This window comes from Pimephales promelas, chromosome 7 (assembly GCF_988280905.1).
Source record: "Pimephales promelas chromosome 7, fPimPro1.hap1.1, whole genome shotgun sequence".
Taxonomy (NCBI): Eukaryota; Metazoa; Chordata; class Actinopteri; order Cypriniformes; family Leuciscidae; genus Pimephales; species Pimephales promelas.
The window spans coordinates 9,165,605-9,237,693 of NC_142775.1; the positions used below are offsets into that span (position 1 = coordinate 9,165,605).

General features: G+C 43.7%; 1 protein-coding gene and 2 pseudogenes across 1 annotated transcript; all 3 read left to right on the plus strand.

Annotated features, from left to right (window-relative positions):
* The first annotated feature begins 21,662 nt into the window (after nt 1-21,662).
* On the plus strand, nt 21,663-22,879 carry LOC148978293 (uncharacterized; annotated as a pseudogene).
* A 43-nt stretch (nt 22,880-22,922) lies between these two features.
* Nucleotides 22,923-24,383, plus strand: LOC148978294 (uncharacterized; annotated as a pseudogene).
* A 10,215-nt stretch (nt 24,384-34,598) lies between these two features.
* Nucleotides 34,599-36,700, plus strand: LOC148978295 (uncharacterized). Its single transcript, XM_089133036.1, has one exon. It carries the CDS (start codon nt 35,610-35,612, stop codon nt 36,615-36,617), a length of 1,008 nt encoding a protein of 335 aa, XP_088989162.1. The 5' UTR covers nt 34,599-35,609; the 3' UTR covers nt 36,618-36,700.
* Nucleotides 36,701-72,089: the final 35,389 nt, after the last annotated feature.

Sequence of the window (72,089 nt, forward strand, 5' to 3'; positions counted from 1 at the left end):
ATGTGCTCAATGTAAAACACTATGATCAATGGAAAACACTTCTTCTCCATTCATCATAATGACTTAGGCCTTTTTTGTTCAGTGTTACACTTACTACAGATATTACATACATAACTGTGTTGTAAAATATTTGAGAATATTGTTTTTTATACACAGAACACACAAATACACGCTAACAAATATTTTTTTTTTTTCCCACAAAATCAATGGTAGATAGATCCAACATTTTGTACACCCCAACCAACACAAAGTTGCACATACAGTGGTCTAAATACAAAACAACAGAATTTCTTATGCTGTTACAGTAAAAAAAGAAATAAAAAAAAATATCTATGCTGCATCCTCTCTTTGGTTTTGGTATTTTATGCCAAAGCTCTGATCGCTAATTGTAAAACTGTGTGAAATGTGTTTGCCCATGTGACGAGTCAGTTTGAATATTTGAATGGCAGTGTGTTCCTCATGAAAACAAGAGATTTTCTGCATGAAAATTGTGCCAAATGCAGAGAATTGTGAGTAGTGTTTTGAAAAAAGTGTGTTTTTGAACTGCAATTTGAGTGTAAAGCAGGAATTGTGCTTGTAGTTCAGTAGAATTGGTTCAGGGGGTTGGTGAATGAGTTACATGTTGTGGTCATTGTGTCTCAAGTACCAGAAAATGTGTGTAAACAAGCGAGAAAAACTGTAAACTTGACTAAAACCTTTTGGTGTTTTCGTCGACTAAAACTTGACTAAAACCTTTTGTTTTCGTAGACTAAAACTTGACTAAAACTATTACGTTTATAAGTGACTAAAATGTGACTGAAACTTAAAACCATTTTCGTCCAAAAGACAAAGACTAAGACTAAAACTAAAAAGGCTGCCAAAAACAACACTGGTGTCCGGTACTCGCTTCAATCAACTAGTACCGGACCCGCTCAGGTGTCTTCGCTTGCTCGCCATTCCACTCCACGGACTGGATACGTGTGCTATTTCCTCAGGTGAGCCTCATAAGCCCTGAGTTCCTCCAGCACTCCTGTCGTTGGCGCCAGTGTCTATTGCCTGCGTGTCGGCTAGGTGCCTTCCGTATGCATGGTCCCCTGAGCGACCCCCACATGTGTATTTCCACTGTAAGCCTCTCTGAGCATGTGTCTTTCTCTCGGCAAGCCACCTTGCCACTCCTGCGGTTGAAATATTCCACCTGCGGCTGGACACCCCAGTGATTCCCCATATGCACCCTTCGGGTCATATATGTATTCTCTAAGTTGCCCCCCCCCCCCCCCTCCCCTCCCCTCCCCTTCGGGGTTGGCAATAATTGCATATCTCCCTCTAAACTATGGAATATGCTCCCCAGTGTACCTTGGTATTCCTGTGCTAAATAGGAGTCCTTCGTCCGTGCCAATCTAAGTGCGACAGGGTTCTTAGATTTAAGCAGGGTACTGGAAGACAGCTGAGAAGGTGGCGAGATGAGACTGGTAATCCCATTCGTCATCATCTGATGACGAACTCGGAGTGACAACGAAAGGGAACGTCTCGTTTACATATGTAACCCTCGTTCCCTGAGTAGGGAACGGAGACGTTCCGTCTTCCTGCCACCTTCTGCTGTGTCGCAGGGATTGCCGGACCTCAGTCTTGGCTCCTCAGCGAAGAAACATGCCTGATTTGCGTTCAGCGTCCTCCTTAAATACCCACAGCTGATAAGGCGCAGGTGAGTGGAGTTACGCCATGCAAATTCTGCAGACCCATGGCATTTCTTTGCCATTGGATCGTTTTATATTGATAGAAGCTGATAGGCTTTCTAAGTGAAAATCCCATTCGTCGTCATCCGACGGAACGTCTCCGCTCTCTACTCAGGGAACGGGGGTTACATACGTAACCGAGACGTTTTGTGTATCAGTGGCTGGTGCTGCTAATTAATTGTATTTAGTATAATACATTTTCCACTGGGACAGCTTGACACAGTGAATTGATGTTTCGCCTTAATACCTCTGCCTCTCCATTACCGTCTATAGCCAGAGCCACCCAGCACTTTGCTAAATGGAGTTGGATGTGTTTCTTATGAATGGAGATAACACTACTTTCTTACTCAGAGGGGCAACATGCATAAATCTTGCATGAAAATAGAGGCCTATGGGTCTGGTGACTACCAGTCTTTACTCCTCAGTTTTTCTTATATTAATAGTTAAATTCTGAGAGCTAATGTGTTGTTACAAAAAAAAAAAAAAAAAAAACTTCTAAAAGCTTTACTTTGTTGGTTAATAACTGTTGCTATTTTTATAAATTATTATGCTAAACATTTTGCTTTATCCTTCATGTGAAAAAACAAACAGTCACTTTGATTAGGGTGATATGAGTTTGAATAAATAAGGGATTCTCAAACATTCATGTAACGTTGGTGGACACAAATAACTAAATAGCAAATAATAAATGACCAAAATGGAAAATTATGTGGAAACCAGGAAAACAGAGCTGAGAACAACCAAATGAAACTGCCATAAAGACAGCATCAGAAAGAGCACAGTGTGTAATGGTAAATCCATATACAGTTTTTTTGAATAACTTCTGATATAAAGGACAAATGGATTTGCTATGGTGACTTTTTGACTATGGTGACTGTTGAGTCTGATATGGACAGCGTCTAGCTTTTGCGACGCGACAACAGTTCCTTCTGGTGTAGACACAGTGTTATTAACTGTAACACCATTTACACTAGGAGTGCAAAGAAAATAGAGTTATTTTCACATTTTGTAAATGTAATTTAATGCTATTTGCCTTTAGTGCTAAGAAAATACTTTTTGTTGCTTTTTGCACTTCGCATAAATAGCATCTATCACTGCTCCCCAAATTGAAAGACTACAAAACAAGAGCACAAAGACACAGAATACATTACAGAGCACCTCAATTTAGGGAGCTCCCAAAGTCCCAAAACACAAATATAAGTCAATGGGCTTCATGCCCAGCTGCACTTCTTCCTGAACTTCAGCCAGCTTCTTATTTCCTGTCTGCCATTACTAGCCAAATTGATTAATTCAGGTGTGTCTGATTATTGTTGCCGTGACTACTGAGGTCAAGCACACCTGAATTAATCAATTTGGCCAATAATGGCAGACAGGAAACAAGGAGCTGGCTGAAATTCAGGAAGTAGTGCAGCTGTGCATAAAGCCAATTCTGCCAGGATCATTATCGTCGAATAAGATTGCCAATTAGCATATGTCACAGGTCGAGGGGAGGAACGCTCGGGTGACCAACCACCCCCCCTCTAACCGAGTCACCACCGTGAGGAGCCGACACCACAGGCACACAACAGAGGACCACAGAGACACAGATAAGTTTCAAAGGAGTAACAATCTTTATTAAACTACGGGTTTCTCACAGTTTAAGATACTCTCATCGATGCACGATAATGGAGCAGGGGGTTGCCGCTTACTTCTCCCCAGCGGTGCTGCAGACTTCCAGACTCAAGAGTAAGTATGACAGGTAAGGATTCTTCACGGTACAAGGTACTCTCGTTGGTGCACAGTAATGAAGTAGTGGATTAAAAGCTTACTTTTCCCCCAGCGGTGCTGCAGGCTTCCAGACTCAGACAGTAAGTATGGCAGGTAAGGATCCTTCACAGTACAGGGTACTCTCGTTGGTGCACGGTAATAAAGCAGTGGATTAAAAGCTTACTTCTCCCCAGCGGTGCTGCAGACTTCCAGACTCAGACAGTAAGTACGGCAGGTAAGGATTCTTCACAGTACAGGGTACTCTCGTTGGTGCACGGTAATGGAGCAGTGGATTAAAAGCTTACTTTTCCCCCAGCGGTGCTGCAGACTTCCAGACTCAGACAGTAAGTATGGCAGGTAAGGATTCTTCACAGTACAGGGTACTCTCGTGGGTGCACGGTAATGAAGCAGTGGATTAAAAGCTTACTTTTCCCCCAGCGGTGCTGCAGACTTCCAGACTCAGACAGTAAGTATGGCAGGTAAGGATTCTTCACAGTACAGGGTACTCTCGTTGGTGCACGGTAATGAAGCAGTGGATTAAAAGCTTACTTTTCCCCCAGCAGTGCAGACTTCTTCAGTTCACAGTATGGCGACAGTGGGTCAAACGATTACTTTACCAGCGATGCTGTATGCTTCTGGGCTCAAACAGTAAGTAGAACAGGTGAGGATATTCACTAGGGATCGACCGATATGGATTTTTTAGTGCCGATACCGATACCGATTTTTTCCCCATCAGCCTTAGCCGATGACCGATACGGGCTGCCGATTTTCTTGAGCCGATATTTGGAGCCGATACATTTTGCTCCCTCAATTTACATCTTAAAAATAACATGATGTTAACAAATGTTACAGGTCTCAATTTAATAAAAGTAACATTTAATTAACTTCAAAAATTAATATTTAACAAATAGTAAAAACATGTGAGGTAGAACAAGAAGAAGTAGATAAACAATTTAACAAATATTAAAAACATAAAGTAGAACAAAAAAAGTTCAGTGCTGAAAATAAATATTTAAGCATAAATTAAATAATTACACTATTGCACACAGTAGCAACCAGCATAATAAAGTGCACAGTGCACACTGTACTTCATTTTAAAAGAAACGAACTATATACTGCATGGTTTCAATTTTTCTACATAAAATAAAATGAGCATGTCTAGTCTCTTTATATCACTGCGATGGCGAGGGAGACACACACCACACGCGTCCAAACCTCAGCCAGGAGAGCCCTGAATAAATCTCCCACAAAAAACACTGAACAACGTTGGCATTCCTTAATCCTATGACCAGTGTTCGTTACAGCACCCGTATGCATACTAGGGCTGTCAAAATTACTCAAATGGCGTTTGCATTTTCCCTCTAAAAAACATATTCGAACATCCCGTAGCGCGTTTTGTTGTTGACGCGCATTACGTCAATAACAGGACACATTAATGCAAAGAGACATAACTACTAGTATTAGATAGTTTATTTGAGTTTAAACATATTTAACAACGTATTAAAAAGCAAACTAAATCAACTAATGGCCAAGACCGCAGAGCTCACTCTCTCGCCTGGACTTGCTCAGGCACTCTCTCTCTCTCTCTCTCTCTCTCTCTCTCTCTCTCGCCCTCACGCTCTCTGCGCGTCGGTTAAATGAACAACAAACAAATGTTGAGTGCTGATCAAGAGTTTTGTGCAAGCAATTTAAGGTTGCGAGTCGCGACTCGTGTCCCAAATATAGCAGGCTTCATTCAGTGATTGAAGTTTCACAGTATAGAACCGACAGTGAGCGCTCCGAGCGAGCTGTGCAGCTGTGGTAACGTTATTAGTCTGCAACCGCGGGCGTGTTTTTCCATATTCAAATATTAATTTTCACCTTCAAAATTAATACATATTCGAATGTAGAATATTCATAGACAGTCCTAATGCATACTGAACGGATAGCCTACACCTTAGCTATTTGCAGCTCCCTAATACAATGGCAAGCAGTTAAGTTAAGTTTTATAGACGAGGCATTCGCGTTTTCCATTTGGACCCACAAACTTGCTTAGTTGCAAGCACATAACAGTTATAGGGCGACGTGTTTCCATTTTCAAAGTGTTTGACAATATTTCAGCAGTCAAACATTTAAAAGATCCTTTGAAAGTTTAAGTTACCATTCTCGTGAAGAGCAGGTTGCACTCTGCTAGTGGGGGAGGGCGGGGCACGTGAACTGCAGCGTCTCTAGCAGCACAGAGCTGCCCGTGGCCGCCTGTCTATAAATAACGCCGGGGGGAAAAAAACTATCGGCGAACGCGCAGCGGTGTATCGGCCGATTCCGATACACGTAAAAACTTCAAATATCGGCCCGATATATCGGCTGGCCGATATATCGGTCGATCACTAATATTTACAGTACAAAGTACTCTCTCTTCAGTTCACAATAGGGAGACAGTGAGTCATAAGGTTACTTTACCAGCGATGCTGTGTGCTTCTGGGCCCAAACAGCAAGTAGAACAGGTGAGGATCTTCACAGTACAAGTACTCTCTCCTCAGTTCACAGTAGGGCGACAGTGGGTTAAACGATTACTTTACCAGCGATGCTGTATGCTTCTGGGCTCAAACAGTAAGTAGAACAGGTGAAGACATTCACAGTACACAGTACTCTCTCTTCAGTTCACTATATCACTCTGGGCTTCTGACGGGGGCAGATATAATATCCTTCCACGAACGTGTAAGCATGGATAGGGGCCACTTCTCAACAAAGACACAGCATACTTGTGTTCACTTCAATTCCACAGCAGTAAATCAATGTGTATTAATAAGGCAAAAGCACTGCAATTCACTCCCACGATAGGGTTGGACAGAGGCCCCACTCCGTCCGTTGCGCTCGTTTACAGGGGTTTCACTTTTAATTCCTCCTCATCACACTCTGAAACACATAGCTCCTCCAACAGTCAGATCCACATTCACTATATCCTCTTCAAGCGGTTTAAATGTTCATAAGATAAAATCAGTTCACTTATCTTTGCTCTCTCTTTTCACAGCACAGATCCAGTCGATAGCTCAGTCCAGCAGTCTTCCTACAAACGATCACTCTGATCCAGCAAGCTTAAATGGGCGTCTCTCCCTTTCCCCTCCCTGTCAGTGGGTCCTCCATCTGAGCCTCCTCCGTCTGAGCCTTCCCCGTCTGAGCCTTCTCCGTCTGAGCCTTCCCCGTCTGTGTCTCCCCCGTCTGTGTCTCCCCCGTTTGTGTCTCCCCCGTCTGAGCCTTCCCCGTCTGTGTCTCCCCCGTCTGAGCCTTTCCCTCCCTTCTGTCTGTCTCCTTTTATCTTGTTTATCTTGACTCGTCAAACAGGAAACCTGTGTGAGTGCCGCTCCTCTCTCTCTCGCACCTGCAGTGCATTAGTGCTAATCAGTGCGGGCATGATTCCATCACGCCCGGAACCGCAGTGGTGTGTTGCACACAATCCGTTCCCCTAGGGAACTTGCGACTCTGAGGAATGTTCCGATCGCCAAGCGATTTTGTCACCCGTGACACATACAAATTTGGATTGGCGGTATTGTTCTGTAGAATAACCCCCCTTATGGTAAACATAACAGAACCAATATGAATGTATTGCAGATATCATTCATTCAATATTTGAATGTACAACATAATTTGAGAATTTAGACTAATTCAAAGGGGAATCAGAATGCCAAATCCTGGATGAGGGGAGGAGCTGGGGATGGGGGATGATAATTAGCTCTTGAGAAAAGTGATAGCTGCTGATAATACTAAAGGAGCTTATATATGGATATTGTGATTGTCAGGGTGTGGTTCAGGCAGAGGAACGAGGAGTCCGGAATATCGGTAAAGATCACTTTTAATATACAAAACACAGGCTGGAAGACAGGAATACGGGCGCCACACAGGCTAACATCAAACATCGACCGACCAAGACTGAATGGAACTGAACTGAACTAAATACACAGATGAATCAAACATAATGGGGTGAAAACAGGTGAAACAGATAAACAAGACGAGGAACAGGTGGCTAATGAGGGAGTGAGTTCAGGAGAGGAGACAAAAAGATCCTGGGAAGTGTAGTGCTGATGACAAGACAGACTTGTGCAGACGAGGGACTGTGACAGTGATAGGCGTCGGACTCCTATAGGTAGAGCTTGACTACCCTTATGAAAGAAAAATATATTTATCAATATATTGCTTGAAATATATTGTAATATATTGTAATATATTATTTTCCTTTCCATTTTCCATATATTGGAAATACATGGCGTAATATATTGATGATAAATATATTATATATTAAATATATTGTAATTTATTGCAAAATATACAAATGATTGCCGCTTTCAATATATTGAAATATATGGTAAATGAATATATTATAATATATATAATATAATTATATATCTGAAAAATATATGCAATTTTATATTTATTAATATACACCATAATGTATTACAATTTGTATGGGATAATGTATTGGTAATATATGTTAAGGTATAATTAATATATGTTAAGTTCCCATGAATGTTCAATATATGTTGGAATACAATATATATATAAATAGTCAAACATACACACATTCAAATATCTAAATATTCAAACATACACACATTCAAACATAGCCTACACACATTTGATTATTTTATTTGGAATGACCAATACTGATTAAAACAACACGGCATCCAAATATTCACAAAGAGCCTGTCATGTCACACCAGACAATACACACATTGACAATAGTCACAACCACATGAATATACAAATAAATAAACTGTGGATGACATCGCCTCCTCCACACACGCAGACTGCCTATGATTGCCGACACAGAACAGTATCTGGCTGTTTGCTTAGAGATCTTTTTACTCAGTCCAGCAATCTGCAAACCCATTACACATAATCTATGCACATGTCCTAGACTACCAAAGATCAGAATGATAAATTTTGTTCTGTAGCCACACACTGATAAAGCATTTGTTAATGACTGATTTTTCAACATTTTTTTCAGAAAAACACAAGTCCATGTAAGCGTCAAAACAACAGCCCACTTCCAGAATCAGAATGTTTTTAGAAAGTTCATTGACAAATACGATGTCTGGAGTGTTGGGGTATTCCCTGAGGACATTTCGTAGAGAGTTTATGTTATCATTCAGATTTAAAAACCAACTAGTTCGAACAGTCTTGTTATAGTCTTGTTTGTATGTATTGCACTCTGTCCAGAAACTTTGCGCAGTTCTTGAGCTGTTATATTTACGATGCGATCATGGCGCTCAATGTAAAGGCCTTTAAACGCAGGGCACCCGTTCATAACGTGCGCAGTAGATTCCATAATTTTGTCACTGTGTAATAAACAGAATGGATCGTGATGTTTTGGAAACCACAGGGAGAGGTTGTACTTAGTTTGGAGAGTCTGCAGTCGAGCTTGATGACAAATTTTATGATACATCCATCAACGGCTGCATTTCGTAACGCAGAGTGTGAGACCGTATGATCCGTGCACTGCAGGCATGCGAGCTTACCTTGGAGGCGCAGGTTCACCCAGTAGTCGCGCTGCTGCGCTTGAAAAAACTGGAGAATCTCGTACCTGCAAGTCCGGTTGTTCAGCTTCTTACAGGTTCCAGTGTGCTGTATAATCCCCTCAGCATGCACGTTTACATGCATGATCTGCTCCTCGCTGATCTTCACCTGCTCCCCGCCTGTGTGTGCCTAATTCAGCTGTATATTGGTGTCGCAGCACAGGTCATTCAAACCTCAGTCGGGCCAATCCGAACGTACTCCTGTAGCCCTGGCGTCCAGCTTCCCGCTGGCTTTCATTCAGAAGCCGAGGAAACCTGGTTCTCCATTTGCAGCGTAAGGGACCTTGCGTTTGCTTATATCCAGCAGCAGTGATCGCCGGGCCATCTCTCGTACTGTAAGGTCGTCGTTATTCAACATGTGCAGTAAATTATTTATTCTGGTAGCTGTGTAAATCCATTCAATGTTAGGAATCCCCAATCCCCCCTCTGATTTATTCATAAAGAGAATACTTCTTGATGTGTGTGTATTGAGATTTAACCATTTTCTTACCAGCTGCACGGTCTTATTATTTAGCTCCTTCAGATGTTTTTTAGCAATGTGGACATTAGCAAACAGATGTTGAATCTTAGATAGAGCTATATCTCGAACTGCCCGGAGCTTCATGCATATTGGTAAGGGGACACTGGTCTATCATGTCCAGTCTGCTTGAGTATTCCTTACAGATTTCGTTCACATGCTCTTGCCATTCTCCTGCTACATTAAACATATGTCCTAGATAATTGTATGATTCATGTCTTGAATAGACTCTGATTGTGCTTCCCGCGATTTTGAATGATGAAGGCTGATCATACTTAGCTCTACAGTATACCATATATTGCCCCCGCTGTGGCGCTCATAGAACATTGCACATTTGTTATTCTTGACTTCAAGTCCACACCATTGCAGAAAGCGATCGGTGTATGACAGCATGTTGGTGATGACGTTCTCCTCTCTTGATACTATGAGGACGTAGTCGGCAAAGGCCTGGGTTTGGAGATGTAATACCAGCCGAGGCGAGGAGGCATAACCATTTCAGCCAGTGGTTTAAAGCTACTATGAAATTCACCGCGCTCCAGGGACACCCCGTCTTAATTCCAACTTCAAGTTTAAACGTTTTCGTTAGTTTATATCCACAAATAACTTGTAAAAATGAGTTATCATATACATTCTTGATTATATGTATATACCGTTCCGGCAGTTTTATTTCCTCAAGGGAATGAAGCATTACACTATGGGGTAAAGAACCAAAGGCGTCTCGAAAGTCAAGGAACACCGCATAAAAACGTGAGGATTCATGTTTAAAATCATCGATTGCAGTCTTCAGACCGAATACGTGCTCATTCATTCCTTGCCTCTTTATGTACGCTTTTTGTTTTGTTGTTAATGTCCCTAGTGGTCTTGGTTTCATGTGGCTCTATGGCCGTGTCTATGTCTAGCTCGCTATGTGTTTATGTGGTCTATCATGGCCTGTGGTCAAGCTGACCTTGTGTTTATGTGGTCTATCATGGCCTGTGGTCAAGCTGACCTTGTGTTTATGTGGTCTATCAAGGCCTGTGGTCAAGCTGACCTTGTGTTTATGTGGTCTATCACAGCCTGTGGTCAAGCTGACCTCATGTTTATATGTCTACCGGTTCCATACAATAAATATAAATATATAAATAAATCATTTTGTAATTAAGTATTATCTTTTCTGTATTCTTCTTTCTCGTTTCAGGAACCGCAGGATCCACGACTGGTTGGTATATTTATTTACAGTTCTTTGGGGGTGGGCTCCGTCCTTGTGGAATTATTCTTCCACTATTCTCTTTGGCGGTCGGCTGCGCCCCCGCCTTCATCTCAGGCGGGATATGCAGATTCGGCTAACCTCGCTATGCTCGCTAAGGACGGGGACTACGCCAAAGAAATGAAAGCTTTAGCATAAGTTCTGCCAGGAAGACTTTAATTACCGCTTCACTCATTAAACTACAGATTATCCAATCACATTCTTACTCTTATTGTATAAAAGATCGGTACTTACACATGTTTGAGTTCGCAGATGCTGACGCAACAACAATTGCTCGCGCTTTCTGCTAAACATGTCCAACGATACGCCAATCGTTTGCGAATATTCTGACTCCGATGACGAGTTTATTCCACCTTCTCTTCTCCCAACGCGGCGCAGCTCGCGCCTCCAATGCCGCGACTCGCCTTGGGTAACAAGGTCCTCAGAGGAATTATACAGCCTCCTGGAATCAGCCGGCATTCCCACCAGCCAAGGTCTGTCCAGAGAAGATCTTCTCCTTCTAGCTCAAGACACACTGGGAAATCCACCTGAGCTTACCACTAATCCCACTTCTTCAGCATCTGGTAATTCAAAACAAACCGTTAGGAAAAGAACAGCTAAATCATCGCCACCTCATCCCTCAAAAAGAACAACGCAGCATGCACGGACACCGGCTGCTTCGGATTCCACTGTGCCCGATGGATTTAATATTCAACTCCTCCAAGCGGTGCAAAGCTTATCCCACAGCGTCAAAGATCTGGAATCGAGGATGGCTAAATTCGGAAAACCCGGCGCTAACTTCAACGACCCTAATACGGCTACAAACGTGGCAGTAACGTCACAATCCAGACCTCCTAACAGCAGATTAAGCGATCTCCCGAGCTTCGCTTCTACTTCTTCAGCCCCGCCAACTCGTCTACAACCAGTCCAGACACCATTTCAGGATACTTCAGCTCCACCCGAAAATTCATCTTTCAACCTTTTAACAGCAGCCCCTGCCCCGTCCTTCGGTAGGCGGTTCGTATCTCCAGCCGCTGCTACAGTATCTCCTCACATTAGGTCTAACATCGTACAAGGTAAGGACATAAACCTTGCTTCCTTCGCCTGCTTTCGATAGGAAAATGGTTGACTGTGGTGACGTGGCAGTCCTGCTCAAAACTTCTGATCCAAGATTACAACGGAACCTTTCATTCTCAGAATTCGTCATCGCATTTAGTATTTTCAGAGACATTCTGTGTCAAGTTTTTCCAGATCGTAGGGAAGAGTTGGATTTATATTTAGCCATGATGGCTGACTTTAAAGGTGCCATCTAACATCATTGTCATGATCCTGGCTCTTTCTTTCTTTCTCTGGTCTTTCTCTGCCCCCTTCTGGCCACTATCTTACATTACATTACTTGCATCACTCATTCATTATCCCGGTCACCTCCAGCTGTGGCTCATCCTCTCATTACCTCCTCGTTACCTTCCCAACTGTTTCTCACTATCTCTGATTAGACTCTCTATTTCATGGCTTCTCTCTTATTGTTCTTTGTCAGATTATTGCTCTATGTTACGTACCTGTGCATATCGCTCCTGACCCTGTCGTGTCGTGTCCTGTCTGATCCAAGCTGTTCTGTTCTCTGTATTACCTCGACTCTACTCTGCTACCCTTCCAGCATCGTGAGTGGTTCAGGATTGGCGTTCCCGTGCCTCTACGGACCCAGTCTGTCTCGTCCTCTGAGTGACCGTCCGTGCTGATCCAGACGGCAGTTTTCTGTTCTGTTATTAAGAGACTTTCTGTTCCATTACCATTGAGATTCCTGTGTTGGATTTACTCGCCTTACGGCTCCTGTGTTACTCTTCTGAACATTAAATCACTCATTGACTGTCCTTTGCTTTTGGGTCCTCTTTCTCATACGTGACAGAATAATCTGACCAGCTATGGACCCAGCGAGGGAGAATTCACTTCAGACCGCGCTCGAGCTCCAGGGAGCCATGCTGGGCCGACATGAGGATGAGCTGGCTGCAACGCACCATGCCATGGATTCTCTGGCGACTCGTGTCACCGACATTGTCCAGCAGCTCCAGCATCTCCGCACTGATCCTTCCTCTTCTCGAGGACGGGATACGCCTGAGCCTAGAGTGAACATCCCGCCGTGTTATTCCGGTGAGCCCAAGGAGTGCAGGGCCTTTTTGACTCAGTGTGAGGTTGTCTTTTCTCTGCAGACCTCCACTTACGCTACTGATCGTTCCCGCATTGCCTTTTGTCGTCTCCTTGCTGACTGGCCGAGCGCGGGAGTGGGGAACCGCAATGTGGACTTCGGAGGCTGAATGTCTTCGCCGCTATTCCGCTTTCAAGGAGGAGATGTTGAGGGTGTTTGACCGCTCTGCATATGGGGCGGAGGCTTCTCGTCTCATGTCTACGCTGCGCCAAGGAAGAAGGTCAGCAGCAGATTTCTCGATTGAGTTTCGCACTTTATCTGCTTCTTGCGACTGGAACGAGCCAGCCCTAGTTGCCCGCTTTCTCGAGGGGCTCAATGCGGACATTAAGGACGAGATACTTGCCCGGGAGACACCGACTCGACTGGACCCTCTTATTGACTTGGCCATTCGGGTAGAGAGACGTTTTGAGATGCGCCGTCGCAGCCGGGGTCTGGAGAGAGCTCTACTCACTACTCCGGTTCCCTCATCGGCTCCATCTTCCGCATCCGACGCTGAGCCCATGCAGCTGGGAGGGTTACGGATCTCCGCAGCCGAGCGTCAACGTCGTATCATGGCTCGCCTCTGCATGTACTGTGCGTCTGCTTCTCACCGTGTCGCCTCGTGTCCAGTAAAAGCCAACGCTCACCAGTAGAGAGAGGGTTACTGGTGAGCGCGTCAGTCCTGGACCCTCCGACACGCACGCGCACTACTTTTCCCGCACTACTCCGCTGGCCTGGGTATTCCACCTCTTGTCAGGTTTTGATCGATTCTGGAGCCGAGGGAAATTTCGTGGATGAAGGTTGGGCTAGAAGACAGGGGATTACCCTCCTAGAACGTGATGACGTCACTTCCATCCACGCACTTGATGGTAGTATCCTCACTAGAGCCCGCTTTGCCACCGCCCCGGTGAGTCTCACCATCTCAGGCAATCATCGAGAGACAATTTCTTTTCTAGTTTTGCAATCTCCTTCTAGTCCAGTAATTTTAGGACACCCCTGGTTAGTCGAACATAATCCCCAGATTAACTGGGCCAGAGGTTCAATTTTGTCTTGGAATTTGTCGTGTCATGTTAAGTGTTTGGTGTCTGCCGTTCCTCCTGTCTCTTCTGTCTCTGTTTTTCAGGAGGAGCCGGGAGATTTGGCTGGAGTTCCCCGGGAGTACCATGATCTTCGAGCGGTCTTTAGTCGTTCCAGGGCCACCTCTCTTCCTCCTCACCGGCCGTATGATTGTGCCATCGATCTCTTGCCTGGCACCGCCCCTCCCCGTGGGAGGCTCTATTCGCTCTCCGCGCCCGAACGCGAAGCCCTAGAGAAGTATTTGTCTGACTCGCTTGAGGCGGGTACCATTGTTCCATCCTCCTCCCCTGCTGGTGCGGGTTTTTTCTTCGTTAAGAAGAGGGATGGTTCGCTGCGACCCTGCATAGATTATCGAGGTTTGAATGACATAACGGTCAAGAATCGTTACCCCTTGCCACTTATGTCTTCAGCTTTCGAGATCTTGCAGGGAGCTAAGATCTTTTCAAAGCTAGATCTTCGTAACGCTTACCACCTTGTCCGCATTAGGAGGGGAGACGAATGGAAGACCGCGTTTAATACGCCCCTTGGGCACTTCGAATATCGCGTTCTTCCTTTCGGATTGGTCAACGCTCCGGCCGTGTTCCAGGCGCTAATAAATGACGTGCTCAGAGACATGCTGAATATTTTCGTTTTCGTTTATCTTGACGATATTTTGATCTTCTCTCCCTCTCTCCAAGTCCACACTCAGCACGTGAGACAGGTCCTCCAGCGTCTTCTCGAGAACCGATTGTTTGTTAAGGCCGAGAAGTGCACTTTCCACGTTCAGTCCATCTCTTTTCTGGGGTCAATTATTTCCGCGGAGGGGGTAAGCATGGATTCCTCGAAGGTCCGTGCGGTCACGGATTGGCCCGTGCCGGAATCGCGTGTTGCTCTGCAACGGTTCTTAGGTTTTGCGAATTTTTATCGTCGCTTTATCCGCAACTTTAGCCAAATTGCCGCCCCGCTCTCAGCCCTCACGTCCGCCAGGGTCCAATTTTCCTGGACGCAGGAGGCTCAGACCGCTTTTGATCGTCTCAAGTCTCTTTTTTCCTCTGCTCCTATTTTGCGTACTCCTGATGTCTCTAGACAGTTCATTGTTGAGGTTGATGCCTCAGAGGTGGGCGTTGGGGCTATTCTCTCCCAGCGCTCATCTTCTGACGAGAAGGTTCATCCCTGCGCTTACTTTTCACATCGCCTTTCGCCCGCCGAACGTAATTATGATGTTGGTAACCGCGAGTTATTAGCCATTCGTCTAGCTCTCGGAGAGTGGCGCCACTGGCTAGAGGGTTCAGTGGTCCCGTTCGTGGTCTGGACAGATCACAGGAATCTTGAGTATATCCGCTCCGCTAAGAGACTATGCGCGCGCCAGGCTCGTTGGGCGCTATTCTTTACGCGCTTCAATTTCTCCATCTCCTATCGTCCCGGGTCCAAGAACCTCAAGCCAGACGCTCTCTCGCGACAGTTTACTTCCCCAGAGGTTATTCCCATTAAGGAGGAGATCCTCCCTAAGGGCGTGGTAGTGGGGGCAGCTGTCTGGGGAATTGAACGTTTGGTCAAGCGCTCTTTAGCCCACGCTATTACCCCTCGTCTTTGTCCCAGGGGTCTTCTGTTCGTTCCTCCGTCCGCTCGCCTCGCGGTTCTTCAATGGGGTCACTCATCCAAGTTATTTGCCCATCCCGGCGTTAGGGGCACCATCGCCGCCATCCGTCAAAGATTCTGGTGGCCCTCTCGTGAGCGCGACGTCCGTCGTTTTGTCGCTTCGTGTACGGTATGCGCCCAGACTAAGTCGGGTAATTCGCCTCCGGCCGGGCTACTGCGTCCTCTCCCGTTACCGCCCCGTCCGTGGTCACATATTGCTTTGGATTTTATCACGGGTCTTCCCCCCTCCCAGGGGAACACCGTGATACTGACCGTCGTTGATCGCTTTTCTAAAACCGCTCGCTTTATTCCGTTACCCAAGCTCCCATCTGCTAGGGAGACGGCCCAGATTATCGTCGACCAGGTTTTTAAGATCCACGGTCTTCCCTCTGACGTCGTATCTGATAGGGGTCCCCAATTCTCTTCCTTGTTTTGGAAGGAATTTTGCCGTCTTATTGGTGCGTCGGCCAGTCTCTCCTCCGGGTTTCACCCACAAACTAACGGTCAAGCGGAACGTGCCAACCAGACCATCGGTCGCATCCTTCGTAGCCTCGCCTTTCGCAATCCGGTTTCGTGGTCCGAACAGCTTTCCTGGGCAGAATACGCTCTCAATTCCGCTCCATCCTCTGCCACGGGTTTATCTCCGTTTCAATGCTGTCTCGGATACCAGCCTCCACTCTTTTCGTCTCAGGAGACTGAATCTCAGGTGCCGTCCGTTCAAGCCTTCATTCAACGTGCTAAGCGTACTTGGAGAGAGGTTAGGTCCGCTTTAGTTAAGTCTCGTTCTCGTACCCGGCGAGCCGCTAACAGACGTCGGGTCAAGAGTCCCCGTTATTCTGTGGGTCAGAGAGTTTGGTTATCCACCCTTAATCTGCCTCTCCAGTCCACGTCTCGCAAGCTGGCCCCCAAATTCATCGGGCCTTTCCGTATCCTTAAGATACTCAGCCCTGTCTCTGTTCGTCTCAAATTGTCTACTAATCTTCGGCGCGTCCACCCGGTCTTTCACGTGTCATGTATTAAACCCGTCATCCGTGCCCCCCCTCGGCCTGTCACTCCTCCTGTCCGCGTCGAGGGCGCTCCCGTCTATAGGGTTCGCAGACTTCTCGATGTTCGCCCCCGGGGTCGTGGTCATCAATTTCTGGTCGATTGGGAGGGATACGGTCCGGAGGAGAGATGTTGGATTCCATCCCGGGACGTCCTGGACCGCTCGCTGATTGATGACTTCTATCGCTCACGCCAGTCCTCCTCTGTTGCGCCAGGAGGCGCTCCTTGAGGGGAGGGTACTGTCATGATCCTGGCTCTTTCTTTCTTTCTCTGGTCTTTCTCTGCCCCCTTCTGGCCACTATCTTACATTACATTACTTGCATCACTCATTCATTATCCCGGTCACCTCCAGCTGTGGCTCATCCTCTCATTACCTCCTCGTTACCTTCCCAACTGTTTCTCACTATCTCTGATTAGACTCTCTATTTCATGGCTTCTCTCTTATTGTTCTTTGTCAGATTATTGCTCTATGTTACGTACCTGTGCATATCGCTCCTGACCCTGTCGTGTCGTGTCCTGTCTGATCCAAGCTGTTCTGTTCTCTGTATTACCTCGACTCTACTCTGCTACCCTTCCAGCATCGTGAGTGGTTCAGGATTGGCGTTCCCGTGCCTCTACGGACCCAGTCTGTCTCGTCCTCTGAGTGACCGTCCGTGCTGATCCAGACGGCAGTTTTCTGTTCTGTTATTAAGAGACTTTCTGTTCCATTACCATTGAGATTCCTGTGTTGGATTTACTCGCCTTACGGCTCCTGTGTTACTCTTCTGAACATTAAATCACTCATTGACTGTCCTTTGCTTTTGGGTCCTCTTTCTCATACGTGACAATCATAAATCAAATCCTACTCCATATTCCATAACAGATGGGGGCAGTATACCTCCAAAAAATGACTTGTGCTCCTACCATCACGCATGTTATTCAAATCATTTGACATGATAGTAAAAGGTTGGAAGACCGCAGTTTCACGTGGAACATTTGGAGATTTTTAGAGATCAGAGACTCAATGAACTAAACACTAGAGTGAACTAAACTAAACACTATGAATCTCAACACTAAATGATGAAGACCGCCTCATAGATCTCAAAAACAAGCTGGTGCATTTCGACGGTATGGGAAAATAAAAGCTTGGGCAATTATTTGAAGTTTATGGTATTCGTTTTGTTCATATTACACTAGGGGTGTGCGATATGACGATTTTTAATCGTGGACGATTAAAATGTCTCCACGATCTGCTTTTGAAGAAATATCGTAGTATCGTGTTACAGTGCATTCTATCAGTTCAGTTCTGGCGCCTCCGTCTCTCAACTGTACAACGCGACGTAGCCTACACATGATCACACGTTAAGGGATAGGTACGGGACACTGCAATTCACAAAAGTTCATTATTTGCATAAGCCTTGCCGGTTAAACATTTAATTCACGCGCTGATGCGCTGTTCTAACGTGCGCTTTCCTGACCGCATAACCCCCGACGCTCACATGCACTAGAAGCCTGTCAAACAGCGCCTGAATACTGGACTAAGTTATCTCTCGAGTCTTATTAAGCTAATACTGTTAAATACACACAATGTTTACATAAACAGGCTATGTCTAAAGTGAAAGCAAACATTTGAGAGAATATCTGGTGTAATATGCGTCTATATTAAACGCGTCGCGTGCTGGTCTAAAAGCAACAGGAATAAATAGTAGCCTACTGCCGCTTGTCCTTAAAGGGATAGTTCACAAAAAAAAAAAAAAAAAAAAAAAATCCGTCCTTATTTACTCACTCTAATGTTGTTCCAAACCTGTATTAATTTCTTTCTTGTGCTGAACACAAAAGACAATTTTTTTTTTAATGTGGGTAACCAAACAGTTGCTGGTCCCCATTAACTTCCAGGAGAGAACCTATAAAAAAAACTATAAGGAGACCAGCAACTGTTCGGTTGCCCACATTATTCAAAAACTTTTATTTTCAACAGAAGAAAGAAACTTATTCGGGTTTAAAACATCTTGAGAGAGTAAATTAAGACAATTTTCATTTTTGAGGGAACTATCCCTTTAGTGTTAATAAAACAAAAAAAAAAAAACAAGGAGAAAATCACTCACTGACTGAGAACTTTAATATATCTTTAATAAGAATCAATTTATTCAGTGAAGTCTATGTAGTGTTTTAATTTCATATTTGTTCATTTAATTACTTCAATGCTACTGCTAAATACACCTACTGCATCTGAAAAAATAAAGCACTATTTATTTAATATGAATATTAATTTGTGTAATGGTTATCTTGTCTTATTTTTTTAATAACAAAGAAAAAAATGACAAAGATTTTTATCTTCACCACTGGCCTAAATGTGTGGCTTTCTTTTTTCTTTTGTTACCTAAGGCTTTGTTTTTAACATAGGGACATTAGTTTGGCTGTAATGAACAGCCACTTGCAAAATATATTAAAACCAACTTGAAAAAGAATCGTGATAAAAAATCGTGATCGTGATTTTCCTAAAAAAATCGTGATATGATATTTTTTCCATATCGCCCACCCCTATATTACACTTTTATTGTTAGTGAATTAATTTGACAGACAGCATTCGCTGATGTTGATCAAGCTAGCGCCGTGAATTCACCGTGAGACACACGCAATTGACACTTAGCAAACAGGTTAGTTAAGCTCTCAGATTCTGTCAATTATATTACGCAATTCAAAGAATAAATACCGTTTTGGCGCTTGTACATGTTACACTACAGATCCCTAGCGCACGTGAACCGATCGTCTCTACTAGCTTGAAAAAGAACATGAACTCTGGTGAAAGATACAGTATGCTACAACTTACCAAAATGTATTCCTCATGCATAATGTCGACCAATCATTTTTTGAACTCTTCCCTGAACTGAAAAGTAGTAATTGGCTGTATTTCCACACGACTGACATCAGGTTCAAGTACACACAAGCCGGCCGGCGCGAGCGCGACTCACTCGTCTATTGCAGTTTGGCTGGTGCTAACGTTGCCCGTCCGCATACCGCCTCCCATGGCCGGAACTGGTATTACGATACCTGCCGGGCCGGGGCTAGTAATTTAGCATGCTAATTCAGGTTAATATCTCGGCAGCACTATAACTTGTCAGTTTTTTAATGACATCTTTGCACTTATTTCTTCTCATTCTTTTGATGCGTGTAGCTCATTTTTCGTATATTGTTACCTCAATTATTACATATGCCACCTTTAATCAGAGATACGGGGGTACTCTATTCTACGAATACCATAAAGCATTCTCTGCCAAATCCGCTTCCTTCATTGCGCTCTTTAACTCCAGGCTAGACTGGTCTGTTACAGATACCGAACTGCTTGTTCGTCATTTCGGCGGTGCAAAAACTCTCACTTGTAACATTTGTAGCGCTCACGGACATTCCGCACCTTTTTTTCCCGAAAGCTTTCGCCAGCCAAGAGCCGCACGCTGTCCATGGTGCTGATAACGTAAGGCCATTTGCCAGCAGCAAACGTTACACTTCAGTTTCTAATATTTGTAACAACTTTAATGAATCTGTCTGTTCTTTTCCCCGATGTAAATATGATCACATCTGCAGTTTTTGCAAGGATCCGCACCCGAAATCGGTCTGTCCACGCCGGTACAAACCTCCAAGCCGAGGAAAAAAACCCTATCAAAGAAAATTCTGAAAATCCACCCTTCTACTCCTATCAATGTTAATAATCTCGCCAGCTACCTCTCTTCTCACCCCGATCCGACTTTTGTCGATTATCTTATCACCGGTCTGTCACAAGGGTTTCGGGTGGGCATCCTTTCTAATCTCACGACCTCTTTTGTAGCAAAAAATCTGCAATCAGCTATAACCGAACCAGATGTGGTTACCAACTTGCTAGAAAAAGAGGTTAATAAAGGTTATGTCATTGGTCCATTTGCTTCCCCTCCTTTTACGCCTTTTCGCATTAATTCCATCGGCGTCGCAACACGGAAATACTCGGGTAAAAAACGTCTCATCTTCGATATGTCGTCTCCTCATTCTGCTACCATCGCGAGCGTTAACGAATGCATACCTTTATCACCTTTCTCTCTGCATTACGCCTCGGTAGACAACGCTATTCATCTAATTAAGTTAGCCGGTCAAGGCGCGTGGCTAGCTAAAGCCGACATCACAGACGCTTTTAAAACTATGCCAATCCACCCCGCTGACTGGCCACTTTTCGGAGTCAAATGGCTTTTTTAAAATTTTATTTCGCCGTCAGGCTTACTTTCGGGTGCAGAAGCAGCCCTCATATCTTCAATTGCCTTTCCGAAGCGTTGTGCTGGATCCTGCTGAACGTCAGCAAGCTTCCTTTCGTCCTACATTCGCTCGACGATTTTCTGTTAATCGATTTCCCATCTCCCCAAACTTCAATTCTTGATATACTTAAACTCATCTTCAGCGACGTTGGTATTCCCCTCTCCGCTGAGAAAACTTCGGGCCCTTCTACTTCATTAGAGTTCCTGGGTATTTCTCTGAACTCAGTTCTAATGCAAGCTTCTCTTCCCTCCGAGAAACTTTCAAGGATCAGATCCTTTCTGGAATCTTTTCCTGCCCTCCCTTCAATATCAAAGCGCGACATGCTTTCGCTTCTCGGACACCTTAATTTCGCTATGAGAATTATTCCTCAAGGCAGGGCTTTCATCTCGCGCTTGCTAACTCTGGCTCATTCGGCGGCAAAATTAAGCGATCCGATTCAATTAGACGAAGGCTGTTTGTCTGACATAATGTTTTGGAAAAAATTGCTCAACGACTGGAACGGTATTTCTTTCTTTTACAACGACGACTACAAGTCATCGCTTCAACTTCAATTATTCACTGACGCGGCTCCTTCCATCGGATTTGGGGTTTTTTTTCAAGGGCAATGGTTCGCCGAAAAATGGCCTAATGACTTTCCTAAATCAGCGTCTAACACCGTATCATCCGCGCTCTACGAGATATATCCTTTAGCCGTCGCCAGCGTCATTTGGGGTTTGAGTGGTCACGTAAACGAATAATGATGTTCTGCGATAACGAAGCCACAGTTGCCATTATCAACAAAGGTCGTTCATCTTGCAATTCGATCATGCCTTTCTTGAGACGGTTAATCTGGCAATCTGTTAATTTTAATTTTATGATCAAAGCTGTACACATTCCCGGCCACTGCAATGTCATCGCTGATGCGCTCTCTCGGTTTCGTTTTCAGACCTTCAGACAGCTGTGCCCTTCAGCCAACCCAGATCCAACAGCTTGCCCTCCCTTAGCAGACATAATACTGAACTAAACGACCTGCTCACGTCAGCTAGTCATTACATTTCTAAAGGTGTCGCTCCATCTACACTTAAAGCTTATACGTCAGCATGGTCTGCTTTTATTATGTTCTGCTTCTCCTTTCAAATCCCCATTTTTCCTATTCTAATTTCGACCGTTTGCTCTTTTCTCTTATTCAATTTTGAAAACCGCAGCCTCAAAATTTCTTCTATTCGCAGACTACTCGCCGGCATTCAATTCTACGCTAAGTATCACAATCCTAATTTCCAAAGCCTTTTTTCTAATTCTTCCATTTGATTATTACTCAGAGGGTTAGCTAAATCTTCCAGCAAAACATCAGACAAACGTTTGCCTATTACCCTGCCTTTATTACAAAGGTTAATTGTCTCCGTTCGCAACGGGCTCTTTTCTACGTACCTCAATTCTCTTCTAGAAGCAGTGTTTTTATCCGCCTTCTACGGTTTTATGCGTCCAGGGGAATTTACTTCAGATACTAATAAATTCGATCCTGACCGTGGCATTTCTCTTTCCGATCTATGCTTCGGTCATAAATTCTTCACACTCTTTCTCAAACACTCTAAATCCGATAACCGAGGCTCCGGCCTTACCATAACACTCTCAAAAATCAATAATGACTTCTGTCCTTTCTCAGCAATGGTTAAATTTCTCAAAATCCGGCCTAGAACTTCTAAATTTGCGCCGCTATTTTTATTACCTAACGGAGCTCCCCTTTCTAAGGCCGTTTTCAAATCTCACCTAACCACCGTCATCAAAAGCTGCAGTCTATCCCCCTCTCTTTATACCGGCCATTCATTCAGAATCGGGGCAGCTACTTCAGCAGCTGAAAGAGGAATCCCTACATCATCCATCAAGGTCATGGGCAGATGGTCTTCCTCAGCTTTCGAATCTTACGTCAGACTTGATTCAAAAACCATCCTTGAAGCTCAGCAAACTCTTCAGTGATATCAGGTAAAATTCTTACAACTACTGGTGGTGGTATCAAGCAATGGCCTCGCGCGGCCTTGTCTCTATATGGTGCTGTAACCATATATGTATATATACGCGTCGATTAAATAATTAAAAAATAAATAAATAAAAAACTGTGCCGTCTAATGAGACCCATTATAACTGTATCTGTCTGTCCAAAAATTGCGTACGTTGGCTATCGTGCTATGTCCAGCTGTCGTGGCATATCTGAGGGATCTATCGAATCCCGTATGTCTGGTCTAGCGTGGCTATATCCGTGCAGTCTATCGAGTCCCGTCTGTGTCCGGCTTATCGTGGCTACATATGTGCGGTCTATCAAGACCTGTCTATGTCTGGCTATCATGGCTTTATCCGTGCAGTCTATCGAGACCTGTCTATGTCCGGTCTATCGTGGCCATATTGTGCGGTCTATCGAGACCTGTCTATGTCTGGCCTATCGTGGCTACATCTGTGCGGTCTATCGAGACCTGTCTATGTCTGGCCTATCGTGGCTATATCTGTGCGGTCTATCGAGACCTGTCTACGTCTGGCCTATTGTGGCTACATCTGTGTGGTCTATCGAGACCTGTCTATGTCTGGCCTATCGTGACTATATCTGTGCGGTCTATCGAGACCTGTCTTTGTCTGGCCTATCGTGGCTATATCTGTGCGGTCTATCGAGACCTGTCTATGTCTGGCCTATCGTGGCTATATCTGTGCGGTCTATCGAGACCTGTCTATGTCCGGTCTATCGTGGCCATATTGTGCGGTCTATCGAGACCTGTCTATGTCTGGCCTATCGTGGCTACATCTGTGCGGTCTATTGAGACCTGTCTATGTCTGGCCTATTGTGGCTATATCTGTGCGGTCTATCGAGACCTGTCTTTGTCCGGCCTATCGTGGCTATATCTGTGCGGTCTATCGAGACCTGTCTATGTCTGGCCTATCGTGGCTATATCTGTGCTGTCTATCGAGACCTGTCTATGTCTGGCCTATCGTGGCTATATCTGTGCGGTCTATCGAGACCTGTCTACGTCCGGCCTATCGTGGCTATATCTGTGCGGTCTATCGAGACCTGTCTTTGTCCGGCCTATCGTGGCTATATCTGTGCGGTCTATCGAGACCTGTCTATGTCCGGTCTATCGTGGCCATATTGTGCGGCCTATCGAGACCTGTCTATGTCTGGCCTATCGTGGCTACATCTGTGCGACCTGCAGTCTAGTATATGTACACTAGCACAAGTATATGTCCAACGTTCATCATGCTAATCATGGTATCTCCCTTTGTCTTATTTCAGAGTCCTCTAGGAGTCATGACCAGGGGGTATACTTCATCCATTAATTTTGGGGGGAAGGCTGGCCCCGTCCCGATGGATCTACAATCCACCTACTTTTGGGGGGTCGGCTACGCCCCTGCCTTCGTCTCCAGGCAGGAAATGCTGATCCGCTACCCTCGGATCGTGATCTATGGACGGGGCCTACGCCAAAGAACTTTGCAATAATTGTTTGCTGGGCTGTTAATAAATGGATGCTTCGTTACATCATTTTATCTCCCGAGTCTTTCTGGTAGAAATGAAAGCTTTAGCATAAGTTCTGCCAGGAAGACTTAATTACCGCGTCACTCATTAAACTACAGATTATCCAATGACATTCTTACTCTTATTGTATAAAAGATCGGTACTTACACATGTTTGAGTTCGCAGATGCTGACGCAACAACAACCTCCACCCTCCCCACCACCACCAGGATGGTCCCGTCTATACTCCCCCGGGGGGTCGGCTACGCCCCTGCCTTCGTTTCCAGGCAGGAAATGCTGATCCGCTACCCTCGGATTGTGATCTATGGACGGGGCCTACGCCAAAGAACTTTGCAATAATTGTTTGCTGGGCTGTTAATAAATGGATGCTTCGTTACATCATTTTATCTCCCGAGTCTTTCTGGTAGAACTCACAAATTTATGCTTGCTGAGCTGTCAATAAATGTATACTGCTTTTCAATTTATCTCCCGAGTCTTTCTGGTAGAAATGAAAGCTTTAGCTTAAAGTTCTGTCAGGAAGACTTAATCAGCACGTCATGTATTGCGTTCATTCCTATCCAATCAGGTGTTAACAATCTCAGTATAAAAGATTGGTACTTACACTTGTCTGAGTTCACAGATGCTGACGCTGCCATTCACCTCCATCCTCCCCAACCACCACCAAGATGGTACCTTCCCCTCCATCCTCCCCATCACCACCACCAGGATGGTCCCTTCCTTACCTTCATCTCAAGCGGGATATGCAGATTCGGCTAACCTCGCTATGCTCGCTAAGGACGGGGCCTACGCCAAAGAACTCATAAATTTATGCTTGCTGAGCTGTCAATAAATCTATACTGCTTTTCAATTTATCTCCCGAGTCTTTCTGGTAGAACTGAACCAATAAATAGACTGACAGTAAAAAGGCTTTTTCAACTTGAGACGGCGTTGACTCCACGTGACTGTGGCATACGCCATTAAAGTACCACTAGAGCTATTCAAGAGGAGCCAGCTGATTCATTTTGCGCAGCTTCTCAAGAGTGGCTGCAAGAGCTCTGATGACGAACTGTTCCACGTTTGGCCGAATCCAACGCACGACAGCGATCACATGTGTTTTGTGTTTATTCAAACACCTTTAGTTCCTAATGTTCACAAATCTGTTTTTAATGACAGTAAAAGCTCTTTTCATGTAGTTATGATGTTATATAATGTCATGTTTATCCAAATAAAACGTTGACCCCACTGTATTGGTATTTAAATGGTATAGCGTTGTGTTTATGTACTTTATTCTTGAACAAACAGATGGTGTATTTAGCAGTACAGTAGTGTTACAGTATTAAATGAAGTTTTATTAACTAAGTTCGGGAGGAGCACGTTCAGATAATTAACACGAGTGGACAGCAATCAGCAACCAATGATAAGAGGGTACATATAGACTCAGCAGTCTTACCTCGATCCATTGGCAGTTTGCAGCATTTGGCCATGTCCAAATCTAGCTCTTCCCGTTTCGATAAAGGATCTTTCGTTCTTCAGAATTAGGAATCTTTGCCGCAAACTGGTATTATCTCATTGGCGTCAGGCCAAACAAATGGGTCCTCGCCACCGCGGGCGAAACATCCGTAAGCTACTTCCGCGTATTTCTTTAAACCGGACCCTTCAATAATTACTGCCATAGAGAAATGGACAAGGCAATGCTGCCCTCTTAACGCGAAGGAACTTAACTTCCTGCAGCGTCAGGCCACCGCAACAGGCCATAAGTTAAGCCACGCTGCAGATTCAGTCCCGGCTGATCCACACTCTCAACATCTTCCGGGTCAACTCTGTGAGTGCTCAAAACATTTGTGTCCCTGATTGAACTTCGCATCGCTTCAATTGTTGAATGACGAGCAAGTTATGCTATCTGGATAATAATTGTGATCGGAGGATCACACGTTTTAAATAGTTTATGTACAATGATTTGCGTTCCTTAAACGCAATGCTTCCTTATGGCGTAAACAGTAGGGCTGGGAATCGATTCCAAAAGATTCGATTCTGAGGCATTAGGAATTGAGAGTTCCAAAGGTTTATTAAAGGGATTAAAGGGAATCGACTCCTCCTTAAAGATTTTTAACACAAACGGCCTGTAACCGATTTCATTTGTCAACAATCACGTCACCTGTAAATAAATAAAGTTCAGACTAATTCAAACCCACAGCTTCAGCATTTGGTTTACTGATTAAGAATGAACAAATCGGCAGAGACCCTTAGAAATGACAAATAAATAACTAAAATGAGAAAATTTAAGGGGGCTTTTACACTGGGCTCGTTTGCTGCGGTCCAAGCGCGTTTGTTCCCGACGCCCCCCGCAGAGTGGGTCTGGTTTCACACTCAACTTGATTCTATCGAACCCTGGAACTTTTGCATGCATCTTACATCATCCCAAACGTGCACAGCGCATGATAGAAAGCAGAACGTGGATAAATATTGTGTTTTTATTTATTTATTTATTTATTTATTTATTTATTTTTATTAATTTGCTGCTATTGTGCACAGTTGAGTGAACAATACAGGTTTATTGTGCGTGTGTCACATAAGGTGGACTTCTGCTTGCAAACAGACTCTTAAGGAGACAGTGGATTTCCAAATGTTTTCTGATTCCACATGCAATGCTCGAATACACTGCAGGCTCACTCTCGCTCGTATCCAAGGTAATTCCTCAACATTATCATCCCTTACTTATTTAGCTGAATACATCACAATAAGCTAAAACGCATGCACAGTATATTTACTTCCTGAACAAGTGCGCACCCGAGTCCGTGCTGCTTTCACATACACGCGAACCGCAACACGGTTCGGGAGCAACCGAACTCAGACCTCCTCCAGGTAGTCTCGGGTTCGTTACCCCAGAGCGCACCCGGGTCCCATGACACATTAGCGATTTTTCATGCGAACCGTGCTCCGTTACGGACATAACTGCCAGGGTGAAAACTCCCTAAGTCATTTTCAAACGTTAATAAAGATGTGCGTAATCCTGAAAGGTATTAATCTCCTCTTTTTCGTGTCTATGATTACGCTCGAGAAGATGATCATCGGACCGCCAGGCCTCAATCTACTTCCCCCTTCGCTCGGCTTCACACCACAGCTCAATTTGCACAGGTATGTTTCTCCACTGCCACAGCAGTGATGTCTCCTCTGCCAGCAGAATCACTCGGACGTTAATGGCATAGACCAGGGGTGCCCAATCCTGCTCCTGGCGATCGACTGTCCTGCACAGTTCATCTCCAACCCTAATCAAACACACCTGAATGTGATCCTAAAGACCTTAATTGGCTACTTCAGGTGTGTTTGATTAGGGTTTGAGATGAACTGTGCAGGACAGTCGATCGCCAGGAGCAGGATTGGGCACCCCTGGCGTAGACATACACACATACACGCGGATACACGCGGCTAGCTCAAAATGCGTATAGATAACATGCCACTTGACTTTAAAGTGGTGTGTATGTTTACGCAAAAGTCATGATGCCATGTTGTCTCTGCTCCCACTGGAGCTCTGTTTTCACTGGCTAATTTTCTACACTGCTACAGCAGTGATGTCTCCTCTGCTCCCACAGGAGCTCTGTTTCTCTGGCTAATTTCCTACACTGCCACAGCAGTGATGTCTACTCTGCTCCCACTGGAGTTCTCTTTCTCTGGCTAATTTTCTCCATGGCCACAGCAGTGACGTCTCCTCTACTCCCACAGGAGCTCTGTTTCTCTGGCTAATTTTCTACACTGCCACAGCAGTGACGTCTCCTCTGCTCCTACAGGAGCTCTCTTTCTCTGGCTAATTTTCTACACTGCCACAGCAGTGATGTCTATTCTGCTCCCACAGGAGCTCTGTTTTTCTGGCTTATTTTCTACATTGCCAAAGCAGTGATGTCTACTCTGCTCCCACTGGAGCTCTGTTTCTCTGGCTAGTTTTCTACACTGCCGCAGCAGTGACGTCTCCTCTGCTCCTACAGGAGCTCTGTTTCTCTGGCTTATTTTCTACACTGCCACAGCAGTGAAGTCTCCTCTGCTCCTACAGGAGCCCTCTTTCTCTGGCTTATTTTCCTACACTGCCACAGCAGTGATATCTCTTCTGCTCCCACAGGATCTCTGTTTCTCTGGCTAATTTTCTACACTGCCCCATCAGTGACATCATCTCTGCTCCCACAGGATCTCTGTTTCTCTGGCTAATTTTCTACACTGCCCGAGCAAGGACGTCTACTCGGCTCCCACAGGAGCTCTGTTTCTCTGGCTAATTTTCTACACTGCCACAGCAGCGAAGTCTACTCGGCGCCTACAGGAGCTATGTTTCTCTGGCTTATTTTCTACACTGCTATAACAGTGATGTTTTCTCTCTAGTACATCACTATTCAGAATTATTATTCCTGCTAAAACCCCTAATTGATTTTTTTTTTTCTGTCCAGCGAGCATTGGTCTCCAAGCGGACATTGCATGCATCAAAAAGTTATCCTCCAAGCAGTATCTTCCAGGACCTTTTAATCCTATGTTAGTGCTTGGAGATAATGTAAAGAAAGAAAATGATAAAAAAAATTCTCATAACTTGCATCCCTGATTTTTCTCTTTTCAATCAAATCTTTTATCTCTTACCTTAATATCATTAAGAGCCTACAAATCGGGTCCATTAAAGGTTATCTGAGCGGCATCCAGTTTTTCCATAAAGTGGTGTGCGGCACTCCTTTTGTGGAGATAAACAATTCACTAACCCTGATTATATGGATTCAAAGATCCCAGCCCAAATATATTCAGGCTTTCCGCACAAGCTACCAGCCCATCAGTTCCGCTCACACACTCGATGTCATGTTTAAATTAGCCTTTTTCGTTTTCTTAGACACTCAGAAACCACCCTCACTTTGTGAGCAGAGTGAGTGTTTTCCAAGTGGAGCACTTACATTTTTTCTCTTTCATCCAGCGAGCAGTTGGTCTCACAGCGGATGCAGTGCGAGAAAATCTCCTGGGCAAGCACTCATTTTTTCCTCTTTTCAGTTTTCCACTTTCCGTCCAGTGAGCATTGGTCTCAGCGGATAGAGTGAGAGCTTTCCCAGTAGAGCACTTACATTTTCTCTTTCATCCAGCAAGCAGTTGATCTCACAGCGGATGCAGTGTGAGAAAATCTCCTGGGCAAGCAGTCATTTTCCTCTTTTCAGTTTTCCTCTTTCCGTCCAGTGAGCATTGGTCTCACAGCGGACGGAGTGAGAGCTTTCCCAGTAGAGCACTTATATTTTTCTCTTTCATTTTCAGCGAGTATTTGGTCTTACAGCGGATGCAGCGTTATAACCTCCTGGACGAGTACACTACAACCGCACCTCGTTCACAGTCAACAAGGGCCGCCAGTCCAGGCAGTGAGCCACCATCACTGGCCTCCCTGAACATGCATCCAGGCCCCTTCTCGAGATGCCAGCCCGCCAATCTCGGCACTCTTTTGGGGGTCATTAGTCCTGCGGCTGTCCTCTGTTCTTTAGCCTTTTGGGGGGAGTACTCTGGGTTCGGCAGAAATCCGAGCTCGGAGCCCTCCCTCTGGACAGCACGCCAAATACGCATTGAATCTTACTCACTCAAAATTATATGTAAGTGTGAACTCGTGAAATGAAGTTTTATTAACTAAGTTCGGGAGGAGCACGTTCAGATAATTAACACGAGTGGACAGCAATCAGCAACCAATTATAAGAGGGTACATATAGACTCAGCAGTCTTACCTCAATCCATTGGCAGTTTGCAGCATTCCTCCTCCACCCATTCTCCACACTCCTAGTTCTCCACACTCCTCTTTCTAAAAATCACTTACATACGGGGGGAGTACTCTGGGTTCGGGCAGAAATCCGAGCTCGGAGCCCTCCCTCCGGACAGCATGCCAAATACGCATTTAATCTTACTCACTCAAAATTATAAATAAGTGTAAACTCGTGAAATGGAAACTGACTGAAACCTTTGTGTTTTTGACAAATATTGCATTTATTTCACTTTAGCTGTGGTAAAGTATGTAAACATTACGTGAGCTGTCAAGTGTCACGGGAAGCAGAAAGTGTCCAAATTCATGTCTCTGTTTGCAGCCTCCCCTCCTGTACGCGGCAACTCTCACACCTAAACACTAGAACAGAAATGCAATCATGAATAAAACACTGAACATGTGACAAACAAACTCAAATGGTGACAGAACCAAGGCGTCACATTTTCTTTCTTTTTTTTCTTTTTTTTTTTTTTTGCTGTAGTGGCAAAGCTCTTCAGTTCTTTCTCCAGTCTTCAGTTTTACATGATCCTTAACAATTCATTTTAATGTGCTGATTTGAAACTCAAAATTAATATTATATGAAAATGGATTTGGATGTGTTAAAGGGTTAGTTCACCCAAAAATGAAAATTAAGTCATTAATTACTCACCCCCATGCTGTACCAACCCCGTAAGACCTTCGTTCGTCTTCGGAACACAAATGAAGATATTTTTGATTAAATTTGAGAGCTGTATAACTACCACATTGGCTCCTAAAGGACAGCATCTTGACGGCCCAGAAAGTCAATGAAGAAAATGTTTAAATATCCCAAGTGACTACCGTGGCTCAACTATATGTTTATCAAGCGACGCAAATACTTTTTGTGCGAAAAAACAAACAAAAATAACGAGTTTATTCGACTATTTCTTTTCTTCCTTGTAGGCCAGAACGAGACTTCCTTAGATTTCCACGACGCATGCGCGAGATTTGCGATCTGCTCACACCAGCTTACACTACTTCAGATCGCAATTCTCGCGCATGCGTCGTGGAAATCTAAGGAAGTCTCGTTCTGGCCTACAAGGAAGAAAAGAAATAGTCGAATAAACTCGTTATTTTTGTTTGTTTTTTCGCACAAAAAGTATTCGCGTCGCTTGATAAATGTCACCGGGGTGACAAAAAGGCAGGCGGAACCTTTTATCATAGCCGGGTTTCTGTGGGGGTGGATTTCCGGTGTGGGACCCGGAAGACTCTAGCGCCGGAAAACTCCGAGCGGAGACGGAGAATGATTAGTTAATTCAAAACAGGTGCGGGGCAGGACTATCGCGATCGCGATTGGGACACGTTGTCAGTTGGGAAGGATAAAAGGGCATTTCATCTTCAACAAAGGAGGGGGCAGGAGAGATGAACGGCTGTGTGTGACGTTCGGGTGGATTTGGAGATGTGGATAAGAGATAAGTGCTGTTGATGTTTGGACTGTGATACGAGAAATCTGTTTGGAGGATGTGATGAGACTTCATGAGGTGTAAATCTGTCGTTTTGGAGAAAGTTTGAATGTCCCACGCTTTATTGGAAGAAGTCCAAGAGATTGTAGTGCTGTGCAGTGGACCAGATCCCCTGTCTACGCCCTAGTTTGTGAGTGACAAGACTTTGCAGTGTTGTTCATTAAATCACGTGTGCCGATTTGTGTGAATTGCAGTTAAACACGAGTGGAAGTGTAATGCAGTGACATCGGGGAAACGGTTCTGGCTGTGGATATATCGCCCGCATCTCGTTGGATGGAGGAAGTCATCTAGTGGAGAAATTCTTCTCTTCTCCTCTTTAATCTCTACGTAGGCTTGTGAAGTTCAGCTTGCTGTTGAATCCTCACTCCTCCATGTGCTGCTTGATCCTGTGAGTAGAACCAGCTACACTGTTGAATTCTCACCTGTATTCTCTGTCTGCCTGAGCCCCGTGAAGAGAGCCAGCTTTGCTGTTGAACACTTATTCCTCTCTGTTCATCTGGATCCTGTGAGTAGAACCAGTTACACTGTTGAATTATCACATGTACCCTCTGTCTGCCTGAGCCCTGTGAAGAGAGCCAGCTTCGCTGTTGAATCCTTACTCCTCCATGTGCTGCTTGATCCTGTGAGTAGAACCAGCTACACTGTTGAATTCTCACCTGTATTCTCTGTCTGCCTGAGCCCCGTGAAGAGAGCCAGCTTTGCTGTTGAACCCTTATTCCTCTCTGTTCATCTGGATTCTGTGAGTAGAACCAGTTACACTGTTGAACCCGCACCGTTATTCTCTGTCTGCCTGAGCCCTGTGAAGAGAGCCAGTTGTACTGTGGAATCGTCATCATAATCCTCTCTGTCTGCCTGAGCCCTGTGAAGAGAGCCAGCTTTGCTGTTGAACACTTATTCCTCTCTGTTCATCTGGATCCTGTGAGTAGAACCAGTTACACTGTTGAATTATCACATGTACTCTCTGTCTGCCTGAGCCCTGTGAAGAGAGCCAGCTTCGCTGTTGAATCCTTACTCCTCCATGTGCTGCTTGATCCTGTGAGTAGAACCAGCTACACTGTTGAATTCTCACCTGTATTCTCTGTCTGCCTGAGCCCCGTGAAGAGAGCCAGCTTTGCTGTTGAACCCTCATTCCTCTCTGTTCATCTGGATTCTGTGAGTAGAGCCAGTTATACTGTTGAACCCGCACCGTTATTCTCTGTCTGCCTGAGCCCTGTGAAGAGAGCCAGCTTCGCTGTTGAATCCTTACTCCTCCATGTGCTGCTTGATCCTGTGAGTAGAACCAGCTACACTGTTGAATTCTCACCTGTATTCTCTGTCTGCCTGAGCCCCGTGAAGAGAGCCAGCTTTGCTGTTGAACCCTTATTCCTCTCGGTTCATCTGGATTCTGTGAGTAGAACCAGTTACACTGTTGAACCCGCACCGTTATTCTCTGTCTGCCTGAGCCCTGTGAAGAGAGCCAGTTGTACTGTGGAATCGTCATCATAATCCTCTCTGTCTGCCTGAGCCCTGTGAAGAGAGCCAGCTTTGCTGTTGAACACTTATTCCTCTCTGTTCATCTGGATCCTGTGAGTAGAACCAGTTACACTGTTGAATTATCACATGTACTCTCTGTCTGCCTGAGCCCTGTGAAGAGAGCCAGCTTCGCTGTTGAATCCTTACTCCTCCATGTGCTGCTTGATCCTGTGAGTAGAACCAGCTACACTGTTGAATTCTCACCTGTATTCTCTGTCTGCCTGAGCCCCGTGAAGAGAGCCAGCTTTGCTGTTGAACCCTCATTCCTCTCTGTTCATCTGGATTCTGTGAGTAGAGCCAGTTATACTGTTGAACCCGCACCGTTATTCTCTGTCTGCCTGAGCCCTGTGAAGAGAGCCAGCTTCGCTGTTGAATCCTTACTCCTCCATGTGCTGCTTGATCCTGTGAGTAGAACCAGCTACACTGTTGAATTCTCACCTGTATTCTCTGTCTGCCTGAGCCCCGTGAAGAGAGCCAGCTTTGCTGTTGAACCCTTATTCCTCTCTGTTCATCTGGATTCTGTGAGTAGAGCCAGTTATACTGTTGAACCCGCACCGTTATTCTCTGTCTGCCTGAGCCCTGTGAAGGGAGCCAGTTGTACTGTGGAATCGTCATCATAATCCTCTCTGTCTGCCTGAGCCCTGTGAAGAGAGCCAGCTTCGCTGTTGAATCCTCACCTGTATTCTCTGTCTGCCTGAGCCCCGTGAAGAGAGCCAGCTTTGCTGTTGAACACTTATTCCTCTCTGTTCATCTGGATCCTGTGAGTAGAACCAGTTACACTGTTGAATTATCACATGTACTCTCTGTCTGCCTGAGCCCTGTGAAGAGAGCCAGCTTCGCTGTTGAATCCTTACTCCTCCATGTGCTGCTTGATCCTGTGAGTAGAACCAGCTACACTGTTGAATTCTCACCTGTATTCTCTGTCTGCCTGAGCCCCGTGAAGAGAGCCAGCTTTGCTGTTGAACCCTTATTCCTCTCTGTTCATCTGGATTCTGTGAGTAGAGCCAGTTATACTGTTGAACCCGCACCGTTATTCTCTGTCTGCCTGAGCCCTGTGAAGGGAGCCAGTTGTACTGTGGAATCGTCATCATAATCCTCTCTGTCTGCCTGAGCCCTGTGAAGAGAGCCAGCTTCGCTGTTGAATCCTTACTCCTCCATGTGCTGCTTGATCCTGTGAGTAGAACCAGCTACACTGTTGAATTCTCACCTGTATTCTCTGTCTGCCTGAGCCCCGTGAAGAGAGCCAGCTTTGCTGTTGAACCCTTATTCCTCTCTGTTCATCTGGATTCTGTGAGTAGAGCCAGTTATACTGTTGAACCCGCACCGTTATTCTCTGTCTGCCTGAGCCCTGTGAAGAGAGCCAGTTGTACTGTGGAATCGTCATCATAATCCTCTCTGTCTGCCTGAGCCCTGTGAAGAGAGCCAGCTTCGCTGTTGAATCCTTACTCCTCCATGTGCTGCTTGATCCTGTGGGTAGAACCAGCTACACTGTTGAATTCTCACCTGTATTCTCTGTCTGCTTGAGCCCCGTGAAGAGAGCCAGCTTTGCTGTTGAACCCTTATTCCTCTCTGTTCATCTGGATTCTGTGAGTAGAGCCAGTTATACTGTTGAACCCTCACTGTTATTCTCTGTCTGCCCGAGCCCTGTGAAGAGAGCCAGTTATACTGTGAAGTTGTCATCTTGACTTTCCGCCTGTCTGAGCCCTGAGAAGAAAGCCAGCCTGTTGTTGAATCTTCACTCTCCCCCGTCTATCCGGATTCTGTGAGTAGAGCCAGCTATACTGTTGAATCCTCACCTGTCATCTGTCTGCCTGAGCCCTGGAAAGAGAGCCAGCTTTGTTGTGGATTCCGTGTTCCCCTCCGCCCATCCGAGCCCTGTGAGGAGAGAAACCGTTCTGCTGGGAATCTGAGAGAACTAGTTCTACTATTGAATCCTCACCTGTCTTCTGTCTGCCTGGGTCCCGAGAAGAGAGCCAGCTTTGCCGTGGATTCCGTACTCCTTTCCGTTCATCCGAATCCTGTGAAGAGAGAGATTGTTCTGCTGTGAATCTGAGAGAACCAGTTATACTGTTGCACCCTCACCTGTCTTCTGTCGGCCTGGGTCCGGAGAAGAGGGCCAGCTTGGCTGTGGATTCCGTACTACTCTCCGTCCATCCGAATCCCGGGAGAAGAGAAATTGTTCCGCTGTGAATTCGAGAACTAGTCCAGCTGTGAATTCTCACCTGCTCTGCCCACCCGAGTTTTGCTTCAGCTTGCCGAAGGCTGTTTTAGTTTAATTTATTTAATAAAGATTCTGAATTTTCTCTAACTTACTTTGCCTCTGTGTCCTCTGTGGTGTTGGCTCCTCGCGGTGGTACGTGTGTCGGGGGTTGGGACGGCCGGTCATCTGGTGTCCGGTCCCCCCGTGACAAAAGTGGCGTAGTCGGCAGGGTTTGCCACCGCGAGTTGAAGCAGCTACAGGTTCACGATGGCCGACGAAGAGGTAGTGGCCGCAAGACCACAAGTCATGCCTGTGTTTATGGGAGCCCCTTGGGCCCAGCGTTATGGGGGACCAGGATCAGAGCTACCTCTCCAGGACTGGAAGACTCAAACGGAATACCTGGCTGGCCTCCAGGGGCTGAGTGATGTACAAAAGACACAGTTTGTTCTGGGATCCCTGGAGGGAGAAGCGAAGAGGGAGGTTCTAGCTGCACCCAGCACTGCACGAGCCACTGCCAAAGCCATCTTTGACTTTTTGACGGGACTGTATGGGGATACTACCCCCGTGGCCGCCCTCCGGGCTCAGTTCTTCAACTTTCGCCAAGGTCCTAGGCAAGCCTTACGGGCGTATGCGCTGAGGCTGCGTGAGCAGTTTGTTCGATTGAAAGGCCGACCAGATCATGGTCTGGGAGACGGAGATTCCTTACTGCGAGATCAGTTTGTTTTGGGGCTCCGAGACGGGCCTATTCGACAGAGTATAAAGCTCCAGCTCCGCCGAGACCCAGCGTTAACTTTTGAGGACCTCCGACAGGAGGCCTTGGCATTGGAGATGGATCAGGGCGAGGCAGCTGACCCACCGGTGTGCATGGCTGTTGGTGGTGCCGCCCCTTCTTCAACTGGGGATTGGAAACAACAGCTGCGGGCGGAGCTGTTGGAGGATGTTAAAGGACAGATGTGCATGGCCGTTGGTGAGGCCTCCACTCCTCCAACCATGGATTGGAAACAGAAGTTGCGGGCAGAACTGTTCGAGGATGTTAAAGGCCAGATGGCTGAACTATCTAAGACCCTTCTAGAGGAACTGCGCCGGGGACAGCTCAGTGGCCGGGACCGATCCTATTCTGAGGGGAGCCGAGAGCCCGGACTGCGCCCTGGACGGCCGGCTAATCCGAGATTCCAGTGGGATGATAAGGGCAGGCCCATTTGCAATAGCTGCGGAGAATCAGGACATTATAGCCGTCAGTGTGGCTCCCGACGCGGTTCCCAAGGGGGTTTTTAGTTTCGCCGGCCACTGTGGGTCAAGTGGCCGGGACCCCCTTAAGTGACCCCCTTTCTATGCCTATTCCCAGAGAAGACTGGGTTGGACATTGCCCAACCGTGAAGATCCAGGTTAATGGGGTGGAAGTTGCATGTTTAGTTGATACCGGTTCCCAAGTCACGTTATTCTCCGAGAGCCTGTCCCGAGAACTCTTTAAGGGCCGACGACCCCAGGGGGCCGAGACTTCGCAACTTGTACTGAGAGGAGCCAATGGGCTGGATATTCCCTATACAGGCTATGTGATTGTGGACTTCCATGTTCAAGGGGTCCCCGTACGACAAAAAGGAGTTGTTATCGTTAGAGACCACTGCCTGGGTTCACATCGAGCATTAATTGGTATGAATGTAATTTCAGAATGTTGGGAGGAGCTGTTCCGGAACCGGCTGGCCCAGATCCCCTCGGTTCCGGAACAAAAGGAATGGGAGCATATTCTGGCTGACTGCCGTAGGATTCAAGCAGCTAACTGCGAGGAGGATCGCGAAACTGTTGGTCGAGTAATTTGCCGGTATGGCCTGGCAGTTCCAGCACAAAGTGAGGCAGTGATATGGGCCAGGCTACCTCTAGGGGCTTATGGCGCGGGTGACTGGGTCCTCCTCGAACCACATTGGGATTGCCAGTCCATCGGAGTAGCCCGAGGGCTGGCTGTGATCCATCGAGGCCGGGTCTCGGTGCGGGTACGGAACGTTAACCCATATCCTGTTGTCCTTCGCCGCCATCAACGCCTGGTCCGAGTCACCGCGGTGCGTTCCCACCAGGTGAGAGAAGAGAGAGACGTTTGTTTCCGCCAAGTGAGTTCTGTGGTAGTGGAAGTGGCTGTTGGATCGGTGGAGCCGAGGAATGACCCCCAGAGAGGCGGAATGCTGGATCATGTGGCAGTAGATTCCTTAAAAGGAGAGGGCCTGGAAGAGGAGCAGCAACTCCAACTCCGAGACTTCCTGACAAAATGGCAACATGTATTCTCTACTCACGATGAGGACTATGGGTGCACGGGGATTGTCAAGCATCAGATTCCTACAGGCGATGCTCCACCAAGCAGAGAGCGGTATCGGCCAGTGCCCCCAACGCTTTATTCAGAAATTCGCACCTTGCTGAACGGGATGCTGGATGGCGGAATCATACGGGAGAGTAGTAGTCCTTGGGCGGCCCCAATTGTGCTAGTTCGGAAAAAGACCGGTGCTTGGAGATTTTGTGTTGACTATCGAAAGCTGAACAGTGTGACGAAGAAGGATGCATTCCCCTTGCCACGCATTGAGGATTCCCTCACTAGTCTGACTCAGGCCACTTGGTACTCAACGTTAGATCTGGCCAGTGGGTACTGGCAGGTGCAGGTGGATGAGAGGGATAGAGAAAAGACTGCCTTCACAACTCCATTTGGGCTTTTTGAGTGGGATCGGATGCCGTTTGGACTGTGCAACGCCCCTGCGACTTTCCAGAGGCTGATGCAGCGGTGCTTGGGGGGACAGTTAGTTGATTCGACCTTGGTCTACCTTGATGATGTCATAGTATTTTCGCCAGACTTCGCCTCCCATCTACTCCACCTGGAACGTGTGTTCCAGGCTATGGAAAAATATGGATTGAAGTTACGACCGGACAAATGCCAGTTGTTTAGGAGTGAGGTACAGTTTCTGGGTCATCGGGTCAGCGCTGCAGGGGTGTCCCCTGACCCGGAGAAAGTGTCTGCCGTCCAGGGCTGGGAGGCGCCGAAGACTGTCCGGCAAGTAAGGTCCTTCTTGGGCTTTGTAGGCTACTATCGGCGCTTTATCAAGGGTTTTTCAGGGATTGCCAAGCCCCTGAATCGACTCCTCGAAGGTACCGGATGCTCCCGACCCCGGGGGTCTCCCTCTGTGAACTGGGACTCGGCATGCGAATCGGCTTTCCAACAGCTCAAGCGCGAACTCCTGCAGGCCCCGATCCTGGCCTACGCTGATTTTACTCAGCCATTCATCCTATATACTGATGCGAGTAATGCAGGGTTGGGGGCTGTACTTGCACAACGACAGCAGGGAGTTGAGAGAGTTATTGCATATGCCAGCCGGAGTCTGCATCCAGCCGAGCGGAATGCTTCCAACTACAGTTCCTTCAAAATAGAACTTCTGGCGTTGAAATGGGCGATGACAGAAAAATTTAAAGATTACTTATGGGGAGCAAAGGTGATGGTCGTGACCGATAACAACCCTTTGGTCCACCTACAGACAGCACGATTGGGGGCGGCGGAGCAGCGTTGGGTGGCCCAGCTGGCCAATTACGACTACCAGCTTCAATATCGACCGGGTAGAGAACACACTAATGCGGATGCACTGTCCCGACTCCCCGTGACTAAAGGGAGTGAGCAAACGGAATCCCCTACGTCGGAACCAGAGGAGGGATTGATGGTGGGGGTAGTGGAAGCCCCCGGAATTCGTTTGGAGGGAGTACCCACCGGCTGGGGGTGGGACCCAGGCCGGTGGAAAGAACTACAGCAAGGAGATGTTGATCTGGCAAGAGTGTATGCTTACCTGCAACAGGGTTCTAGGCCTGGTGTAGAGGAGAGGCGGACTCAAACCGTGGCAGTAAGGAAACTCATGGGGCAGTGGAAGAAACTCAGCCTGAGAGAGGGAGTGATTTGTCGTTCTGTCCAAGAGCCAGTAACCCAGGAGGTGGTACACCAGGTGGTGGTGCCAAAGGGACAGCGGTTGGCCCTGCTGGAAGCTTACCACACACATATAGGACATCAAGGACAGGAAAGGACATTATCCCTATTAAGGAGGTACTTTCACTGGGTGGGGATGGAAGCAATGGTCGAGTCTTTTGTTCAGAGCTGCCCGAGGTGTGTACTTTTTAAGACCAGGAAAGAGGCAAGAGCCCCCCTAGTCCCTATGCGCCCTAAAGCACCTCTACACATTGTGGGGATGGATTTTCTAACGCTGGGTCGGCCCACAGATCGGTATCAGAACATCTTGGTGGCAACCGACCTATTTACCAAGTATGCATGGGCTATTCCTACTCCAGACCAAACAGCCGTTACCACTGCAGGTGTGCTCTGGCGAGCTATCATCCAGCCCTTCGGGTGCCCCGAGACTCTTCATTCTGACCAGGGCCCGAACTTTGAATCTAGGGTCATACAAGAACTGAGCCGCCTTTATGGGTGCCGGAAGACTCGCACTACCTCGTATCACCCCCAAGGTAACGGGGGGTGCGAGAGGTTTAACCAGACCTTGTTGGGGTTGCTCGGGACCTTGGAAGCCGACCAACAGAATCAGTGGGAGGAATGCCTCCCTGCCCTAGTGCAAGCCTATAACAACAGTGTGCACAGCACCACAGGCTATGCCCCGGCATTCCTGATGTTTGGCAGACATATGCGCTTACCGGTTGATCTGTTGCTGGGGACCAAGCCTACGGAGGGAGTTCAGAGTACGACGGAGTGGGTGGGTCGTCATCATCGGCAGCTTCATCATGCCTATCGTCAGGTTACGGACCATCTGAGCGCGGCAGCAGCCAAAAGTAAACGGTTGTATGACCGGACGGCTCGAGAAGCCCCCCTACTGCCTGGAGAGCGAGTATTAGTGCGAGACAATCGACGCCCAGGAAAGGGAAAACTCAGTGATCGTTGGGAGACCGTACCGTATGTGGTGGAACGCCAACAACAGCCTGATCAACCTGTGTATACTGTTCGCCCCGAAGGGAGACTAGGCCCTGAACGGGTACTCCACCGGAATTTGCTTCGTCCTTGCCCAAATTATCTGGTCCCGATGGAAGAGGCCCCCGAACGGTCTATGACCCCAGCAGCTCCATCGGTGGGATGGGCCGTCGTCCCAAGAGGCCCCGAAATCGAGGCGGCAAGGGTAGATCCTTTATCCCCACCCCGACGTTCCCGGAGAGATAACCAGGGGCGACCACCCCAGCGATACGGCGAGTGGGCTGAAGTTTCTCGGTCCTAGGGACTAGTCCCGAATGGTAGGGGGGGATGTCACCGGGGTGACAAAAAGGCAGGCGGAACCTTTTATCATAGCCGGGTTTCTGTGGGGGTGGATTTCCGGTGTGGGACCCGGAAGACTCTAGCGCCGGAAAACTCCGAGCGGAGACGGAGAATGATTAGTTAATTCAAAACAGGTGCGGGGCAGGACTATCGCGATCGCGATTGGGACACGTTGTCAGTTGGGAAGGATAAAAGGGCATTTCATCTTCAACAAAGGAGGGGGCAGGAGAGATGAACGGCTGTGTGTGACGTTCGGGTGGATTTGGAGATGTGGATAAGAGATAAGTGCTGTTGATGTTTGGACTGTGATACGAGAAATCTGTTTGGAGGATGTGATGAGACTTCATGAGGTGTAAATCTGTCGTTTTGGAGAAAGTTTGAATGTCCCACGCTTTATTGGAAGAAGTCCAAGAGATTGTAGTGCTGTGCAGTGGACCAGATCCCCTGTCTACGCCCTAGTTTGTGAGTGACAAGACTTTGCAGTGTTGTTCATTAAATCACGTGTGCCGATTTGTGTGAATTGCAGTTAAACACGAGTGGAAGTGTAATGCAGTGACATCGGGGAAACGGTTCTGGCTGTGGATATATCGCCCGCATCTCGTTGGATGGAGGAAGTCATCTAGTGGAGAAATTCTTCTCTTCTCCTCTTTAATCTCTACGTAGGCTTGTGAAGTTCAGCTTGCTGTTGAATCCTCACTCCTCCATGTGCTGCTTGATCCTGTGAGTAGAACCAGCTACACTGTTGAATTCTCACCTGTATTCTCTGTCTGCCTGAGCCCCGTGAAGAGAGCCAGCTTTGCTGTTGAACACTTATTCCTCTCTGTTCATCTGGATCCTGTGAGTAGAACCAGTTACACTGTTGAATTATCACATGTACCCTCTGTCTGCCTGAGCCCTGTGAAGAGAGCCAGCTTCGCTGTTGAATCCTTACTCCTCCATGTGCTGCTTGATCCTGTGAGTAGAACCAGCTACACTGTTGAATTCTCACCTGTATTCTCTGTCTGCCTGAGCCCCGTGAAGAGAGCCAGCTTTGCTGTTGAACCCTTATTCCTCTCTGTTCATCTGGATTCTGTGAGTAGAACCAGTTACACTGTTGAACCCGCACCGTTATTCTCTGTCTGCCTGAGCCCTGTGAAGAGAGCCAGTTGTACTGTGGAATCGTCATCATAATCCTCTCTGTCTGCCTGAGCCCTGTGAAGAGAGCCAGCTTTGCTGTTGAACACTTATTCCTCTCTGTTCATCTGGATCCTGTGAGTAGAACCAGTTACACTGTTGAATTATCACATGTACTCTCTGTCTGCCTGAGCCCTGTGAAGAGAGCCAGCTTCGCTGTTGAATCCTTACTCCTCCATGTGCTGCTTGATCCTGTGAGTAGAACCAGCTACACTGTTGAATTCTCACCTGTATTCTCTGTCTGCCTGAGCCCCGTGAAGAGAGCCAGCTTTGCTGTTGAACCCTCATTCCTCTCTGTTCATCTGGATTCTGTGAGTAGAGCCAGTTATACTGTTGAACCCGCACCGTTATTCTCTGTCTGCCTGAGCCCTGTGAAGAGAGCCAGCTTCGCTGTTGAATCCTTACTCCTCCATGTGCTGCTTGATCCTGTGAGTAGAACCAGCTACACTGTTGAATTCTCACCTGTATTCTCTGTCTGCCTGAGCCCCGTGAAGAGAGCCAGCTTTGCTGTTGAACCCTTATTCCTCTCTGTTCATCTGGATTCTGTGAGTAGAACCAGTTACACTGTTGAACCCGCACCGTTATTCTCTGTCTGCCTGAGCCCTGTGAAGAGAGCCAGTTGTACTGTGGAATCGTCATCATAATCCTCTCTGTCTGCCTGAGCCCTGTGAAGAGAGCCAGCTTTGCTGTTGAACACTTATTCCTCTCTGTTCATCTGGATCCTGTGAGTAGAACCAGTTACACTGTTGAATTATCACATGTACTCTCTGTCTGCCTGAGCCCTGTGAAGAGAGCCAGCTTCGCTGTTGAATCCTTACTCCTCCATGTGCTGCTTGATCCTGTGAGTAGAACCAGCTACACTGTTGAATTCTCACCTGTATTCTCTGTCTGCCTGAGCCCCGTGAAGAGAGCCAGCTTTGCTGTTGAACCCTCATTCCTCTCTGTTCATCTGGATTCTGTGAGTAGAGCCAGTTATACTGTTGAACCCGCACCGTTATTCTCTGTCTGCCTGAGCCCTGTGAAGAGAGCCAGCTTCGCTGTTGAATCCTTACTCCTCCATGTGCTGCTTGATCCTGTGAGTAGAACCAGCTACACTCTTGAATTCTCACCTGTATTCTCTGTCTGCCTGAGCCCCGTGAAGAGAGCCAGCTTTGCTGTTGAACCCTTATTCCTCTCTGTTCATCTGGATTCTGTGAGTAGAGCCAGTTATACTGTTGAACCCGCACCGTTATTCTCTGTCTGCCTGAGCCCTGTGAAGGGAGCCAGTTGTACTGTGGAATCGTCATCATAATCCTCTCTGTCTGCCTGAGCCCTGTGAAGAGAGCCAGCTTCGCTGTTGAATCCTCACCTGTATTCTCTGTCTGCCTGAGCCCCGTGAAGAGAGCCAGCTTTGCTGTTGAACACTTATTCCTCTCTGTTCATCTGGATCCTGTGAGTAGAACCAGTTACACTGTTGAATTATCACATGTACTCTCTGTCTGCCTGAGCCCTGTGAAGAGAGCCAGCTTCACTGTTGAATCCTTACTCCTCCATGTGCTGCTTGATCCTGTGAGTAGAACCAGCTACACTGTTGAATTCTCACCTGTATTCTCTGTCTGCCTGAGCCCCGTGAAGAGAGCCAGCTTTGCTGTTGAACCCTTATTCCTCTCTGTTCATCTGGATTCTGTGAGTAGAGCCAGTTATACTGTTGAACCCGCACCGTTATTCTCTGTCTGCCTGAGCCCTGTGAAGGGAGCCAGTTGTACTGTGGAATCGTCATCATAATCCTCTCTGTCTGCCTGAGCCCTGTGAAGAGAGCCAGCTTCGCTGTTGAATCCTTACTCCTCCATGTGCTGCTTGATCCTGTGAGTAGAACCAGCTACACTGTTGAATTCTCACCTGTATTCTCTGTCTGCCTGAGCCCCGTGAAGAGAGCCAGCTTTGCTGTTGAACCCTTATTCCTCTCTGTTCATCTGGATTCTGTGAGTAGAGCCAGTTATACTGTTGAACCCGCACCGTTATTCTCTGTCTGCCTGAGCCCTGTGAAGAGAGCCAGTTGTACTGTGGAATCGTCATCATAATCCTCTCTGTCTGCCTGAGCCCTGTGAAGAGAGCCAGCTTCGCTGTTGAATCCTTACTCCTCCATGTGCTGCTTGATCCTGTGGGTAGAACCAGCTACACTGTTGAATTCTCACCTGTATTCTCTGTCTGCTTGAGCCCCGTGAAGAGAGCCAGCTTTGCTGTTGAACCCTTATTCCTCTCTGTTCATCTGGATTCTGTGAGTAGAGCCAGTTATACTGTTGAACCCTCACTGATATTCTCTGTCTGCCCGAGCCCTGTGAAGAGAGCCAGTTATACTGTGAAGTTGTCATCTTGACTTTCCGCCTGTCTGAGCCCTGAGAAGAAAGCCAGCCTGTTGTTGAATCTTCACTCTCCCCCGTCTATCCGGATTCTGTGAGTAGAGCCAGCTATACTGTTGAATCCTCACCTGTCATCTGTCTGCCTGAGCCCTGGAAAGAGAGCCAGCTTTGTTGTGGATTCCGTGTTCCCCTCCGCCCATCCGAGCCCTGTGAGGAGAGAAACCGTTCTGCTGGGAATCTGAGAGAACTAGTTCTACTATTGAATCCTCACCTGTCTTCTGTCTGCCTGGGTCCCGAGAAGAGAGCCAGCTTTGCCGTGGATTCCGTACTCCTTTCCGTTCATCCGAATCCTGTGAAGAGAGAGATTGTTCTGCTGTGAATCTGAGAGAACCAGTTATACTGTTGCACCCTCACCTGTCTTCTGTCGGCCTGGGTCCGGAGAAGAGGGCCAGCTTGGCTGTGGATTCCGTACTACTCTCCGTCCATCCGAATCCCGGGAGAAGAGAAATTGTTCCGCTGTGAATTCGAGAACTAGTCCAGCTGTGAATTCTCACCTGCTCTGCCCACCCGAGTTTTGCTTCAGCTTGCCGAAGGCTGTTTTAGTTTAATTTATTTAATAAAGATTCTGAATTTTCTCTAACTTACTTTGCCTCTGTGTCCTCTGTGGTGTTGGCTCCTCGCGGTGGTACGTGTGTCGGGGGTTGGGACGGCCGGTCATCTGGTGTCCGGTCCCCCCGTGACATAAACATATAGTTGAGCCACGGTAGTCACTTGGGATATTTAAACATTTTCTTCATTGACTTTCTGGGCCGTCAAGAGGCAGTCCTTTAGGAGCCAATGTGGTAGTTATACAGCTCTCAAATTTAATCAAAAATATCTTCATTTGTGTTCCGAAGACGAACGAAGGTCTTACGGGGTTGGTACAGCATGGGGGTGAGTAATTAATGACTTAATTTTCATTTTTGGGTGAACTAACCCTTTAACTTATTTAAATAGAAATAGTTTGTAACATTATGAAAGTCCTTACTCTCATGTATGAATCAATTTAATGTATCCTTGAAAGAAAAACAAAGCTGACCCGAAACTTTTGAATGGTAGTGTACTTGTGCACTTTTCCAATTCAAATGCTCCAGCACACACACACGAAGGCAATCCCCAAAACACACACACACCACCACCTAAACCCTCTGTCCTCTAGGGACACTGGGTGCTTTTGGATGACTTCCTGGAGCTTGAAGCCCTTGAAGTCCTCACTTTTGAAAGGGACAATGTTTCAAAGCTCATTTGTTGTGCTTTTTCTTCGTGCCCAACTAGCGTGGCAGGGCTCATGCCATCATGCTCTCCACAGTCACAAACAGGAGCCCATGCCAAGTGGCACTCAGTGACAAGACAGTCATGATAGAATGGAATTATTCCCTTGTTAAATCCTGATGTTTTGGCTTTTTTTCATCTATTTTTTCCTCTTTTTTCATGTTCTCCTGTGCTGTAACTTCAATTTGTGTGAGATAAGCTAATTTTACGACACAAAACACCTGTATTCATCTCCATATTAATCGAAAACAGGAAGTATGAATCCCAATTCAGCAGCAGCTGGTGTTGTGTTAGATGTACCTTCAGGGAGAAGTCTGTCTGCAGCATATTAAATATCACTCTATCCCCCTCTGTAGAGAGCTAAAATGCTCTGGTCCAAAACAGATATCATAATTATGTATGTCATCATAAAATCATCATTGTAAAATCTTCAAAAAAAGGTGGCAGCGAAGTGTACCATATCTAGCTTACATGTACATTTGAGGCTGCTGTTTGCTGGACATTTTAAAAACATATAGTGTATACTCACATGCAGAGGAGAGTATTTATCAACATAACAGAAGAGAGTATAGTATCAAATAGTAATAGTAGTGTAATAACTGGTAGCTATGAAATAAAACGTGGGTCTAACCAGAGCTAAATTATGCTAATGACACTTTTACTAAGCTAATTTCTAACACGAGATAATAACACTCATGTCCCACACACCGCACAACCCAGAGTGTCTCCAAAGGTGGAGCAATTGTTGAATAATCCAACAGGAGGCAGTAACACTGTCTTTTCCACTCTTAATTCTGAACATAGAAAGAACTACTCAGGCAGGGCCCTATTGCCTTACACATCTCTCTCCATGACGGTGAGGGACACATTTTTACATTAGGCAGTAAATGAACCAAGAACATCTGATCAACTTGAACATTAACACATCTAACTTATAACAAAACGTACAGATCTTACTGTAATAACACATAAATAAACTCTCAAAAAACAATTACCCAAACTGCACCCAGCTGCTAGCATTGACAGCCAGGTCATTACAGTACTATAGTACTTCGATGGATAGGGCCTACTTGGTGTAAAATCTTGGTCAGCATTCATATGATATTCTACAACTTAAGTAAACTAAAATCCTTTTTTATTTTCATCTAATGAGCAGGGGTGTGTCTAGAAGGGAGGCACGGGTGGCACTGGTCCCTTCTGGAATATGATTGCCCCCCCACCCCTTGTTGATGCCTAGGGGATGTTTTTTTTTTTTTTATGTATTAGAACAAAACTGTGTTGTCCAATCCATGTAAAATACAAAAGGATTTCCAGGCTCTTGTTTAGTGCCACATTTAATACCATTTATATTAGGGCACTGGGCATTGCAAAGATTTTTTTTTTTTAAATCGTGCTTAATATTTTCTAAACAAGTATTTATTTCCAGTTGAATTTTCTGATTTCCCATGGCCCCCATGACTGGTTCTTGGTCCCCCCTGTGCCCCTGTATCTGCTACACATATGCTGGTGCTGAGCAATTGTGGACTTGCTCCTGCCATTAGATACACAGACATGCTGTGAGCCTGTACTGTTGCATGAATAGACATACTGTACATAAATCCAGAAGCAGATCTAGGAAGGTGGAGCTGGGGGAGGAGGACGAACCAAAGCAACCTAGCTAACACTGAACCAGACTACTTAAATGCTGAGCAAGCTATCTCATTGGCTGCAGAATCAACAGATGCCAAACAGCTTGTGCAATATGGTAATGGTGTGCTTCCTTGCAGATTAGCCAGCTCCATCTAAATTTCAATACTAACCTAGAAAATAAGTCCAGCAGCTGCAATGAGATGCATATTTACTGTACCTCAACACATAAATCGTAAACAGAGTTATGATCAATAAATGTTAATTCAACAGAAATGTGAACTCTGAACCTTATAACAGCTAATTAACCATAATAAATAAAACATGTAAAGCAATGGTGACAGTGTTGTAGTCGAGATCACCTCACTCGAGTCCGAGTCGAGACCGAGACCATAGAGGGTCGAGTCCGAGTCGAGACCGAGACCAAAGAGAGTCGAGTCCGAGTCGAGACCGAGACCAAAGACAGTCGAGTCCAAGTCGAGACCGAGACCAGAGAGGCTGGATAATCTAAGGTTGGGTCTCAAACCAGACTTAAAGTTATCTTCAAGAACATGTAAAATATTTGGTGGTAACAATGAAATTGGCACCATACTCAAACAGTAAACCAAATATACCATGGAATCATGTACACTGTAATGGTAAAAAGGCCACATAGTGGTGCAAAGGTAATTTTATTAGATTGCATACAATTATTACAATCAGTAAGTGCTCTTTCACATAACATTACTGCACACGAATTCTGTGTGGCTCTTATATGCTAACTGAATTAGGGATGATAAGGCAGACATTTTCAATACATAGTTGAGCTAGAGGCTCCACATCACATCTGACCTGGGTCTTGCTGCATTTGCGTGCCGCGAACGTTATAGTCTCAAGTCAAGAGCAGCTGCGCACAAGAAATTCAGCAATCATTGGATTGGACGTTTCAATCAAACAACAATTTAAAGAAATATTACATACAGTAATAATCATGACATATTTTGAATGGGACTCGAGTGGACTCGGGAATAAGTCCCGACTCCCAATATGTTCGAGTACGAGTCAATTCCGAGTCAAAATGCACACGAGTCCATGACAAGACCGAGTATATTAAAATATGGACTCGAGACAGAGTCAGAGACCGAGTCCGAGTCTCGAGTGCACAACACTGAATGGTGATTTTTAAAAAATAGTTACCGCATAATTTTGTCAAGCTGCAATGCAGGCTGCATGGTGACATTGCATAATATGTGTGATATGATGAAATGTTTGTTCATATGATTCTGAATTTATTTATTTATTATTATTTTTTTTTATTCAACATTTGTTAGAAAATCTTTTTGCAAGTTGAATTTACTTATTTGTCCTTTTTTTTTTTTTTGTTAGGACTGAGAGAACTTACGGAAGGATTTGACTGAGTAAATGTTAATGTTCCCTTCATCTATCCTCTCATTCACCTGCTCTGTGTTCTGAAAGCCAGAAACTGTTGTAAGGTCACCCAGCACAAAGCTGGAATCATTGTAGGTGGTCTACCTCCACTCAATAAAAACATTACAGAGCATCAGTCTAATGAACTCAAGACAATGCTAATTACTGACTGAGAACAAAAGGCGCTTAAAGAATTCGATCCATGGGGCACGTTCATGCTCAACATTAGCTCAGTCATCGTAATCTATTAGCAATGTAAGGAGGTGCAGCTTGTGTTGAGGCTAATGCCAGGGTGGGTCAGAAGGGCTGGCGGTCTCAGAACCACGGATACATTCACCTGTGACAAGCCTTTATGGATGCGTTAAAATAAAGAAAGTCTCTCAAGGACCCAGAGAGCTGACTCTGCTCCCAAACGTCCCTGGGGACCAAGTGTCAGAGTTGTCTATCAGCAGCTTGAAAGGAAAAAAAGAAGTGTGTTAGTGGGAGCTATTGTGCTGCCGTTGTCATTGACTGATCGGGCCTATTTAACGAGCTTTCACTGAGAATGAAAGCACCTGAATGAATGAAAGAGACAGACTCCCCGACAAACAAGGAGTCCACGGAATATTCATGGAGGATCTGCACAGGAAAGATTAATGTATTAGAAATTAAAATGGGGCTCAGACATTATGATCTTGCTCTAACACTTGGCCAGACCCATGTCACCCGCATTTGCGCTAACACCTGAAGTCGGCACGCCACCGCTGCCAAGATGGAGTGAAATCATTAAATGATCCGCTATTGTATGAGGAGAATAATCTAACTTCACCCCAGCCCAGCTGACAATGAATAATTCCAGAGCCATTTGCAATGTTAACAGCACCTATCGGAGCCATCCGTGCCGTTATGATAAGAGTGGAAAATATGCATTTCAACAGTTGGAACAGACGCCACCTCACCGGCATTTCAAAGGACACCTGTCATTCATCTGAAAGACCTGTCACTCTGTGTCTGGCACCTGAGCCAAAAAGAGAAACGCAAAGATTATCTTGACTTCCTTTCCCGTTTTCCCCACCATCTCTTTCTCTGGCTCAGCTCTTATAAAAAGCTGTTTCAAGTAACGTGACAAAATGTGATATGGTGCTACACTGATCATTGAATCTAACTGACTGAATCAGTTTGTACATGGTTCATTTATATATATATATATATATATATACATTTATATATATATATATATATATATGTGTGTTTTACAATGATGACACATATCACACCAACACTTCATTAAATTAATGTGCTCCATGTTAAGCACAGCATACAGTTTAAAATACAGTTAAATTAATTAACATTGGAAATAAGCATTTATTAATCTTAATTAAATTTCAACATTTACTAATATATTATTAAAATGAAAAGTTAAATATTATTTAATAAACCTGAACTGACATGAACTATGAACAGATGTATTTTTATTAACTAAAATTAACAAGGATTATATAATCTGTAACAAATGTTAGTTAATATTAGTTAATGGGATAGTTCATCCAAAAATGAAAATTCTGTCTTCAAAATTACTTACCCTCGAGTTATATCAAACCTGTTAGACTTTTGTTCATTTTCGGAACACAAGTAAAGATATTTTTAATGAAATCTAAGCGGTTTCTGTCCTCCATTGGCAGCTAAACAACTACCACTTTGAAGCATTACATAGCGAAGATTGTACAGAGATTGCAAAACTAATCCATATCAGTCAAGATTTTCTGAAGAGACATCTCTTTATATGATGAACAGATTGAATTTAGGCTTTTATTCACGTACTGTAAAAACATTGATCACCAAACATGAACAGATGCTCAACCATACGCAAGAACAAAACTCATTGTTTCTTGCTGAAGCTCAAACGTGCTGGATAACACATGAGAATGAACCTCATTTGTTCTCACACGTCACATGAACATGTTTGAGCTTCTGTTTACCATTACAGATGTGAGCGTTGATTAATGTTTATATGAGAATAAAAGCCTTAATTAAATCTGTTATCATATGGAGTATGGACGTGGTAATGGCTAGAGAGAAGAGACCAACTTGGCATGCATTTTGCAAATTGTTGTTTTTGTTTTTTTGTAGTTTTTGAAAAGCTTGAGGTAAGTAGTGTTAAGTTTTAGCACCATGTCCCATTGATCAATATGCCATTGCATGTTGCATTTTTATTGGCTAGTCACTAGACGTAGGTCATAGCAGAAAGTTCGAAAGTTATCACAGGCTACTTTTGGTCACAAGACCGTGACTGTAACGAGGTCCGAGACATATTTGAATCCATTTGCAGCTTTATTAAACAAGTTTCTTTAAACGATAAATCTCATTAACAGTGAAAACTATCTCCTCTGAATATAACTTTTTGGAAAAATCTTAAAGGGGTGATGAACTGAGAAATCAAATTTTCCTTGAGCTTTTCACATCAAAGAGGTCATCATATTATAAGAATATCCTGTAAGTTTCAGAACTGAAAATGTCCTTGTTAGTCCAATAAAAGCTTTTATTGACACCAGCCTCTGCAAACGACTCATTTTTCAAAGTGCGGAACTATGACGACAAAGAGGATAAAACACCACTCCGCAGAAGAAGATCAATAGACCTTTTTCACAAAAACCGGAAATACGTAATCGTTGTGGAAACGGAGTTCCCGTCAACTGTCGACACATCAGAAAAACCTACTCTGGGAGGAGAAAATTGATCAGAGAGTCTTCAAAACTTCGAAAAAATGTAAACTTGTCATGGTCCAGTTGTTGATGACTTTGTAAAATGCTGTGGTGATGCTTGTCTGCAGCTGATGTTTCTAAGACCAAAGATATGAGATTGATTTCAGAACTGATCGCTCATTCTTCCCAATATACGTTCATTAAAGGTAAGAAGGTGGAGTGTGTGGAAAGTTATTAATATTTAGGGAGTATTATTTACAATAAACTGCATTTTGATGTGAATACCAGAAAGAAGTCTGTCAGTTTTATTCAACAGTTATCCTCTAGGTAATGAATTTTTTGCATTGCTCTTGCTATAGAACGATCAAAGAACAATTTATACAAATATTAATTTATTCCTTGTACACTCAGATTGTTAAATACTCAGAATGGTATATATTAATATTTTTAATTTATATGTAGCCCACTGTTGTGTGTTCTTATTTATCTTGTTTTATATTGTGGTGTATATTTTTATGTGCTTATTCCGCTGGATACAAATATCTTAATAAAGTTGAACATGAACTAACGTAACTTAAAAATACACAAATCATAAAACATAAAAAAAATAAAAAATAAACAATGACGGCTTAGTGAATGGTGACATGAGAAGTACAGATCACAGGATCAATAACATCCCGCCAGATTGCCTGAATCCATTTCCGTCGAACTTCATCGACAGGGAACTGACGAGGGAAGGAATGAAAACAACAGGTATGGCTGCTTTTGGGAATAACAAAAAAGATTGGTACGCAACAAACTCTTACTAGTTGCCTGCGGCGGTATCTGTTATGAATGGAGCGGAAGAAGATTACCACGACAATTGCGTATTTCCGGTCACAAATACGGAAGTTGTGAGAAAGGTCTATGCTGTCACAGTCCTCGTCTGCACCTGTATGTCTTTGTCTTCACTACACTTCCCAGGATCCTCTTGTCTCCACCTGTACTCACTCCCTCAATTATCCACCTGTTCATCGTTATCTTCATCTGTGTCACCTGTCTTCACCTCATTAGTGTTCGTCTGTATCTGTATTTAGTTCTCTCTGTTCAGTCTGTCTTGGTCGGTTCTCGTCTATGTTATTTAGTGTATATGTTAGAGTGTGTTGGAGCTTGCCTGCCAGTACCTGTTTATTGTTTGATTTTGAGTAAACTATCTGCATTGGGAGTTTTTCTTCTGTCACAACACCTGTGACAGAAGAACCGAACAAAAAGGTAATGGAGGAGGACGCAACATATTTGTTTCTGTTCGACCAGAATGGAGGTTCTTTGGAGGAACTAGTAGAAGTTTACCTGCATTTGTATCAGGATGATTACTGGGAGAAGGGGGTTTTAAAACAACGGTTTTGGGGAGGACTAGCTGAACCACTAACCCAGATACTACTGCTCAAAGACTTAGACCTTTTCCTGAGTTTTTAGGATCGAGCTCTTTGGGTTTGTGGTTGCTCCCTTACTGTAGCACCAGCCGATCCAGAGTCATCTGAGCCTTTTCACAACCTTCCTGAGTTTCTTACCCCAGAGACCGTCCAGCCAGAGACAGTCAAGCCCGAGTCTCGTCCCGTCGAGACCACCAAGCCAGAGTCTCATCCCACCAAGACAGCCCAGCCTGAGACTGTTCGGGTCACAACTCTCCCTAATCTGGGGGTTCACCCCAAATATTTTTTTTATTTTTTTGCAATTTCACGGCCACAGCCGCCTAAAAGGTCTTCACCACCATGGCCGCCCGAGGTGTCTTCACCGCTGCGGCCGCCCAAAGGGTCCTCACCGCCGTGGCCACGCCCACAGCCTGCTCCACCCTGGACGCCCAAGGGTTTGCCTGCTCTAAACTGGCCACGTCCTCAGCCTGCTCCGCCCTGGCCACGTCCTCAGCCTGCTCCACCTTGGCCACGCCCTCAGCCTGCTCCGCCCTGGCCGCCTGCACTGATCCACCCTGGAGGCTTCCTGTCCCTTGGCCATGACCTGGTCAGTCTTAAGGGTGCCCACCCTCCCACCCCTGTTCTACGGCGTGAGGTCACGCCTACCTATATGAGTTGAAACTCATTGAAACTCATTATAATATGCAAAACTGTTATCCACTCACAGCAGTGGACGTTTATTTCCAAGTCTTCAGTGCGAGAGGCCCATAAAAAACTGAGGGTTTCTGAGCTGGTCTCAAAACTAGGGTAGAAAATAGCTTATTAGTTATTCATTTTGATGTTTTTGAATGCAAAAACCATCATAAGTTCACCTCAGACAACAATATAATACAATTTTAAAAAGCCAGTTCATGACCCCTTTATATTAATCAATAAGGAGGAGTAGTAGATCTGGAAACCCACTCTCAATTTTGACATTCCTAGCTCCTTTAGTACTCAGTAAACTTCCTCTACATGTTCTTTTAAATCTTAAAGACCTGCTTTATAAACAAAACAACATGTCTGAGAGATTCACGAGAGAAATCGACCTAATCGACAACAACTACCCATGTCTCGAAAGTTCAGTCTCATACATTTCATACTATTAAACAGAGGGACTTGAGACAAAATCATATTTTTTGCTGGATTAATGGGTGACTCTGCTTAAACACAGATATCCCTGATCATTACACCTTGTTCATTAATTGTTAGGGGTGTGACCTCGTGCCACGAGATCTCGCTAGACTAAACATGACGAGATTTCCCGTTTGAGTGAAAAGCTGTCTCGCGATATCGCCATGACTGAGAGTGGGGGGTGAGATTACATTATTCCACCGCTACTGTACACTCACATTCGCTTAAACTATCATTTACTATCGTTCCGATAAACTATTGTTGCTGTTTTTATAATAAATAATAACCATTATAAACTAATGTAAAAGTCTTCTCTGCTCATCCATTAAGAGTTGCCGTTGCAATCAGTGCAGCACGAATCACAGTTCACTGATCGTGTGACGATGGCTGAGGATTCATTGCGCAATATAGACTAAACGTCTGATAAATGTCTTATCTTGTATAATGCACGCTCAGCACCACTGCTCCCTATACACAGAGTACGCGCGATCACCAATTTGAATGTAAAACGGCGCTGCGCGCTGTCACAAAAAAAGCTTTACACAGCCATGTCATGTGAAACGTCGTCTAGCGCGTCTTCGCACCCAACTTGTCATTTTTGCCGCGCTCGTACGGACGCGTCCTGTATGTTAATCCATGTCAGCGCGCACTCTGATCTGCACAGATCTCTCCCAATCATCTCCTGCACTCGGCCTCCAAAGCTCCTCTAACTCCCCCTCTGTTTCCCCAAAGCCCGTCGGTTTCTCTCATACGATGAAATTAGAGTATTTAAACATTCTCTATGGTATTTTTCTTATTGACACACTGTCTCTTTCTCTCTCTTACATATGTAGGCTAGTTATAAACTCTTTATACTTTTAATGATTAGTGCTTTATTTTTAAAGTTTGTGCGTAAAAAAAATCCCTCATTGTGGGGATGGACAGCTATGCTTCAAATTTTGAGAGTACTGTAATGTCTTAAGGACAACAGTCAAGGGAGGCTCTGCTTCTGAACTTATAATCGGAACACAATGACAAATAGAGATAAACCATAGACAGTATACAGACAAACACACCAACCTCGTTTCTCTCTGCCATTTCCGAACTCGCAGCATTAACCCTGTAACTGCCGGTGCAAAATAAAACCGCAATTTCAAAACAATTATAAAGAGTCTGTGTGCTAAGTTTGATTATGGTTGCACTTCTACTTATTGTTTGCACTTCAGACTTTAATGAGTTCAGTTAGGAGGTCACACAGCCTCAATCAGAAGTTCTGGAAGCTCTTAAATGTACAGTAAGGTCTGAAGAGACTCGTGTGAAATCAAACCGGAGAAAAGCCAGTCAATAAAAACATTTTACAGTGCTTGTTTAACGAGTTCACACTTAAATACAATTAAAGGGAATAAAGTATAATGCGTATTTGGCATGCTGTCCGGGGGGAGGGCTCCGAGCTCGGAATTCGGCCCGAACCCAGAGTACTCCCCCCCGTATGTAAAGTGGTTTAGGACTAGAAGAGTGGAGAAGGGGTGGAGGAGGGATGCTGCTAAACTGTCAGAGGAATGAGGTGAGACTACTGAGTCTATATATACATGCTTTAAAAATCCACCCCACCATCTCAGACTTGTCAGTACTAGACGGCAAAACAATCTCGTACTTGATCAAGCAAAGTAAGACCGACAAAACCAAAAAGAAATGAACCATTTCATTTACATTTTTAACCTCCCGTCGCCAATTCAACCATACCAGTCAATTCTGGCATACATGCAATGGAGAAGCTCCCAAGCTAATACTCCTTTCGAACCCCTGTTCACCGACGAATCCAATAAACCAGTGACATGATTCTGGTTTCAAAAACAAATCCATCCTCCAACAGTCAGGTATTCCACCAAAGGATTTTTCAAGCCACTCCTTCCGTATCGGAGCAGCAACTTCAGCAGCTCAAAAAGGCCTCTCCCAACAACAGATCGTATGTCAGTTTATGAAAAAACTGTATGCCATTTAAGTAACCTTTAATTGACCCGACTTGTAAGCCCTTAACACTGTTAAGTTAGGAAATAAATGAGGTGATTGAAAGGAGAGAAAAATCGGGGAATGACATATAAGAGCCATGGAATGTTTTAAAGCATCTCCAAGCCGTTAAGTAGGATTGGAGGGTCCTGGGAGAAACTGCTTGGAGTATAGTGTCGAGCGATGCGTCGACGAGGGGTTTTAGTGGGTGGGTTATAGGAATATCAGCTCCGACTAGCAAGGTACTGGAGTTGGGAATTGGTCCGCCTCTGGAGCCAGCATCCTGAATTTCTGAGAGAATCTGCGTGGATACTTTGGGAGACTGGTGGTGGTTCCATGGCGATGGCATTGGACGGAATGGGCATCGCAGATGCTGTGAAAAAGAATATGGAGACTTGGATTGAGTGAGAGAGCTGTGAAGGGTATGGGCTGGGGCTGTGAGTCTTGGCAGCGGCCTCACTGTTGGGTTGCCTGCTGGGGCTTGAAAAGGAAAGTTAGTTGCAGTATGAAAAGGATAAGAAGGGTGGTAGGAAGAATAGTGGGCTTGCGGTGCAAGCTGAGGCAGGCTCGTACTCATCTCAGCTGCTGGAGCTGCAGGCCACTGGATGTGGGCGGGGTTGAAACCTGTTGGTGGAAACTGTTGAGAGGAGTGGGTTAGTGAAGCTGGCGGCGGTAGCCTCTCACTAGCATCTGCTGTCGGGGCTGGAGGCCACTGGAAAGAAAAAGGGTTAACAGCCGTGTGAGAATGGAACTGAGTGGCTGTGGAAAATCCGCTGGGAATGGCTGCGTGCAGCTCTGCTACGGCGGGAGCCGGGATGGAGGTCTGGGCCTCGTCGATGGGTAGGAGTTGACCTGTAAAGGCGGAATCTGGGGCGCGGCCCAGGCTCGCTGAAGGCCTGCGACTCTGTGGGCGAATCGGGCCGGAGCCAGATGTAATGCTGAAGGATGACGGAGGAGGCTGGGCTGGCGATCTTTGGGCCCTGCGGGCTTTGCTCTAACTGTGAGATTTCTGGGAGTGGCTAGCTGACTGGGTTAATGCCACGTACAGATCGTACAGCTCCGCTTTGTTCATCTTCTGCGAAGCCTGTACTTCTGAGTTGCCCAGAGCTTTCCTCAAACCAGCGACGGTCCATTTCCTGATAGGTGGGATCGTCGGGACGGCCGAGCTGTATGAGGAAGTCGGGGAGGAAGTTGGAATTCTCGCCGGGGACGGTGAAGAGTGGCCTCGACGTCTTGGTGAGCGTGGGGCTGATCGGGCCAGTGTGCGGCTGCGTGAGGAAGCCTGGGGCTCAGGTGCAACGTCCGGCGTAGGATGAAAGGTTGATGGACCGCCAGAATGGGAGGGCGCATCCGTGTCGATGAATAATCCTTCATCGGAAGAGCTTGATTGCTGGGACATGGTAGCGGCTATGAACCAGGAACTAGTATGCTGCTAAACTGTCAGAGAAATGAGGTGAGACTACTGAGTCTATGTATGCTTTAATCATGATTGCTGAGTGCTCTCCACCCGTGTTAATTATCTGAATGTGCTTCTCCCGAACTTGTTAATGAAACATCATTTAATCATGATTGCTGAGTGCTCTCCACCTGTGTTAATTATCTGAACGTGCTTCTCCCGAACTTTGTTAATAAAACATCATATATTGTTTTCTTTCAATGCATTTGATAATTCATACTCAAAGTAGACCTGAAATGACATGCATTAGTGCATTATTAGTTAAAAGATTGCAAAATGCACCTGCATACTATTTTTCCAGTCATGAATTTTGTTATTGAGGAGTTCTGAAAAATTGTGCAAAAATCTCGTCTCGTCTCGTTCTTGTGAACGCAATCTCGTGTCCGGTCTGGTCTCGTGAGATAAGCGTCTCGTTACACCCCTATTAATTGTTGCAACTTTGTTGCAAAATTGTTGCATCAAATCTATCTGTAAAAATCACAACTCCATTCATTCTATTTGCGGATTAAAAGCTGTCATATCCCTCCGACTGCCAAAATGCAATCTTCCACAGAACATACTACATTCTCACAAAGTTTAAATGCATGTCGACAAGTAAGCGTTCCAGTCCCAGGCCTCCAACTCCATGAAACAGCATGAATGAGTCGCTGCCACAAAAATAAACTATACCACAAAAATAACAAATCTCTAAAACTATACCTCAAAAATAGCAAATCTCTTAATTCTTACATCATGCGCATCTCGTCTGTTGGATTTAATACAGCTACCTGTGACAATTGATACATTGTGTTAATTACTCAAAATTAAATTAGAAAGATTAAGAATGGTCAAGCAGCCAACTTAAAAAAAACTATTTTTGGACCACTTGAGAAGAATTAATTAAAGATAAATTATTTCAAAATGCTATTTCCCGCGATCACTGACCTCAAATCGTAAATCATTATTATAAGCTTCCCACAGTGAATGTTAGGCAAAGCAGCACATATTTTCTCAATAATGTTTGTGCTATATTTTTACCAAAAAATCTTCCACACTTTAGCTTTAATCATGCTTTCAAGATTTATTGTACCATTGTATGCACTTTTATGGGAACTTATAAAACATTGCATTATTTTACATGAGATACGCTTTTTCATAATGGCCAATAAACACATCTACAGCACTGAAAAAGTGTTCCAGTTTTTCAGAGATGTGCTCATGGCTTCATACACGGGTCCTGTATGCCACCAGCAGCACCTGGCATTTACACTCCAGTGCAGTCGACACATAGTCTGGGTTTGGGCCCAGTCACTTTAACCCTACCAGCCTGTCCACAGGCTCCTCTCACAGGGAAGGATGGCCTGGTCACAACGTGTTTGAGATGCTGGTATCAGTCCTTAAGGCATGTTGGGAAGTCACACGCTTGGACAAACATATACGAGGATACACATTCTGGGGAGAACATTGTAAAATTACTTTGTATGGCTAAACAAACATGGTTTCTTTGAAAGGAAAAACATAATGTTGTTATTATATAGAGTGTTTGTGCTCGACAGGAATACTGTTAAATATAAAGCAAATGCAGTCTTTGCTAAAGTGACCAGCTTCTTAGTTGTTTCTCCAAAGATAAAGGTTGCAGTAATCTCAGTGTCTATTTTAGAGCTTCAGAGATCTCAATAATGTCCTAAGCTGTGCTCAGATATGCCAACATTTCTGCAAACTGTTACAAAGTGCATGAGCAACATCATATTCACATTCAGCAGGTCTCAAATGTAACTCTTCAAGTCTGATTTCTGTATCATGTGCATTTAAATTAGGGATACAAATTCTCACCACCATTCAAAATATGACTACTTGGACAAATTAGTGTTCCTAATGGAGTCATTTAGGAAAATAATTCAGCTTAACTACTAGAAACAGCACATTCAGACTATAATTAGCTAATTTCAATTTGCTGCACTTATTGTGCTCAGACTCAGCTCCATGTTGTTAGACGTGCTACACATTGCAGCCTTTCGGTATCCATTAAAAATAGCATATGGACCTGTCAACACATCACGGAAGTGCGTTGTAACGATGCCATTTGGCTGCACAGACTGGCCTGCCACTAGAATGAATGTGTGCAGCTGATGAATGCCCTCAGACATCCAGCGATAGAGAGACGCACTAGGACATCTTCCCGATTCCAAAAACTTGAGGTTTCACTATATTCAGTTTTTCCCCATAAATATTAATAAATATCCCCATAAATTTCCCCTTTTATATATATATATATATATATATATATATATATATATATATATATATTTCAGATTGTAAATTTAGTTCTGATTTTATTAAACAGATTTAAATGGGCTGAAAATAAGTTTAAGAATGTTGGTATGAAAACATTTTGGCAGAGTAGACCTTCACAGAGCTGCCAACACACACAGGCAGCAATGCTTTTGTTGTGGTATCATTGTTTGTAATGTGTGCTGAGAGCAGATATTGTTGTGCAGTGGGGCACAGCAGGGCAAGCTGCTATTGTTCTAGCTGGGTTTAAAAACACAAGCCTGTTTATCAATAACACACAGCCTCTCTTCAAGCAGTCTACTGTGCCTGACAACCCAGCACACCTCACTTTCAGACAGAATTTGCTTAATACATTTACCATTTGTCCAAAGATCCTTCTGCTGTTTAATGAAAGTGTACTCACGTGTTTCTTTGCTAATGGCCTGTTGACAACATGAAAGATCAGCATGAAATTGTGGTCATTATTTTGTTTTGTTTTTTATATTTCGATATGATCTATGCAGTATAGTGCAGATGAGCTGAATGACAATGCAGATTCGCTTTCTAAAAATGTAGGGGGTGCACATAGAAAAACAAATACTTTGGTTTAGTAATGTTACATATGACACTGAAGCTTTAAAGCTTGTACAAACTTGCAGCTTAATTTCTCGTGAAGCTCCGTACTGTAGCGCATATTGCTTTCGGAGAAACGCATAATTAACGGAAAACAATGCCTCTGTAGACCTTATTCAGAGCAGTGCCATGACGAAAGTGAGGCTGTGAGGGATAAACTTACCGTGTTCCCAATGGCATCCGCTGTAAAAAGCTGAATAAAGCTCCTAGATAACTTACAATTTTCCACAGCTTACATTGTCAGGAGTTTTTTGTCAATTGAAATTTCTTGGAAAGATATTTTTCCACTGTTTCATGAGCAGAACAATCCGAAAACACATTAAATAACAGTACAGCCCATAGAAGAGATGCATGTCTATCCCTCACAGCCTCGCTTTCATTCTCATTAAAAATCAAAGATGGCGCTGACATGAATAAGGCGTCCCTTGTGAAAAGAAGTGTGCTTAATTGTATTGAAAGTGTACTTTTTGTGTACTTAAACTCATGAAAGTATACTTTTTGAAAAGTGTATTTGCAGATAATATAATATAATTACAATTAAAGACCACTTAAGTTTAACTTTAAGTAAGTACACTTTCATCACAATATTTATAAACACACTTAAGTGCACTTTTAAAAATGCACTTTGTAATAATATGTAATTAAGTTTAACTTAGAATAAGTACACTTTCATGACAATATTTATAAACACATTTAAGTCCACTTTTTACAAATGCACTTTGTAATAATATCTAATTAAATTTAACTTAAAGTAAGTACACTTTCATCACAATATTTCTAAACACACCTAAGTGCATGTTTTTAAAAAAAATCCATTTTTAATAATGTCTACTTAAGTTTTACTTAAAGAAAGTACACTTTCATGATAATATTTCTAAACACACTTAAGTGCATGTTTTAAAAAATCCACTTTCTAATTGTGTCTACTTAAGTTTTACATTTTAAATAATTATGATTTTATAGTGTTTTAAAATCATTAAAGTTATAATTTATTAAATGAAATTTATTTTGATGAATTGACTAATATACTAAATAAAATAATAATTTTAATGGAAAACATGGAAAGTAATTCATTTTAATTTCAACTCAAGTGTGTTGTCCAAAAACAATTAGTTCATTTATTTTAAATGTGTTTAATCTATAATATATACTGTGTGCATTAATGCACTTGGAATGTGATTTTACAATAAATTTGCAATACAGTTTAATCCAGGACAACTTATTGTTGACATTTTTGTCAGTTTTCTACATAATATATGACAATAAAATGTAATTTTTGAGAGGATTCTTTGCATAACAGTAACATGTTGTACTTTACATCTGTGAGAATACTTTCAATATCATTATGTTATTCTAAGTCAATTAAACACATTCATTTGCAATCTACACACTGAACAAAAATATTGACATTTAGTTAGGTGAAAGAGTAAAGTTTTGTGAACTTACAGAGTCTAACAACACAAAGAGTCAGAACAACTGACATGATGACGCACTACTTCATAGACTTTGAAAAATACGCTGCCGCTGTTATGTTTCTGTAATCGCGATGCATGAGGAAAGGAAACTAAGTAAACTAACTAAGGCTTCCCAAGCAAGAAGAGAACAAAAGGAGCCCCACGTTTGGCTGTTTGCAGATGAGATGTTATACTGCAAATAATCAGTCAAGTAAGTATATCTTGATGCTTTCTTTATTGATTTTTTTGTTTTCACTGCAGTTGATATTGCGATTAAAGGCCCGTACACACCGGGACGAATATCAGCGCGCGTTATTCGTCAGCGTTTTTCAACGCGTTTTTTGTGTTCACACCCATGTTTTTCGCTGACGATGAGCTGAGTGAACATGCAAATTCATTCCCTGACATTAGATGGCGCTTAATGTAAAACAGAAATAATAATAGAATATACTAGGATGATCATATTCATGTCTCAATGTTTTATTATGACAGATTAAAAAAACGAATGAAATAATGATAGAAATAATGTCTTCTGTATTAGAAAAATAAATATATAAATAATAAATAAATAAAAGAAATGCCTCCAAATGTAACACAAATAGCTCTCACAAACTAACAAAACCTATTTATATCTTTAGTTTTCATCCTCTTTATCCTGTTTTTCTTCCTCATCCACCTTGATTGTCCATCTATATTTTGCTGTAGAACTGATCTTTCCCAGCTGTTTTTTTGAGAACCAGGACATTTTCATCACTTAAAAACAGCCAGGACAGGACGTGAAAACAGGACATGTGTAACGCAAAGTTGAGATGTTGCCCAGAGATAAAAACATAGCACTAGTTGTCGGATGAACAGATGCACGAGAGACGAGAGTTGTCGTATATCCCCGCGTTTTAAACCACTCAAACGTTACACTCGTCCTCACATGGGGATTGAGCGAGAAAAAACAAACAAACAAACAAACATCTGGTCACAATAGAAAAATAAAATAAAAGAAAGAATACAAAGAGTCGGCAGAGCGGTTATCTCCTCTCCTCACTTGTCAAAATCTAACTGATACAGATTTCTATAAAGCACAAAGTGATCGTTTTACACATGTGCCGGGAAAACAGGACTGTTGGTCACCCTATACTATTATTACAGAAATACTAATATAAATATTATCATATAGCTCTTTATGCTCCGAGACCAGCAGCTCAACATTCATCTTGCCCATAGGTATCTTGCCTTGTAGGATCTCTTCTTCGCCGTATGTGTGCTCGGCAAGACCGTTTTGTGTTTGAACGCCCCCAAGTTGGGTTTTACTGTCACTTCAGAAGTACCAGACACGTGAGCAAACCCGCCAATCTCGTTGGTCGGATAGGTTTTGACGCGGCACGTCAAACAAAAAAAAACGAACCCGAGGCGTTTTTTAAAAAATGACGCTTTTACGCGTGGCGTTTTTCGCGTCGGTGTGAACACTCACATTGGCGCCCATTGTTTAGTCACGAGGCGTTAAACGTCGATGAATATCGCGCACGAAATTCGTCCCGGTGTGAACAGGCCTTAAGAGTGCTATTAGTCGCAGATAGGCCTAGTTACGTAACGTTGCTGAATACGCAATAGATTCGGGAGGTAAATTAAGTTAATCATGTTTCCAATAATGTATCTATGATTGATTGCATTCTAATAATGTCTTACATCGTAATGTGCTCGGATGTGTGGGCGTGTTCGAGGAACTTGTCTACTGAAATGTGTTTAAAAAAAGTTTATTTATTTTTATTAAACCGACATTTTAAATAATTTTGCATGCTGAATGCTGATCCAATATTGTAACTTTCGAAGACATTTATATATTAATCAATCTTAACCACCATACATGTTTAATATATCACCCGCCTTTAGAAATAATGCTTGTAATGTATTTAATTTCGTTTTGCATTTGAAGAGTGAGTTGTTCAGTTACTATTTGATTAGGAATATGTAATATTTTTGTGCATATCTGGATTAAACATTTATTTTGCAGGATCAGTTCACAATCACATTTTTTATTGGAGATACAGAGTAAGCGGTGTGGGATCACAGACTGTATTGATAAGGTGATGTTACAAGATTTATTATGAATTTTTGCCCAGCCAGCACACCAAGCTAAAACACTGCTATCAAGTCACCAAGTATCCCTATAGCCTTTAATGCTTTGTATCTTTTCCATTTGCAAGTTATTATACGTTCCCACCTGTGCATTTACATATGCCCCTATAATTATCATATATTTTACAACAAACCAAATGAAGAAGGCTGCTGCATTACTGTGTCAACCATGGTAAATACAGGAACATCCTGTACGTGCAGCAGGCTTAAAATTCAAGATTACCTTTCTCAATTTGCATGGGTCTTGGGTTTGCATGGGTCATTAACCTATATTTGTGTAATTGATAAAGTTATGTTTAATTCCTTGTAAAGTACAGTAGCTAAATAAATGTTCTCTATTTTTAATGACTTTAAGCCCAGTGTCAGTGAAGATGGCGTGGTCAGTGCAATCCTGTGGGAAATAGAGGAACCTTGCCCAGATTTCTACTTCAGTGTGACGCTGATGAGGTAATTTATCACATCACACATTCATCAGTTAGCAGTCAAAAGTTTACGTACACCTTGCAGAATAAACTGCTTCATCAGGGTAGTATTAAGTCAAAAGACAACATATACATTTTTGTGTTCCCTCTTATTGCTAAAATTACTAACATTTTGCAGACACTGCAAGGTGTATAAACTTTAAAGGGAAAATATCTATTGCTTTCATTAATTTGAGCCAATTATAATAATGGACTGGATCTGTTTTATAAACAAATGTTTTCACTTTTTTTTTTCTCAAGGTATTTTTTTCTGACTTTCCTGCCTCTTTGGAACAAATCCATTCACATTTACTTTGGACAGCACCGGGACATTGACATAAACAGGACTTTCCAACTACTTCAAAACATTTGGTGACAAATGTTTTTGGTTTTCTTGTTTTTTTGCCTTTAGATTTCTTCAGTGTTTTATTATTTATTTATTTATTTTAGACAGACTTATATTCACTGTAATGCTGAAGTAAGCATTTTTTCCTCTCTAATGTTGGTGCTACGAAAAGGTTTAAGAGCTAAAATTAACCAGGTTCGGTAACACTTTAATTGGGTCTCATTGATTAATATTAGTTTATGTATTAGCAAAACATGATCTAAAAATGAGCATTTTTTTTTACAGTATTTATGAATCTTTGTTAATATTAGTTTATTCAAATATAGTTTGTTAAAGTTAGAACAATTTATAGTCATTGTTCAAACGAGTTCACAGTGCATTATAATTTTAATACACAACTTTTGAATATAATAATGCATTATTAAATGTTGAAATTAACATTAACTAAGACTAATAAATACTTCAAGTATTATTCATTCATAATTCATGTTAACTGAAGGAGTTAACTAATAATACATTTTTGTAAAGCATTACCGGTTTGAATCTTAGTGTTCACATTTTGCAGTATAACGTCACATCACATTTTGTTTGTATTAATTCATAGGTTGTGTGTTTGATGTACTGTGTGTTTGCTTCTAAAATGATGTTTGTACTGGTAATCCCTAAGTTATGGGGACCAAATTACCCTAAAAGTATAGTAATACCAGTAAATTACATGGAAACAATTTTCAAATCATACAGAATTTTGTTTTCTGAAAATGTAAAAACACGAAAATGTTTTCTGTGATGATAGGTTTAGGTTTAGGTACCTTTGTATGAGAGAGAAAATTATTGTGCATATAAGCATCATTGCCCTCCAGACTCTTTCTAAATGAGAGTTAAAGGGATTTTTCACTTTAAAATGAAAATTCTGTCATCATATACTCACCCTCAACTTACACGGAAGTGATCTTATGATTCACTGACAACTCTTAAATAACTGGTTTGTAAATAATGCTATACTTCATTAAGAAATTATTAAGCGATCATTTACAAAGTATGAAAATACAATTATTAAACACATTATAGATATGCTTATAAATCAAGAAAAAAATCATTTATTGCTTTATTTAGAAACTCATTATTAATGTCTATTTATGCTTTATAAATGAATGAATAGTGTTATTATAAAGTGTTACCTTTTTTTTTTCTGCTGAACACAAAGGAAGATATTTTGAAAAATGTCAGTAACCAAACAGTTAACTAACTGGTCCCATTGACTTCAATAGTAGGAAATAAAATACCATAGAAGTCAAGGGGACCAGTTAACTATTTGGTTACTGACATTTTTCAAAATATCTTCGTTGTGTTCAGCAGAAGAAAAATTCATACAGGTTTGAAACAACTTGAGGGTGAGTATATAATGACAGAATTTTTATTTTAAGGTGAGCTACGGTATCCCTTTAAAGTGTTGTAACTGTTTGTTTCTTGGGTTTTTTTCTTGTGCACCAACAGAAAGGTTTTTATTAGGGCTGTGCAAAAATTAATTGCGATTAATCGCATCCAAAATAAAAGTCTGCATTTACATAATATATTTGTAACGTACGGACAGAGACGGTCGGATCCATGTGCAGCACTTTTTTTTTTTTTATTATACTTGAAACAAGCAGACAAACTCAGATACAGAATTAAACAAAGGGGCAATCCAGAAACTCGTGGTCTAAACAGGCAATGGTCGAGGCAGGCAGCACAGGTTCGTGAACAGTCCAGGAAACAGGCAAGGGTCAAGAGTCCAGGGAAACACGGAGACACAGAACAGGGACTAACGCTCGGAATTGCACGCTTACAGGGTAACAAGACTTCGCAAGGGACACAGGGAAAACTCAGGCTTAAATAAGGAACTCAATAACCAAATATAGCTGCAAGCAGCCATTACCGGGGCCAAGCGCAAGAAGCGGCAACATATGCCAAAATGGCAAGGAGTGGCAGACCAACTGCAGCAAGGAGCAATTAAGGGCATTTTGAGAGAACTTTGGGCAAATGGCTAAGAAAATCACATAAACATTAACTTATAAGATGATTTAATGGGTTATCACTTTCGAACAATAGGTGGCGCAGTTACGAAATAGATGTGATGTGGTCAGAGTGAGGTGACAATGACACATGCAAAGTTTGGTGTCAAAATGTGAAGGCATTGCAGAGATAAAGCCTAAATAGTAATTTTGGCAGCATGCCTAAAATTTGATGCTGTGGTATACGAAAACGGTTTTGTCTATCATCGTGCAATTCATAACTTTTAGTCGGCACGGTCTGGAGATGATACGATTCAATTTTCGTGAAAATCGGACAAACGGTCTAGGAGGAGTTCGAAAAAGAAGGTTTTTCAAAGAAATAAAGATGGCGAACAGGAAGTTTGTCTGATTATGGAAAACCTGATATCTATGTTTTCAGCATAACCCAACGAATCTATTAAGATCAGTTTCATTGCAATAAGCAAATTTATTCAAAAGTAATTAGCGTTCTCAGAAATTAATTATAACTTTTGACCAACAGGTGGCGCTGTCTTAAAATCTTTTAAGTACCTTCAGGGCATGCTGCTTATGGCACACACTGAGTTTTGTAATATTACACCAATGCATTTGTTTAGTATAGCATTTTATTTCACAAAACTCTATTGAAGTCAATGAGAATTTCACGTTTTGTTCTATTATAGCGCCACCAAGAGGCTCAGTCCCACAATTTTTTTTATGTGTCCTCAGAGTGACCCCATACATATGTGTGTCAATTTTGGTGCAAATATCTCAATTCACTTCCGAGTTATAAACATTTATATGAAAAAACACGTAAAAAATGACTGACACATGACTTTGTTTGAATTTTACTACCCCTTACTATCAATATTTTCGCATTTGGGCATTAGTGTTTAGTTAACAAGCTATGATTCCGTGTTTCTGGTGGTGGTTTCGTCTCGATCGGAACAGCAGTTTTGAAGATATCGCCAAGTGTTTTTTTCGCGCTAAATCGCTACGCTACACCAACCGTAACACGAAACCCAGCATGTTTAGTATCGTTGGACTCGGCAACGATTCAGGAACTCAAAAAATGACTCCCGTGAAAATAAGTGTACCACACCCAAAGTTATAAGCGTTTGGAAAAAAAAATTCACCACTAGGTGGCGCTGTTTCGAAACTTCTCAGGCTTCTTCAGGGCATCGTACTGATGACCCATACCGAGTTTCGTAACAATTCGTTCATGCGTTCAAAAAATACAGCATTTTAGCACATAATTCAAAATGGCCGACAGCCAAAATGGCCGATCTGGGAAAATTGGATATCAGTCGACTCGGCATGATGCCCTGAATCTAACGAGATGAAGTTTATGATTTTTGGACAAACCGTTCAGAAGTTACGAGCAAAAATAGCCATTTTTCATATCTCCGGACCACTAGGTGGCGCTGCGCCGAAACGCTGCATGTAGCCTCAGGTCATGCTTGTGATGACATGTACCAAGTTTGGTCTGAATAGGATGAAGCGTTGCGGAGATACAGCCTCACGTCTGTTTTTGCAAGCGCTACGTAAAATTAGTTTGCGCGTTTATCGAAAACGGTTCTTCGAATCATCTTGAATTCCATAACTTTTTGTCAGCACTGCCTGGAGATGATCCGGTGCGATTTTGGTGAAAATCGGACAAACCGTCTAGGACGAGTTCGCAAAAGTAGGTTTTTTGGAAAATTCAAAATGGCGGCCATTTTTTTATGACGGAAAATGACGTCATAGGGTGCGATCGAATCGGCATGAGCTCAGGAACAAGAAGAAAAAAGAATTTTGTTGATAGGCCTTACGGTTCAAAAGTTATTAGCATAATAAAAGTGCAAATTTGGACAGTTGGTGGCGCTAGAGGGAATGAGTTAGAGACACCAAAATTGGTGTATTTAAAGTTGGGACTGTCCTCTATCAGAATGTCAAACCAAAACAACTTTCCCGCAAACCGGTCTATGGGCTGTCATAGACGCCCAGTCGGAAGAAGAATAATAATAAATATAGCTGCAAGCAGCCATTACCGGGGCCAAGCGCAAGAAGCGGCAACATATGCCAAAATGGCAAGGAGTGGCAGACCAACTGCAGCAAGGAGCAATTAAGGGCATTTTGAGAGAACTTTGGGCAAATGGCTAAGAAAATCACATAAACATTAACTTATAAGATGATTTAATGGGTTATCACTTTCGAACAATAGGTGGCGCAGTTACGAAATAGATGTGATGTGGTCAGAGTGAGGTGACAATGACACATGCAAAGTTTGGTGTCAAAATGTGAAGGCATTGCAGAGATAAAGCCTAAATAGTAATTTTGGCAGCATGCCTACATTTTGATGCTGTGGTATACGAAAACGGTTTTGTCTATCATCGTGCAATTCATAACTTTTAGTCGGCACGGTCTGGAGATGATACGATTCAATTTTCATGAAAATCGGACAAACGGTCTAGGAGGAGTTCGAAAAAGAAGGTTTTTCAAAGAAATAAAGATGGCGAACAGGAAGTTTGTCTGATTATGGAAAACCTGATATCTATGTTTTCGGCATAACCGAAGGAATCTATTAAGATCAGTTTCATTGCAATAGGCAAATTTATTCAAAAGTTATTAGCGTTCTCAGAAATTAATTATAACTTTTGACCAACAGGTGGCGCTGTCTCAAAATCTTTTGAGTACCTTCAGGGCATGCTGCTTATGGCACACACTGAGTTTTGTAATATTACACCAATGCATTTGTTTAGTATAGCATTTTAATTCACAAAACTCTATTGAAGTCAATGGGAATTTCACGTTTTGTTCTATTATAGCGCCACCAAGAGGCTCAGTCCCACAATTTTTTTTATGTGTCCTCAGAGTGACCCCATACATATGTGTGTCAATTTTGGTGCAAATATCTCAATTCACTTCCGAGTTATAAACATTTATATGAAAAAACACGTAAAAAATGACTGACACATGACTTTGTTTGAATTTTACTACCCCTTACTATCAATATTTTTGCATTTGGGCATTAGCGTTTAGTTAACAAGCTATGATTCCGTGTTTCTGGCGGTGGTTTCGTCTCGATCGGAACAGCGGTTTTGAAGATATCGCCAAGTGTTTTTTTCGCGCTAAATCGCTACGCTACACCAACCGTAACACGAAACCCAGCATGTTTAGTATCGTTGGACTCGGCAACGATTCAGGAACTCAAAAAGATGACTCCCGTGAAAATAAGTGTACCACACCCAAAGTTATAAGCGTTTGAAAAAAACAATTCACCACTAGGTGGCGCTGTTTCGAAACTTCTCAGGCTTTTTCAGGGCATCATCCTGATGACCCATACCGAGTTTCGTAACAATTCGTTCATGCGTTCAAAAAATACAGCATTTTAGCACATAATTCAAAATGGCCGACAGCCAAAATGGCCGATCTGGGAAAATTGCATATCAGTCGACTCGGCATGATGCCCTGAATCTAACGAGATGAAGTTTATGATTTTTGGACAAACCGTTCAGAAGTTACGAGCAAAAATAGCCATTTTTCATATCTCCGGACCACTAGGTGGCGCTGCGCCGAAACGCTGCATGTAGCCTCAGGTCATGCTTGTGATAACATGTACCAAGTTTGGTCTGAATAGGATTAAGCGTTGCGGAGATACAGCCTCACGTCTGTTTTCGCAAGCGCTACGTAAAATTTGTTTGCGCGTTTATCGAAAACGGTTCTTCGAATAATCTTGAATTCCATAACTTTTTGTCAGCACTGCCTGGAGATGATCCGGTGCGATTTTGGTGAAAATCGGACAAACCGTCTAGGACGAGTTCGCAAAAGTAGGTTTTTTGGAAAATTCAAAATGGCGGCCATTTTTTTATGACGGAAAATGACGTCATAGGGTGCGATCGAATCGGCATGAGCTCAGGAACAAGAAGAAAAAAGAATTTTGTTGATAGGCCTTACGGTTCAAAAGTTATTAGCATAATAAAAGTGCAACTTTGGACAGTTGGTGGCGCTAGAGGGAATGAGTTAGAGACACCAAAATTGGTGTATTTAAAGTTGGGACTGTCCTCTATCAGAATGTCAAACCAAAACAACTTTCCCGCAAACCGGTCTATGGGCTGCCATAGACGCCCAGTCGGAAGAAGAATAATAATAATAATAATAATAAATATAGCTGCAAGCAGCCATTACCGGGGCCAAGCGCAAGAAGCGGCAACATATGCCAAAATGGCAAGGAGTGGCAGACCAACTGCAGCAAGGAGCAATTAAGGGCATTTTGAGAGAACGTTGGGCAAATGGCTAAGAAAATCACATAAACATTAACTTATAAGATGATTTAATGGATTATCACTTTCGAACAATAGGTGGCGCAGTTACGAAATAGATGTGATGTGGTCAGAGTGAGGTGACAATGACACATGCAAAGTTTGGTGTCAAAATGTGAAGGCATGCAGAGATAAAGCCTAAATAGTAATTTTGGCAGCATGCCTAAATTTCGATGCTGTGGTATACGAAAACGGTTTTGTCTATCATCATGCAATTCATACCTTTTAGTCGGCACGGTCTGGAGATGATACGATTCAATTTTCGTGAAAATCGGACAAACGGTCTAGGAGGAGTTCGAAAAAGAAGGTTTTTCAAAGAAATAAAGATGGCGGACAGGAAGTTTGGCTGATTATGCAAAACCTGATATCTATGTTTTCGGCATAACCCAAGGAATCTATTAAGATAAGTTTCATTGCAATAGGCAAATTTATTCAAAAGTTATTAGCGTTCTCAGAAATTAATTATAACTTTTGACCAACAGGTGGCGCTGTCTCAAAATCTTTTGAGTACCTTCAGGGCATGCTGCTTATGGCACACACTGAGTTTTGTAATATTACACCAATGCATTTGTTTAGTATAGCATTGTATTTCACAAAACTGTATTGAAGTCAATGGGAATTTCACGTTTTGTTCTATTATAGCGCCACCAAGAGGCTCAGTCCCACAATTTTTTTTATGTGTCCTCAGAGTGACCCCATACATATGTGTGTCGATTTTGGTGCAAATATCTCAATTCACTTCCGAGTTATAAACATTTATATGAAAAAACACGTAAAAAATGACTGACACATGACTTTGTTTGAATTTTACTACCCCTTACTATCAATATTTTCGCATTTGGGCATTAGCGTATAGTTAACAAGCTATGATTCCGTGTTTCTGGCGGTGGTTTCGTCTCGATCGGAACAGCGGTTTTGAAGATATCGCCAAGTGTTTTTTTCGCGCTAAATCGCTATGCTACAAAAACCGTAACACGAAACCCAGCATGTTTAGTATCGTTGGACTCGGCAACGATTCAGGAACTCAAAAAGATGACTCCCGTGAAAATAAGTGTACCACACCCAAAGCTATAAGCGTTTGAAAAAAAAAATTCACCACTAGGTGGCGCTGTTTCGAAACTTCTCAGGCTCCTTCAGGGCATTGTACTGATGACCCATACCGAGTTTCGTAACAATTCGTTCATGCGTTCAAAAAATACAGCATTTTAGCACATAATTCAAAATGGCCGACAGCCAAAATGGCCGATCTGGGAAAATTGCATATCAGTCGACTCGGCATGATGCCCTGAATCTAACGAGATGAAGTTTATGATTTTTGGACAAACCGTTCAGAAGTTACGAGCAAAAATAG

Bases quoted from the DNA above. Each gene is read 5' to 3' on its own strand.
- LOC148978295 (XM_089133036.1), top strand. From the start codon at position 35,610: ATGGCCGACGAAGAGGTAGTGGCCGCAAGACCACAAGTCATGCCTGTG.